Source organism: Talpa europaea (assembly GCF_964194135.1).
Source record: "Talpa europaea genome assembly, chromosome: 14".
Lineage (NCBI taxonomy): Eukaryota > Metazoa > Chordata > Mammalia > Eulipotyphla > Talpidae > Talpa > Talpa europaea.
In genome coordinates, this window is record NC_140082.1 from 11915134 (window position 1) to 11967956 (window position 52823).

The 52823-nt window shown below is 44.7% G+C and overlaps 2 protein-coding genes across 2 annotated transcripts; one reads left to right on the forward strand and one right to left on the reverse strand.

Moving 5' to 3' along the window:
- The first annotated feature begins 28886 nt into the window (after positions 1-28886).
- Positions 28887-31285, forward strand: DYNLL1 (dynein light chain LC8-type 1). The gene is made up of 2 exons (XM_084253385.1): positions 28887-29386; positions 30905-31285. Exons 1-2 carry the CDS (start codon positions 29255-29257, stop codon positions 31040-31042), a joined length of 270 nt encoding a protein of 89 aa, XP_084109511.1. The 5' UTR covers positions 28887-29254; the 3' UTR covers positions 31043-31285.
- A 2786-nt stretch (positions 31286-34071) lies between these two features.
- COQ5 (coenzyme Q5, methyltransferase) lies at positions 34072-49591 on the reverse strand (the record flags this gene model as incomplete). Its single annotated transcript, XM_084253610.1, has 7 exons — positions 34072-34173; positions 34256-34367; positions 34908-34996; positions 35805-35911; positions 40432-40653; positions 44413-44562; positions 49390-49591. 7 exons carry the CDS (start codon positions 49589-49591, stop codon positions 34072-34074), a joined length of 984 nt encoding a protein of 327 aa, XP_084109736.1.
- Between the last annotated feature and the right edge of the window lie 3232 nt (positions 49592-52823).

Here is a 52823-nt window from a genome sequence, read left to right on the forward strand (position 1 = left end):
TGCAAAGCAAATCTAGCAGATTAACTCTAGAATCAAGAGGATGGGTTCTACAGATGTTCACTACTTTCTGTATATTTGAAATTTTTCATAGTAAATGTTGAGGGACGTGTATATAAAACTTGTTAAAAACAAACTTAATGCTAGCACTAGCAAGGGAATACAGCCAAACATTTAATCAGATGATAGTTGATTTCTAGTTATTACCATCTCAGAGCCTTTAAAATGAAAACAAGCAAACAAAAACAATAGGCACCTATATATAACTACTGATGGTATAGTCTTTTTGGAAGGCAAATTGATGGTATACAGCAGGCTCTGATAATATACCTCTTGATCCAGTAATTCCACTTGCAGGATTTTATCATAAGTAAATAAGAAATTCTCACAATAAATTATGTATGTTCATTGCATTCTTTGTAATTAAAAAAATTAAGCTCTTGATAATAAGGGTGTGGCTTAACACAATAATATCGAATGTTACACAATTATTATGTTTTGAAGGATATTAAGGTCACACTAATTTAGTTGTAATTAAAATTTGTTAAAAGTAGTGTTTAGTATATGCATATTCACATGTAAGTATATATATATATTTTAAAGATTTATTTATTTTTGCATACAAGAGCTGGGGTACAGAGCGTGGTGGGGGGGGTTGAGAGGATTCACCGGAGACAGAATGGGAAGCAGAACAGGCAAACTGACCGAAGTACACTGTTGAGGGGAACAGCATGCGAGCCAGGAGAGGTCTGCTGTGCCATGTGGGTTGCTCCCTGGCGGTCCAGGGATCGAACTCATGCTGCAGTGGCTGTGGACAGCTTCATAGGTTGCATCTTAACCCCTTGCGCCACCAGGGAGACCCCACATATAAGTATATATTCTAAAGGAATCTACTAAACCTTAAAAACACCAGTTGTCTTCTTTCGTTTTTGGGGGTTTTTTTTGAGCAAATGTTTTTATTTTTAGATTTTTTTTTAAAGATTTATTTATTCATTCATACAAGCACTGGGTACAGTCAGAAGCACGGGAGGGTGAGAGAATTCACCAGAGCCAGAGCAGGGAGCAGAGCAGGCAGAAGGACTGAAGTACACTGCTGAGGGGAGCAGTAGGCGGCATGAGAGGTCTGCGCGCCATGCGGGACCCTCCTCCGGTGGCCTGGGAGCAGCCGGGGATCGAACCGGCGCCGCAGAGGCTTCGGGCAGCTTTGCAACCCAGCGCTCAACCGCTGTGCCACCAGGGAGGCCCCCTTTGGGTAGATTCTTAAGGAGTGGAATCGCTGGATCATATATAGATCCATTTTTAGTGTTCTGCGGAATCTCCACACAGCTTTCCATAGTGGCTGGACCAGTTTGCATTCCCATGAGTAGTGTAAGAGGGTTCCTTTATCTCCAACTCCAGCTGGAGTTGCCAACTCTAAAGAAGGCAATTGTGAACATATGTCCAACTAGACGGGATTATTCTAAGCAAAATAAACCAAAAGGAGAGACAAATAATGGATATTTTCACTCATATGTGGAATATAAAGAAACAAAGCAAAGGAACAGACATAAAACAAACCTTTGGACTCTGACCTCAGAACTGAGGAGGGGCAGGTGGGGTGAGAGAACTATTGACGCATTATTGGTGGGCAGTCATAATGTAGTAACATACATTCAACAGGGTGTGAAACTATACCCCTAAAACATTTGCAATGTTGTAAATCAATGTTTCTTCACTAGAATTTTTTTAATTTTAAAAATTAAAAATGTAATGCAAATGTGGATGTCATATAGTTCTGTAAAGTTGAAGATTGTTACCACAACTATAATTCCATTTCCATTTTTATATTCTGAAATAAAGTTTTATGCAACATTATCTCAGTTCTGAATGAGAGAATATATATACACACACATATATGTGTGTGGTATATATATATATATATATATATATATACACATACACATGCATATATATGTCAGTGTATATATATATATTCATTGCTTGTAACAAAAAAGTAGAAGAAAATAACCTTCCAAATTGTGGAGATATTTCTTGATGGCAGTTGTAGCTATATTTTTATTTTTATTTATGCTTTCTTGTCTTTCTCAAGTTGTAATAAGCATATCCTCCTTGTGTAATTGGAAAAGGGCACAATAAATTATTCCTAAAAAAAAAGAACCAACTGTTGTATGATGGATGATGTAAAGCTTCTAGTTGTTTTTTGCTGGCCTTCAGAAGACAAGCAGGAAAGAGCCCTGGCCAGAGAGGCTCTTGAGTCTAAGTACATAGCCATATAAGAGCTTATATATCCTAAAGGCATTTTTTTTAAAGATCTATGCATACAAAAGCTGGGGTACAGGCCAGAGGTGTGGGAGGTGAGAGGATTCACCAGAGACAGAGTAGGGAACAGAACAGACAATCTGACTGAAATACACTGCTGAGGGGAGCAGCGGGCGAGACAGGAAAGGTCTGCTCCGCCATGTGGGTTGCTCCCTGGCCGGCTGGGGAGGCTGTGGACAGCTTCATAGGTTGCATCTTAACCCCTTGCGCCACCAGGGAGACCCCCTAAAGGCATTTTTAAGTCCCAGTGCCACCTTATTTTGGAGGGTGTGTTAAGGTGTATTAACACATCTCTGAAACCTACCACTCCTACATGATTGTTGTTGGAGACAATTAGATAAGTCTCCTAGGGAGAAAGTGGAGCCAATGAAGTGTCCTAATAGGACTCTAGCTGGAAGACTGCTTGTAAATAGTAATGATTCACCTGATATCCGTGCAGTCTTGCAGTGTGCAGTCCTCAAAGGGGGTTCATACCCAGCCTAGAAAATGTGCTCAGATATGAGAATCTGGCATGTACTGCCTTTCTGGATTAGAACAAACAACTAAATCAATAGGAAGCATTTATGATCCTTTACAGAAGCGCAAAGGTGGATTTTATTCTTTTGAACCCATGTACAAACTTTTGCAGGTTAGAAGCCAAAAAAGGTGAAAATAAGGGTTTTGTGACCTGGCCTGAACCAAGAATAATGACCTGGAGTCCTGCCTTAGAAGCCTCTGTATTATGTTCCTTAGGACTGTAGTAATTGAGTTGCTTAATGCTTTTTTTTAAATTTTTTTTTAAAGATTTATTTATTTATTTATTTATACATACATACGTACATACATGTACTGGGTACATTCAGAAGCGCGGGAGGGTGAGAGAATTCACCAGAGTCAGAGCAGGGAGCAGAGCAGGCAGAAGGACGGAAGTACACTGCTGAGGGGAGCAGTGAGCGGCAGGAGAGGTCTGCACACCATGTGGGACCCTCCTCTGGTGGCCAGGGAGCAGCCGGGGATTGAACCGGTACTGCAGAGGCTACGGGCAGCTTTGCAACCCAGCGCTCAACCGCTGCGCCACCAGGGAGGCCAATGCTTTTTTTTTTAAAGGAGTCTTTCATGCTGGGTTCCACCAGACTTTATTTTATTTTATTTATTTTTTAAAGATTTATTTATTTATGCAATCTACCCGTTCTGTTCCCCACTCTGTTTCTGGTGAATCCTCTCACCCCCCACACCTCTGGCCTATAACCCAGTTCTTGTATGCATAAGTAAATAATCTTAAAAAAAAAAATAAATGGGAACAACCTCGTGGTTCAGAGTCAGGCTTTCTGAGCATGAGTCATATGACCCTTTTAGGTAATTAATAAATTGGGGGTCCCTCATCCAGGAACCCCTTTGTCTTGGTATTCAGACACTGCCCCTCTGGAGGGACCACCAGCCAGTCCCAGCAGCTGTTCTTTTTTGGGGGCACTGACACTGTGTCTTCTCTCAGCTTGGCTGACATCCTTAGCTGCAACCATGTATTTTGATTTCCACAAGGGAATTAAATAAATGCCTGCTAAGTCCTGCACAATTGTCTGGACTGGTAAGTATCTGGGGGTACCAAAGCTGGAGGTCATTGCCTTTTCTGGGGTGATCTTTCAACTGCACCATCTGACCAGAGCTAATTTTTTTGTTTCCAGAGGGGTGGATGCCGAGATAAGAGACCTCTGGAGATGCTCCAACTCCCGATCTGTTTGCCCTCTCAGGTTAGTGTGCTTTTGTGGGTCCTCTTGATTTATTTTTATTTATTTTATACATTTTTTTTAAGAATTTATTAATTTTTTTTATAGAGGCATGTTTTTTTTTTATTTGTTTGTTTGTTTTGTTTATACATGCACTGGGTACAGTCAGAAGCTCAGGAGGGTGAGCGAATTCACCAGAGCCAGATCGGGGAGCAGAGCAGGCAGAAGGACCGAAGTACACTGCTGAGGGGAGCAGCGGGAGGCAGGAGAGGTCTGCGCACCATGTGGGACCCTCCTCCGGTGGCTGGGGAGCAGCCAGGGACTGAACCGGCAGAGGCCGCGGGTAGCTTCGCAACCCAGCGCTCTACCGCTGCGCCACCGGGGAGGCCCTATTTTATACATTTTTTAAAGATTTATTTATGCATTTAAGAACTGGGGTACAGGCCAGATGTGCAGTGGTGAGAGGATTCACCAGAGAGAATGGGGAGTAGAACAGGCAGATCCAACAAAATACACTGCTGAGGGGAGCAGCAGGCGTCACAGGAGAGGTCTGCTGCACCTTGTGGATGCAGGCCAGATGTGTGGGGGGTGAGAGGATTCACTAGAGACAGAGAGGGGAACAGAACAGGCAGATCTACTGAAATACACTGCTGAGGGGAGCAGCGAGCAAGTCAGGAGAGGTCTGCTGCGCCATGTGGGTAGCTCCCTGGCCTGAGATTGAACTCATGCCGCAGTGGCTATGGATAGCTTCATAGGTTTCATCTCAAGCCCTTCTGCCACCAGGGAAGCCCTGGAGGACAAATATTTCTAATGACTTTTTGTTAGAAATATTTTGTTTTCCTTTCTTCAGAAATATTTTTTGAGTTGACTGTACCTGCACCAATGACAAATTGCATCTTTTTTGAGAACTTAAAGATTTGCTTTTTCTTTTTCCCTGATACCCCAAAATGTGAACTTTCAGTAAGTGTTCATATTTCTCATGGCAATGTGTTGATTAAATCCAATAAGACTTTTTTTTTTTCCTGTAGTAGACTATTGGGAACACGGTTGTATTACTGGGGCTTTGGCTGGAATGTGCTAGTCTGCTTGCAGGAGTCTAGTTTGGCCTCAGAACTTTTGAGAAAAGATATCCTGAATGTCTTGCTTTCAGGGTTCCAGGTCTGTCCGGAAAAGAGTAAGGGAGGTCACCGCTTGGCAAATCCATAGACCCCAGGACATTTTGGGATCTTGAGGAAAGGTACTGAACTTGCCCAAAGGTATATGTACAACAGGCAAAGTCTGATGGGGAGGCCCTGGCATGGCCCTGAGTCCCGAGAGGCTACCTGTCAAGAGCTCAACCTGAGATTCCTTTTGAAAACTTCCAGCACAGCAGACTTTTTAAAGTATACAGTTATATTTTATTCTCATTGTATGTATGCAAACAGAATCAAAACACTGACCAAGTATATTGGAACTGGACTTAATCTGCAAATGAGTTTTACTCTAATTATTTGGTAGTTATAACATGCACTAATACAGCTCTGTCCTCCAGGTGCGTATTCAGGTTGCCATTCAAACAGTGATTTGGGGTTCAGTTGTGGTAAGGTTAAGCTGCTGCAAGGCAACCTAATGCAGTTTTAGAGATTGTAAGGAAAGCCCCAGGAGATGTTTACTGAGCACAGAAAGACCAGTAGGAGTTAATCATAAGCCAGAAGGGGAAGGTGTTTGAGGCAAGAAGAACAGCAGGAGCCATCACACACACAGAGGAGAGTGTGGTAGACTAGAGCAGTCCCCACTGCACTCCAGCATGGCTGGAACAGGGAGTTCAAGGAGGTATAAGGTACGGGGGGCTGGGGATTGCAAGGCCTAGTATACAATAGTATGGCCTTTGGACTCTACTGAGGCAGTGAGTCGCCATTGAAAGGTTTTAAGGAGTCATTTTGGGATGAGACCTTCTCAGTAGAAAGTGGCAGCTGAGGGGATTGGCAATGTGGAGTAGGAGAGGAGACTGAGCTAAATTCTGGGAGACAGCTGCAGGGCAGTAGGAGAAGGAAAGGAAGTGAGGGAGAGATGTAGCAGTAGTTTCCAGTGAGGGCAGGGGTAGGGCTTCTGGGAGAGAGAGATGATTAAGGGTCAGTGTAGAAAGCATTGCTGTTTAATTGCTGTGTAAGCACACACTGCAATGACTTCATAAATTCCTTTATTAAAAATCTATATTGTAGGGGCCTCCCCGGTGGCGCAGCGGTTGAGCGCTGGGTTGCGAAGCTGCCCGCAGCCTCTGCAGCGCTGGTTCGATTCCCGGCTGCTCCCCGGCCACCAGAGGAGGGTCCCACATGGCGCGCAGACCTCTCCTGCCGCCCGCTGCTCCCCTCAGCAGTGTACTTCGGTCCTTCTGCCTGCTCTGCTCCCCGCTCTGGCTCTGGTGAATTCTCTCACCCTCCCGCACTTCTGACTGTACCTAGTGCATGTATAAACGAAAAACGAACAAACAAATAAATAAATAAAACATGCCTCTATAAAAGGAAAAAAAAAAAAAAAAAGAAAACAGTGTATTTAAAAAAAAAAAATCTATATTGTAGGGCCTCCCTGGTGGCACAAGGGGTTAAGTCTCAGCACTATGAAGCTATCCACTGCCACTGCAGTGCAGAGTTAGATCCCCGCCAGGGAGCTGACCCACATGGTGCAGCAGACCTCTACTGTTTCTCCCGCTGCTCCCCTCAGCAGTGTATTTCAGTAGATCCGCCTGTTCTGCTCCCCACTCTGGTGAATCCTCTCACCCCCCACACCTCTGGCCTGTACCCCAGTTCTAGTATGCATAAATAAATGAATCTTAAAAAAAATCTATATTGTCCATTCATGATTTGGGTGTTGGACTCTTATTATTCTGGGAAGATATGACTCATCTCTAGCCTAAAGGGAAGCAGAGGTAAGAACAGGGATATCCCCGATGACCCATTGACTAACAGGTTACAAAGGGACATAATATGGAAGTGGGTGCAAGACACCACTGCAGCCGCCCAAGCAAGAACTCTCAGTGACCTGACATAAGGCCACAGAGATAGATGCTAAGGAGTGAGGCATCCCAAGGAGATGAAATCATCGGACTTGAGGGTGGAGGGTGAAGACCAGGTTGATCCCCACATTCCTGGCTTAGGGAACTGGTCAAGCGGTGGTATCACTCTGTGATTGAGAATAAAGCAGAAGGAACAAACTTGCAGGGGAAGGGGCTGATCTTTGGCACTGGATGGTGATGAGTTCAGAATTGTGTGCAGGACATAAGGAGAACTGTGATGACTCTAGGCTCTCTGCGCCCTAGTAGAATTCCAGGTGATGGTGGATGGGGATTGAAGCCTGATACTTGAGATAAGACTGTCCTTCCTACAGGAGAAGCTTTCACTTGAAATACATGGCACTCAATAAAATTCGTCATCCTTGCCTTCAGATTGAATAGACTTTGACCTTGGCAGACTGCTAAGAGTTAATGCATTTCCCACAGCAAGTTTTACTTCTATGAGTAGAGCAGTGACTAATAAAAAAATAATAAAACAATTAACACTGGGGATAAAACAGTCTGTGAACCTGCCCGTCTGGTTTTTTGTCTTTCCCTATGACATCAATCCCCTTTGGCATCCCAGGAAAATGTTTTCTTCTTTGTCAAGCTCAGTTAGGAGCTGCTCCCAGACCCTGGCCCTTGGGAGTGGCAGGCAGAAGCGGAAGTGATGGGGCAGTAGACCGTGAGTGGCAAAATGAGTCATCTTGGGGAAACTGGTCCAGGTTGGCAGGGAGAGCTGTGGGCTGGGTGGCTGTGGAATGTGCTTCTGGTCACAGCACCCTGGACCTCCCCATAGTTCTCTGCCACTGTATTTGTGTGATGGGGTAAAGGAAAACATATTCGGGCAAGCTGTGCAATAAAGAACTGATCCATGCAGGGAAGAAGGGGAGAGACAGCAGCAGAGCTAGGTTTGGAGAGAGTTTAGAATGGAGGAGCAGAGCGCTTTAGGGAAACCAGTGCCACGTGTAGGAGGCTGTGAACAGAAAGATGGGAAAGATAATTCAAGAAGATTTGCCATGTGTTGTGAATATTAGTCCCTTTGGTGTTTTCTTAAGAGACTGCAGAAAATCTTTAATGTTGTTTTTCAAGTATTTTTGAGTAATGAACCGATCTGTTTCTTTGAAAGTGACCAAGCAGGTAGGAACAGAATGGGCCTGGTTTTATATCAGGTACATTAAAGGCAGTGAGCATATTGAATTTGTTATATTCTGAGATGAAGTCCACGAATAGTTTGTCATATCAGGGCTTATTGTATGCGTGGGCTTCAGTGATCAGGGATACATGGGGTTCAGGCATCTGCTCCCTACTCCAGCCTGCAAAGCTGTAAACTTTTACATGTCAACAGAAGGTTCTTTATTCTGAGGAGAATATCCATGCAGTGCTGTCCAGTAGGACCCTGCACGATGATAGAAATGTTCTGTAGCTGGGTTCTATGTGGTAGCCATTAGCCACTTCCCATGTCGTTATTGGATACTTAAAATAGGCTACTGCAACTGAGAAACTGAACTTTTATTTATTTTTGAAATTGAACTTTTAATTGTATTTAATTTAATTAATATTTTTTATTATGCATAAAAGAACTGGGGTGTAGGCTGGAGGTGCTGGGGGTGAGAGGATTCACCAGACACAGAGTGGGAAGCAGAACAGGAGGATCTACTGAAATACACTGCTGAGGGGAGCAGCAGGAGAGACAGGAGAGGTCTGCTGTGCCATATGGGTCACCTCCCTGGCTGGGGATGGAACTCAAGCCGCAGTGGTGATAGCACAGACTTTACCCCTACACCACCAGAGAGGCCCTAATAGACTATTTTTAAAGAGCCCTAACTTTTTGGACTCAGATCAAGTTTGTACTAAGCAGATTAAAAAATTTTTTTGTTGTTGTTGAAATAACATTGATTTATAACATTGTGTGTTTCAGCTAAGCAGACTTTTGATGAACTGTGTCAATATAATTTGGTAACAGCATCTGAAAGGTAAACACACTTCTTATAACAAATATGGTAAATATCTGGAGCTGTTTAAAAAGTAAAAATAAATAAAGTGAGCCAAGAGCAAAAGAAGCTTCTAGGCACCTCAGCCCCTGCACTGACATGTGCATGGCACCTGCACTACTTCCATGTGGCTGGGGCTGGTGGTCCCCAAAGCCAGCCCATGGGCAGGGCTTCTGTGACTGTCACACTAACCAACATTCCCTGGAGCTAGGTAGCTGAGGACTGGTTTCTTGTGTTAATCCAGTCTGTCTTCCCTGGCACACTCGTTGGAAGTGCCTGCAGCAGACCAGGGTTTTCCACCTTGTGAAATGCTTTCACCCCCAGCTCCAAGAGCTCAGGGTTGTGTAAGTGGCAACTGTGATTTTGGTGGCCTCCGCACTTCTTGCCCACTTGACAATTTTCATTTATTCAACTGATATTTATTGAGCCACAGAACTGCCTGGCTCTCTGTGGGTTCCGGTAACACCACTGTGAGCTCTGTTCACGTACCACTCACAGGGAATTGAAAAGAGAATTGCAACAAATTGAGATAGGTGCTATGAAAAATACAGGGTGCTCCAGTCCTCCTCAACCCAGACTAAAAGGGGTGTTCAGGGAAGAAGTCTTGGATAGGCAGCTCTCTAAGTTGAGACCTGAAGAACTTGCTGATGTTAGGTAAATGAAGTGAAGAACATTCTAGATAAAAGGAAAAGTATATGCAAAGGAAACTGGGAGGACAAAAAAGAGCTGGTGCTTGGGGGATACTAAATAGCCCAGCACAGCTGGGGCCTGGGATGGGGGTGAGGGGTGTTCTTTCTTGCTCAAGAGCCATGGTCACTTCTGGTGAGATTTACTGATGTAAATCAGAGCCTGACTGGGTTAGATTATATGTGTAAGTCCTAAGTATTCCAGCTGCTCAGTGGAAATCAGTGTGAGTTGCCTTTACCACACAAATGTTTTTTGTATATTCCTGAATAGGATGATTGTAAAGGGGATGAGATGTTCAGATGGGGAATGGGGAGGAGAATATAGTCTCACAGTCCCCTAGGAGAGCTGTGAATAGCCAAAGGGTGCTTTGCTTGTTTGGAAGCCAGAAAGAAAGAGAGCCGGACAGGATCAAACAATGATCCCTCAAAACACTAGCATGTTTATTAATATTAACTATGAATCCCCTTCAAAATGGAAATGACCTCAAGGTCTACCCCGAAGAGACTTGTTATAGACCATGCAGATACTCAAGAGACCAAGTCCATTGATGCAGGTAGGAAATGAAATGGTCTGAAAGATATTCATGGAATGAGTACTGTGTGTACTGTGTGGGTGCTGTGTGGGAGACCCCAAGGCAGAGACAACGGATTGCACCTAGAGGGAGCCTATCTCCACACCCTTAGCTTGGCCCTTCATGATTTACCTCCGCCAGCCTCTCCTCATCTACTTCCCTCCAATTTGCTGTGTCTGCACTAGGTCTTGGAACATTGATTCTCTCTCCATCTCTGCCTCCTCAAGCTCTGTGTTCAGGCCTCTGACTAAGTGAGTTGGTGTTCAGTCATGCCACGACTTGTGTGACCCAAGTCCAGAACTTTCCTCCAGGTTTGTACCTCTGAGAGGCCTACTTATCCCCATTATACCTTTCATTCCCTCAAGAGTATTTTTTAAAGATTTATTTATTTATGCATACAAGAGCTGGGGTGTAGGCAGAGGTACAGGAGGGTGAGAGGATTCACTAGAGTAGGGAACAGAATAGACGGATCCACTGAAATACACTGCTGAGGGGAGCAGCAGGAGAGACAGGAGAGGTCTGCTGTGCCATGTGGGTAAGCTCCCTGGCTGGGGATCGAACTTGTGCTGCAGAGGCTGTGGATTGCTTCATAGTGAGGTGCTTAACCCCTTGCGCCACCAGGGAAGTCCCCAGTTGATTTGTTTAAGCACACTCTAGAATATTTTTATCAAGTTCTGTATGGCATCCATTGATATTTTAATTTAAATGGTGCTAAAATCTATGTATTTACATATGGAAATTTTTCATTCTTACTATATTTAATCTTCCCTTCCAGAAAGTTGGCATTTTCATATGTTCATGTCTCTTTTTTTCGATTTTTCCTATGTGGCTTATAGTTTTTATATTTAATGAATTCTGTGTCTGTAACACTGTGTTAATACCAAGTGACTTCTTGTGTCTTTTTTTTTTTAATTTTTTTTTTTTAAGGATTTATTTATTTATTTATACAAGCACTGGGTACAGTCAGAAGTGCGGGAGGGTGAGAGAATTCCCCAGAGCCAGAAGGGGGAGCAGAGCAGGCAGAAGGACCGAAGCACACTGCTGAGGGGAGCAGCGGGTGGCAGGAGAGGTCTGCGCGCCATGTGGGACCCTCCTCCGGAGGCCGGGGAGCAGCCGGGGATCGAACCAACGCTGCAGAGACTACGGGCAGCTTCGCAACCCAGCGCTCAACCGCTGCGCCACGGGGGAGGCCCTTTTTTTTTTTTTAATATCATCGCTGGTACCAAATGTGTTATTTTTCTTCGCCAGTTCTCCCACACCAATAGTTCCATTCAGTTCGATTCAATTCTGACACTAACTACTCAGAGTTAGTGCAGACCCCCACAGATTAAGGACTCAATCCCCTGAGCTGATCCCCACCTCAGAAACTGGCTACAGCTTGGGAGGTTGCCAGTCTTCCCACACTTGTTCCCCACTAATGAAAATCAGTGAGGGGATAATTCCCACAGCCCCTCCTCAGATTTGACACTCTGCTAGAATGATCCACAGAACTCACAAAACCACTTCATTTTCATTTAATGGTTAACTACAAAGACTACAACCCAGAAACAGTGAAATGGATGAGATACACAGGACAAGGCATGGGAGGGGGCAGGAGCCTCCACACTCTTGGGGCAGGCCACCCTCCCAGCTCACCATGTCCCTGTGTGTCCCAGCCCAGAAGCTCTTCAAATCTTGTTCAGGAGTTTATAACCCAAACTACGGCTCCCTCCTTCTCCTCAGAAGTTGGGGGTTGAGGTGGAAATCTCATGTATGTCTTTTGGGTAAAATATGTAATTGAATTTACTTCTCTTTTGCTAATCTGTTTTTGGTCAGTTTAATTCATAGACCTCCCCCACCACCCTGCCACTGAACCAAAGAGGGAACCATTTCCCCCTCATCCCGCACTATCAGCAAACTGCTTCTAAAACTGACATGGAAAAGCAAAGGTACTAGACATAGCCAAAACAATTCTGAAAAAGAATGAAGTCAGAGGACTCATATTACCACCAATTTTGACTTACTATAAAGTCATAGTAAACAAGACGGGGGTATTGGTATAAGGATAAACATACAGATCAAAGTAACAGATAGAGATCCCCAAAATACTCAAAAATACAGTGAACTGGTTTTTGACAAAGGTTCAAAGGCAAGTCAATGGGAAAAGGACAAACTTCTTTAGGACTTGAATTGGAACCACTGGAGGGTTTTGAGTAGAGAAGAATCACTATTACTTGGGATTTTGGTCTGTTTATTTGAGTTGGTTTCTAAAAGCTCACTACTTGGTAACGAATAGTCTACAGGACAGCATTGGTGGGTGGTCCACTAAATGCTGTTGAAATTACTGCATGGAAAATGTGGGGTTTGGACTAGGTCATAACAATAGAAGTAAGAAGTGGTCAGTTGGAGACATGTTGCAAGACAGCTGACAGAATTTGCTGATGGGTTTGATGTGAAGTGTGAAGGACACATTTAGGAATCAAAGGAAACTTGCTTGCTGATTTTTTCCCTGAGCACCTAGAAGAATGGAGGTGCTTTTTTCAGAGTTGAGGAATGCGGCTCCAGGATAAGCAGTTTGGGATCCAAGCAGGGCTATTTTGGACATGTTGGGTTTGAAATACCTATTAGACATGCCAGAGGCATTTCAAATAGGACTTAGAATGTGGGCTAAGCATTCAGGAGAGACTTCTGAAGTTGAAGGAGAGCTTGGGAGTTGCAATAGGCTAAATGTTTGTATATCCCAACATTTGTATGTTGAAACCTGCCTCCCCAATGGGATGGTAGTAAGAGGTGAGGCCTTTGGGAGGGGATACGGTCCCCTTTGTGAATGGAATGAGCACCCTCCTAAAAGAGACCACAGAGAGCTGCCTCGCTCCTTCCACTCTCTGCGGACAACGCAAGAAGAGGCCTGCCTGTGAAACAAGCAGCAGGCTCCAACTAGACCTCCCTGCACTTCCTGGCACCCTGATCTTGGACTTCTGACTTCCAGGACTGTGAGACATAAAATTCTGTTGTTTATAAGCCATCCAGGCCATGGCATTCTGTTCTAGCAGCATGAACAGCAAGCAGTCATGATCAGAGAGATGGTATTTATTTAAAGCCACAAAAATAGAGACTATGAGAAACTGAGGAGCAGTCGCCAGTGAGATAGAAGAAGACCTTGGAGAGGCCTGGGGATCCTGGGAGCCAAGCAGAGAATGTTCTTCAGAGAGGAAAATAGCAACAGGGAAAAATACATCAGTGAAGGGGGTTGAGAACTGGTCACTGATGACCTTGATATGTTGTAATGGTGGAGTGGATTGAAGAGAGAACGGAGGTGTCTTGTTTTGGGCTGCGATAACAAAACACCATAGACTGGATGACTTCCTGATAACAGAAGGCTGTTTCTCACAGTTCTGAATCAGAGACAATGAGTACAGAAAACTCTGGAGGAGGCTGAGATGGGATAGTAGCTGGAAGAGAATGTATAGTCAAGGGAGTCGTATTTTAGGGATGGAGCATGTTCCGGCTTGTTTACACCCTAATGGGAATAATCCGGTAGAATAATCAAGGGAAACTGATGATACAGGAGAGGAAGCAAGGACTGAGGATCGCAGCAGTGAGAGGAGATGGTCTGAGGTAGGAGCTCTGTTTTCTGCATGGTGACTGGAGGGGAGACAGAGCGCTTGCACACAGACGTGGGTGCGTGGGTAGGGGTGGTGCTGGAATTGTAGGGAAGTCGGTTAAAAGAATGAAGTGGATCTATGTGGCATCACACAGAAAACCCAGATTCATCCCATTTTGGTAAAAATGAGATAAAAAAATTATTTTATATATATATATATACACATTTGAAAGATCTCATTTTAGCCATTTTTATCTTTGAGTTGTAAAATTGCCAAGAATTTTCTTTGCCTGATTCTAAATTTCTGCAGTCTTTGACTTTGATATTGAATAACTGTGACTTGTGAAAGTAGAATAAAACAAATTATTTTTAACTTTGAAAGATTCCATCAGAACAAAGCTGTGAGATAAAAGCAAATATATATCAGTCTTTGCTGTGCCCCCCGCTCCTTTCCTGGCACAGAGCTCCCCAAACCCTTGTAATTTCCTAAGCAATGAAAGCACTAGGAGTATCTCTTATTTAAACATTTATCTTTGGCCCCATCCCTGACACTCATAAATTTATAAGTGTTAGGAGCGCCGGCAGCATCTTTTGTTCTAATGATGTGTTTCTGGATGGAGAGTGGTTGGGGGCTGGATGGAGAATTGTCATGAAAAACATCAAACCATGATTAGAAGTTTGGAATTTTCAGCCCCACCCCCATCCTCTAGAAAAGGGAGAGGGGCTAGAAATGGAGTTTATAATTATATATATGTATTTTTTTGGGGGGGGTAGTTTTTCTTTCTTTTGAGTTTATAATTGATGGTGTTTGTGTGAGGAAGACTCCCCAGGGAGTCTGCAGGAAGTTGCTTCCAGGTGGGTAAAGATATCCACACCAGGAGAGTGATACACCCCAACCCCACAGGGACAGGAACTCCTATCTCCAGACCTCGCCCATGTATCTCTTCAGCTGTATTCTTTTTTTTTTTTTAAGATTTATTTATTTATTTATTTATATAAGCACTGGGTACAGTCAGAGACATGGGAGGGTGAGAGAATTCACCCAAGCCAGAGCCGGGAGCAGAGCAGGCAGAAGGACCGAAGTACACTGCTGAGGGGAGCAACGGGCGGCAGGAGAGGTCTGCGCACCATGTGGGACCCTCCTCTGGTGGCCGGGGAGCAGTCCGGGATCGAACCGGTGCTGCAGAGGCTGTGGGCAGCTTCGCAACCCAGCGCTCAACGGCTGCGCCACCAGGGAGGCCCTCTTCATCTGTATTCTTTATTGTGTCCTTTAATAAACTGGTGAATGTGTTTCCCTGAGTTTCTCAGAGCTGCTCTAGCAAAAATGAATGGAACCCAAGGAGGGGGTCTTTGGAACCTCCAATTTGTAATAGTTGGTCAGATCAGATCAGCTTGGTGGTAACCTGGGCTGTGATTGGTGTCTGAAGTATGTGGGTGGGAGGTTAGGGGGCAAAATTGTGCACCTGAGCCCTTCACCCAGGGGATCTGATACTGTTTCCAAGTAGATGGCATCAGGATTGAGCTCCATTGTAGAATGCTCCTGGTGTTGTAGAGAATGACTTGGTGTGGGTGGGGGGTTGAAAACCGAAACACATTTGGTGGCCAAAGTGTTCTGTGTCAAGGTAAGGGAGACACGGGAGAAACCCATAGGAGAGAAGAAGTAGATTTCCCCTTATTGACTTCCAGGACTATGAGACATAAAATGCTGTTGTTTATATCCAGGCTATGGCATTCTGTTCTAGCAGCATGAACAGCAAGCATCATGAATAGAGAGATGGTATTTAAAGCCATGAAAACAGAGACTCTGAGGGCCTCCCTGGTGGTGCAGGCAGTTGAGCCCTGCGCTATGAAACTGTCCACAGCCTCTGCAGCGCAGGCTCGATCCCAGCCAGCTGGCGAGGATCCCTCATAGTGACAGACCTCTCCTGTCTCTTCCACTGCTCCCCTCAGCAGTGTGTTTCATCACTCTGCCTGTTCTGTTCCCCACTCTGTCTCTGGTGAATCCTCTCACCCTCCCATGCATCTGGCCTGTACCCTGGTTCTTGTGTAAATAAATAAATCTTTAAAAAAAAAAATAGAGACTATGAGACGCTGAGAAGCAGTTGCCAGTGAGATAGGAGAAGAACTGGGAAAACTGAGTTTTTCTTTACAAAAGCACTGTTACAATCCTGAAGAACTGGAAACAACCTAAGTGTCCAATGACAAGGGATTGCTTAAAAAGTGTTATGGTTGGGAAAAAGTTTTGGATGGACTTTTAAAAAGTTACTGAAAAATTATGTTTTAGAAGGTTATTTAGTGACATAGAAAGGTAACAAAATGATACATCCGGTGTGATAGGTATGTGAATATGGATATACATAGAAAAAAAGGCCATATATTTAGGGCAAAATATTAATAAGGGTGGCGCAAGGTGTTGGGCACAGCACTGTGAGGCTGTCCACAGCCTCTGCAGCATGAGTTTGAGCCCCGGCCGGCCAGGGAACTCCCCACGTGACACAGCAGACCTCTCCTGTCTCTCCCACTGATCCCCTCAGCAGTGTATTTCAGTAAATCTGCCTGTTCTGCTCCTCACTCTGTCTCTGGTGAATCTCCTCACCCCCCGCCCCTTACACCTCTGGCCTGAACCCCAGTTCTTGTATGCATAAATAAATCTTTTAAAGAAACAAAACAAATATTAATAATAGTTATCTCTATACAGTTAATATATAGAATTTAGTCTTTGTGTTCCTACTATCTTCTACTATGTACAGCTATTATTTTTGTCATTTTCAATAAAAAATTGGGTCCCAGGAAAGAAAGCCGAATTAGTTAAAAACGCCATAAATATTTTATGCAGGTAGTGGCCGTGACATCAAGACTGAGAACAGCTGTAGCCGGTTGCACTAATTATATCATTTTACCTTATAGCCTGGCATTAAAGTTCCCATAAATCCAAGAGGCTATTTTATATGAACTCAAATGGAAAATGCTCACAGAAGCTCTGGCTAGAAACACCTGGCACCCCTGCTAATGAAATAATTCCTTGGGAGCTTCTGGGGGAAGTGGCTGCTGGAAGGAACTAATTTTTTTTTTAAAGATTTATTTATGCATACAAGAGCTGGTGTGCAGGCCAAAGGTGCAGTGGGGTGAAAGGATTCAACAGAGAAAAAGTGGGGAGCAGAACAGGCAGATCTACCGAAATATACTGCTGAGGGGAGCAGCGGGCAAGACAGGAGAGGTCTGCTGCGCCATGTGGGTTGCTCCCTGGCCTACCAGGGATTGAACTAATGCTGCAGTGGCTGGTGATAGCTTGATAGCACTGACTTTAACCCCTACGCCACCAGGGAGGCCCCTGGACAGAACTGATTTTTACGTTCAGCCTTAAGCTCTGGCTTTGAGACCCAGATGACAAGTGTGGGACAACCAAGGAATCTGCTCTGAGAGAGAACGACAACTTCTTTGCATGTCCACTGCCCCAGACAGAACTGTGTCTTGACATGCAAGTGTTTAAATAGAAAAGGTGGAAACTGAGGCAGCGCCCCCCCCCCACCCCCCCCCACACACACACACTCCTCTGGTCACATGAGCTCCCACCTATAACCATTCAGTGTCCTAGTGGTCTCAGGACAGACTCCAGGTGTCCCAACTAGGCTCAAAGGGTAAAGGTCCAGTTGCTGCAGACCACCGCTCCAGCCTCCTTTCTCCCATACTTCCCCAGATTAGTCTCTGTAGCCAAGTTGGCCTCCCTTCAGCTGTCAACCTCCCTCTAGCCTCCGGGCATTTGAAGTTGCTGTTCCTTCCATGCAGAAAGCTCCTTGCCCCTCCCTTTAGCCTAGTTTCTGGCTCCTTTAGATTGCTGCTCCAATGTGACTTCTCAGAAAATCCTTCCCTACCTTCCAGGTTAGGGCAGAGTCCTCATTAATAGCTCTCAAACCAACTTGTCCTCCATTGTTGCATTTCTTAGAACTGTAAACAAATCCCCTCATGCATCTTATTTAATGTCTGCTTCTACCACACGCAAAATGTAAACTCCGCGAGGACAGGATTCATGTCTGACTTGCTCCCTTCTGTGTCTCTAGTGCTTGGATGGGGGCCTTGTACCAAGCAGGTGCTCAGTAGGTGTCTGTTGAAAAACTGATGGGTGACTTAAGAAGCAGGAGAGGAACTCTCAATGTTTATTTTTTAAGTGGCCAAAGCACTTAGGCAGGAAAAATTAAATAAGTATTAAAACTTTACTGGGCAGGAGTTGAGGGGTATACATCTCTGTAAGATCACATACCTCAGGACCTGGCCCACAGAGAAAGTCAGAATGTTGCTGGCTGAATAAACATTACCTCTTCCATCTCCACCTACTCCTCCCTCAGCGGTGATCTCATCCAGTCCCCTGGCTTTAAATGTCATCTTAAGTTGATGACTCCCCAAATTATAGCTCTAGTCTGGACTTCTTCCCAGGACTCATATATCTAACTGCATATTTGACACTGCCAAATGTTTCATGTGTAACTGCCTCTCAAACTTAACATGGCCAAAGCAACTTTTTTGCTTGCTTCTGTTATAGCCAGCCTTCCCCACCTCAACCCATTCTTCTCATTGTTCAGGCTACAAGTCTTGGAGTTTTGGTTGACTCCTCTTTCTCACATCCTGCATTTAATTAATAATCAAATCTGTCACCTCCATCTTCAGAATCCAGAAACTGACCTCTTCTGATTATACCTCTGCCACTTTTGTCCAGGTCCATGCCATCATCACCTCTTGCCTGGACTGCTGCAGCAGCCTCTGCATGGCCCCCTATACACTATCCTCTACCCAGTAGCTGGGTCATCAATTCTTATTTATTTATTTATTTTAAAATCACATCACATTGTGTTTTGATCAAACCATTTTATTTTATTTTATTTTTTAAAAGATTCATTTATTTATTATTTATACAAGCACTGGGTGCAGTCAGAAGCACGGGAAGGTGAGAGAATTCACCAGAGCCAGAGCGGGGAGCAGAGCAGGCAGAAGGACCGAAGTACACTGCTGAGGGGAACAGCGGGCGGCAAGAGAGGTCTGCGCGCCATGTGGGACCCTCGCTGGCAGCCGAGGATTAAACCAGTGCTGCAGAGGCTGAGGGCAGCTTCGCAACCCAGCGCTTAACTGCTACCGCCGGGGAGGCCAGGTCATCAATTCTTGACTCAAATGGTGTCTTCTCAGGGAGACCTGCCTGGAAACCTCTATTTAAGACAAGTCCCCTTATCCTGTCAGTCTTAGTACTCTTATTCTACTTTATCCAGACACTTACCAGGGTCTGACATATTTTTGCTTGTTTGTTATTATTCTCCTGCTGGAATATAAGTTCCCTGAAGAGATGACTTAGTCTCTTTCTCTTGTGCATCTCTAGCTGGGTTCTGATCACCAATTATAATGTGTGTTTATGTCTGGACACAAGCTGGGAGTCCTATAATTCAACTCAGGTCTGACACTATGTACCTGAAGATAACATCAAATTCCACAGGTGAGGAGTTCAGTCCTACAAGACTGCCCCCCTACCCTGCATCACAGCACAGACTTCAGACAAATGCCTGTTGCAAGCCCAGGTTGTTAACTGTACTTGTGACCAACCAGATATAAACCAGATATTCCCATGATCCCTCCTCCTTGGGTTTGATTAATTGGCTAGAGTGACTTAGAGAACTCAGAAGAACATTTCACTTACTAGATCACCAAGTATATATTGCTTATTAAGTCACATTACAATCCCCAGCACCCAGAGAAATGACACCCAGTTCTCACTCAGAAATCTCTCAGCTATCATGAGTGAAGATCTGAATGAACTCAACTTCTGGAGAGTCCCAGTGAGTGATTAAGAATGGAGATATCAGAGATCAGATAGCAAGGATCTGTTGTTTTGTCTGGGGCCCTACAATAATTGAGATTTAACTCAGGGGGCCTTTTTGCACATAGTTAGAGTGACACTAAGGTCACCTGAAGAGTCAGAAGGAGCTCCTTAGTGCCTGGATTAGACTCAGGTCCTCACCTTTAGTCCATGCCGGAGAGAGTCTGATCTGTGATTACTAGACATCCCATCCCTTTGTCTATGAGCAGGCCTCCCTGCCTTGTGGTCTTTACATGGGGCTGTCCATCGGGGGTCAGAGACATTTAGAATCAGTCCAAATTGTTTAGGGCAATGATTCTAAACCTAGGGACAGTTTCACACTCCAGAGGATACTTGGCACTATCTGCAGATATCTTTAGTTGGCAACTAGACATGAGATGTGATTGGCATCTAGTGGGTAGAAGCTAGGGATGCTGTTAAACATCTTCCAAAGCACAGCATGCCCTGCCCCCACTCCCCTGCCCCTACCCCCGCAACAAAAGACTTTCTGGGCTAAAATGTCAACAGTTCCAAAGCTGTAGCATCCTGGTTTAGAGTAACATTAGAGAAAACATTAGTAGCTAGCATTTTATTAAATATACTTTTTAAAAAAAGGCTTTCCATACACTTTTTTTTTAAAAGATTTATTTATGTATACAAGAGCTGGGGTACAGGCCAGAGATGCAGGGGGTGAGAGGATTCACCAGAGACAGAGCAGGGAAAAGAACAGGCAGACTGACTGAAATACACTGCTGAGGGGAGCAACGGGCGAGACAGGAGAGGTCTGCTGCGCCATGTGGGTTGCTCCTGGCTGGCCAGGGATCAAACTCGTGCTGCAGAGGCTGCGGATTGCTTTGTAGTGCGGTGCTTAACCCTTTTGCACCACCAGGGAAGCCCCTCCATACAGTCTTAATCCCCAAATTGTCACTGAGAAATAAGGACTGCTGTAACCCCTATTTTACAAGAGAGGAAACTGATGCTCAAGGGGATGGACTCACTCACTTAAGGCCACACACCTTAATAGGGCCAGAGTCGGGATGTACACGTAGGTCTGCCTGGTTCCAGAGTCTACTTGTAGCTTCTGCTCTGGGTTACTACGCCCACTGATTGGGAGCTAAGGGGGTCTGAATAGGTCTCCCTGGATGTGCCTGAATTTATCTGCTGCCCCCATGGACAGGAGGCTGAGCATTAAGCCCTCAGAGTTATCTGTCCACTGAGGTGAGTCTTGGCTATTCTCCAGAGGGGAGATTTTCCTTCCCTGAGTTGCCCCAGCCTGTGTGGCCTCACTCACCCAACACTGCAGTACAGTATTTGGCTCCAAAGCTTCGTTCCCACGCCAGCCCCCAGCTAGTGCCAGTCCTTCTCCATGGGGAGGAAGTTTCTGGATTGAGACATAGACCTTGCACTCTCTCTCAACGGGCTCCTCCTTTCTGTGCAGGGATCTTTGATTCAACTCTGAAGCCTGCATCTCTGAAGCCACATCTCCTCACACTTCCTTTCAAGTAAGGGAGGGCTGGAGTTGCTATACTGCTGACAAACTTCATGATCCAAGAAAAACTGAAGACCCCAGAAAATCTTAAAAAGTGATTGCTGGACAGGACTGGGCATAGCACATCCTGGGCCAGTGGCAGGATGGAGGTGGAGCAGGCTGTGGTCCTGTCTAGCCTGTTTGCAGAAGGGTAGGGTTCTGAATCTGGCAAGGAATACCTGTCTGCTTCTGAACACCCCAAAGGGCTTCCAGAAGACCCCGAGAAAGTCTGGTTTCAGAGTCTAGGGTCTCAGAAATTTTGCTTCCTGCTGTTTATAAATTCCAGTAAGAATAATAGAAAGAAGAACAGAAAATGCATGTTTTCAGGCTCAGCAAGTTTTTCAAGCAAACTTAGCAACTGAGAGTGGAATATCGTCAGATGGGCCAATAAGGTGGGCCCTGGTGAGGAACCTTGCATTCATTCCAGGGGCTTGGGTTATTCTAGAGCAGTTCTTTTTTTTTTTTTAAGATTTTATTTATTTATGCATACAAGAGCTGGGGTACGAGCCAGAGATGCGGGGGTTGGGTGAGAGGACTCACCAGAGACAGAGTGGGGAGCAGAACAGGCAGACTGACTGAAATACACTGCTGAGGGGAGCAGCGGGCGAGACAGGAGAGGTCTGCTGCACCATGTGGGTTGCTCCCTGGCTGGCCAGGGATCAAACTTGTGCTGCAGAGGTTGCGGATTGCTTCATAGTGAGGTGCTTAACCCCTTGCGCCACCAGAGAGGCTCTGTTCTTTTTTTTTTTTTTTTAAAGATTTATTTATTTATGCATACAAGAACTGGGATGTAAGCCAAAGTGTGGGGGGTGGTGAGAGGATTCACCAGAGACAGAGTGAGGAGCAGAACAGGCAGATTGACTGAAATACACTGCTGAGGGGAGCAGTGGGAGAGACAGGAGAGGTCTGCTGCACCTTGTGAGTCAGTTCCCTGGCAGGGGATCAAACTCATGTTGCAGTGGCTGCAGATAGCTTCATGGTGCTGTGTATTAACCCCTTGCGCCAGGAGGGAGGCCCCTGGTGTTTTGTTTTTTGTTGTTTGCATAGAAGAACTAGGGTGTAGACCAGAGGTGCAGGGGGTGAGAGGATTCACCAGAGACAGAGTGGGAAGCAGAACAGGCTGATTTACTGAAATACAGTGCTAAGGGGAGCAGCGGGAGAGACAGGAGGGGTCTCCTGGGCCATAGGTGGGTTGGCTCCCTGACTGGGGATCGAACTGTGGCCTTAGCAGTGATAGTGCTAAAACTTAACCCCTAGCCCACCAGGGAGACCTTCCTCCCTGCTGTTAATCAGAACATCAGCATTATTTTCAGGCAGTGCAGGCATCTTGGTCCTGTCCCCATTCATGCAGCATTTATTCAGCAAATGTCACACGCCAAGTAGCATAGGCCACGCTCCATTTACTTCCAGAAAGTATGAAATCTCTAGCACCTAAGATAAGCCAACCTGTCTAATGGAAAGAACACTAGATTTGGAACCAGACCAGATCGTAGAAATCTGGCTCCCTAACTAACTTGCTGTGTAATCAGGCAGAACCCTTCCCTTCTGTGGTATCTGTTTTCTGGCACCACTTTTGGTATCTGTGTGTGTGTGTGTGTGTTTCTGACATCAAATACTTATTTCAACTGGGTGTCCAACAATTTAATTCTGACATTGACTCCCAGGCGAAGGATTCATTCCTACAAATCTGCCTCCACTTCAGATACCTGCTGCAAATAGGGTTCTCAACCTATGCTCACTTACAAATACAGGGGTTTCCATGCCTGCCTTCTCAGTCTTGATGAGTCGCTAGAATGATTCAAACAACTTAAGAAAATACTCTACTTATTATTATTGCAGATTTACTATAAAGGACACAACTCAGAAAGAGCCAAATGGAAGAGATGCTTAAGGCAAGGTGTTGGGGGTGAGGGGTGACAGAGATTCCATGTCCTCTTGGGGTGCTCCACCCTCACAACACCTATTGTTCTAGAGTTTTTTTTAAAAAAGATTTATTCATTTATGCATGTAAGAACTGGGGTAGATGCCAGAGGTTTGGGGGGGAGGCTTGAGAGGAGTCACCAGAGACAGAGCAGGGAACAGGACGGGCAGATTGACTGAAACACACTGCTGAGGGGAGCACCAGGTGAGGCAGGAGAGGTCTGCCTAGCCATGTGGGTCAGCTCCCTGGCTGGGGATCGAACTCATGCTGCAGCTGGCTTCATAGCTTCATAGCTGCAACTTAACCCCTTGCGCCACCAGGGAGCCCCCTGTTCTACAGTTTTTATGGAGATCTTACTTCATAGGTATGACCACATGTGATTGGACTCAATCTCCAGCTCCTCTGCCCTCCCAGCAGGTTGGGAGGTAGGGAAAGTGAGAAAAGGGGACATGATGGAGGTAGGGGACTGAAAACTTCAATCCTCTAATCACGTGGTTGGTTTCTCATTAGCCTTCTCATTAGATCATTAGCCTTCTCCCCCACAGAGTCACCTCTGGTGTAGTTCATTGGGGTTTATTATGAATAACAAAAGTCATGCTGGAAATTCCAAGGATTTTAAGAGCTTTGCCAGAAACCCTAGACAAAAACCGTATATACATTTCTCATTATATTGTATCTTCTCCAAGTCTATTTTCTAGTTTCAAAAAGAGGGTATTCAACAGGATAAGAGGTTGCAAACTGGAGGCCCATAGCCATTATCTTGACTGCACTGTGTTTTTAAAAATGAATTTGTGACTGGGCCTCCCTGGTGGCGCAGGGGTTAAGATGCAACCTATGAAGCAATCCAGGGAGAAACCCACATGGCGGGACAGACCTCTCCTGTCTCGCCCACTGCTCCCCTCAGCAATGTATTTTGTAAGTCTGCCTGTTCTGTTCCCCACTCTGTCTCTGGTGAATCCTCTCACCCTCCCGTGCATCTCTGGCCTGTACCCCAAATCTTGTATAAAAATAAATAAATCTTTAAAAAAATGAATTTGTGACTGATATTTTAAGATGGCATTTCCTACAAAAATAATCCAGATTTCTGATCTCTCTTGAAAATCAGAAGATTTTTTTTAAAGATTTATTTACTTATGCATACAAGAACTAGGATACAGGCCAGAGGTGTGGGGGGGTGAGAGGATTCACCAGAGACAGAGTGGGGAACAGAGCAGGCAGACTGGCTGAAATACACTGCTGAGGGGAGCAGCGGGTGAGTCAGGAGAGGTCTGCTGTGCCATGCGGGTTGCTCCCTGGCTGGCTGGGGATTGAACTCGAGCTGCAGTGGCTGTGGATAGCTTCATAGTTTGCGTTTAAACGCAGAAAGATTTTTACAACCAACCCTTAAATGCCTATACTGTGTTTGAACTTCCATTAAGTTATCAGGCTAATCATGTAGCCAGAAATTTTGTTTACATTTCTGCATTTTTCTTATTGACTACCCACTGTCATTAACCTAGAGCCCCTTACAACAATTTGACCAGGCACAGGCATAAAATGCCAAAAAATAGGTGGAAATAAGTGCTGCCAGGGAGGCCTGAAAATTAGAAGATTTAGCAACTCCAGGTCAGCATTCCCAAATTCTGAGATCTGCTTGGAATCTTTAAAAGGGCTTTTCTATTTGCCACAGTCCCTGTCACTCCCTATCACCAGCTACTTCACCTTATTCATAACACATGTGTGCCTGGCTCTTATATTTCTGACATGCTTTCAAACCCACAAATCTATGATATGATACTGGAAGGATTATGTTACTGTTCCTTGAGGATGGTCTGTAACTGATTCTAGGTGCCGTTTTCAAGCATCCAAATGCTGCACATTACAAGTCTCTGATAATTAGGGGATATGCATTGCCTGTTTCACTGTGGGATGGATAGATAGGAAATGAGAAATGAATCTGTACAAATAAGTGCTAAAAGAATGAAAAAGGCCAAAAGGTTTTTGGTTCCTAGAAATAGTTCTCCCAGAGTCTTTGGGGTTAAACATAGGCCAGAAAAGCATGGGTTTCTGATAGCACCCTTTCACATTTATTTTATATATTTCCATTGTTTTCTTTTTTCTTTTTTTTTTTTGGTTTTTCTTTCACATTTAAAGAAAATAATCGGGTCAAGAGCTGGTTGAGATGAGCAGTACAAATACAGGCGCTGCCAGGGAAGACAGGTGCTACCCAGCAGAAAAACCTTAAATAGGCATTTATGCAACAAAATTCTGTGATCTGTTAGAAAACCACGTCATCCCATTTCAAGCTCTTTTTCTTCAAAGCTATACATTAAAAAAAAAAAGGGGGCCTCCCCCATGGCACAGCGGTTGAGCACTGGGTTGTGAAGCTGCCTGCAGCCCTGCGGCGCCGGTTTGATCCCCGGCTGCTCCCTGGCCACCAGAGGAGGGTCCCACATGGTGCGCAGACCTCTCCTGCCGCCCGCTGCTCCCCTCAGCAGTGTACTTCGGTCCTTCTGCCTGCTCTGCTCCCCGCTCTGGCTCTGGTGAATTCTCTCACCCTCCTACGCTTCTGACTGTACCCAGTGCTTCTATAAATAAATAAATCTTTAAAAAAAAAAAAAAAAGGACTCTGTCTACTCAGCTACTCAACTTTTACGGTGATACTGAAGTTAAGAGAATGGATTTTAGAGTCATCTAGACCTAAAACTTATTCATTAACAGTGTGACCTCATGAAAGTTAATTTGCTAGCCTGAGAAATGGGGATATAATATGATACTTATAATTCAATGCCTACTTAATTCAATGCATACTACAGGGCACACATTGAATTAGATACTGAGGATGTATTAGTGAGTAACACAGGCAGGGACAACATGCAGTGTGTTTATCTGTTAAAACAGACAGGGATAGACAATAGCCAAACAAGTAAATGCATGAGCTAATTACTGAAGGAAAAAATAGGCCAGCACATTGGAGGAATAAGGTATTGCAGAGTAAATGATGGGTGGGGGCAGAGGGCAAGCAGAGATGGGAATTTTGGGAGGGTAGCATTTGAGCTGAAATCTAATCTAGGAGACAGTTTTGTCAAGAAGAAGGTAGGAGGAGAGGGATCCCAGGCACAGCTGTTGTGAGGAATAACTGAGGGGATGCAAAGTACTCAGTAGCAAGCAACCACTCAAGCAGCTACTCTCAGCTCTTTCTTGGCCAAACAAGAAGTTGGCCAAGTCATAGATCAGAGGGACACACACACACACACACACACACTCATGTAAAAAAGAAAAGGCTCTTGAGCCTCCCTAGTAGAGTAAGGGTTAAGTCTCAGCACTATCAAGCTATTGCCAGGACGCTGACTCATGAGGCACAGCAGACCTCTCCTCATCTCCCCTCAGAAGAGTATTTCAGTAGATCTGCCTGTTCTGCTCTCCACTCTGTCTCTGGTAAATCCTCTTACCCCCCACACATCTGACCTAGACTCCAGTTCTTGTATGTGTAAGTAAATAAAAAAAATTTTTTTCAAAAAGAAAAAGCCCTTGAGATTCTAGTATCATCAGTTGATTCCACAGCTCTGAATCTTACACCCAAGCCAGGTATAAGCGATAACCCAGGCTCACACCTGTTGCCAATCCAACTTCTTCCTCAGAACCAATACCACGTGTAGCCATTTTAACACTTCAAACTCATAATCCCACCATTGGAAACCTAAAGCTGGGAAAATTTCTTAATTTAATTGATATGCATACTCTGTTGTACCAGAGGTTCTCATTATTTCCACTTATTTTTTGGCATTTTATGCCTGTGCCTGGTCAAATTGTTGTCAGGGGCTCTAGGTTAATGACAGTGGGTGGTAAATAAGAAAAATGCAGAAATGTAAACAAAATTTCTGGCTACATGATTAGCCTGATAACTTAATGGAAGTTCAAACACAGTATAGGCATTTAAGGGTTGGTTGTAAAAATCTTTCTGTGACTCTTGGGGCAGTTCCATAAGCTAATAGTTATTGATAAGATTCTCTGGGCACTTACTACAATCTGAACCACATCTTGTTCTGAGAACTCCAAATACATCTGTTCCTTTAATACTCCCAACATGCCAAAGAAGTGGTTTCTTTTCGTCCTGCTTTACAGATAAGAAAATGGAGGTTCAAAAAGCTAGTAAATGATAGTGCTGGGATATAAATCCAGATTTAATCCTGTTCCCCACTCCCCACCCCCAAGACCTTGCTTTTTTAACCACTTAAGTGATGCTTAGGCTCTCTAAACCAGAGGAAACACCTCTGAGGGATGCCTTTCTGTCCATTAGGGCACCTCCACCCTGCAGATAAATCCCCAACCAAGAAACTCCCACACTGGAAAGACTGCCTCACCTGAGTAGAAAACCCCACCCAGGCCACACACCCAAAGCTGCCCAGAGTGCCCTCACCCCCTTCAAAGAGGTATGGATTGCCTGGCAGAGACCTCAGGAATTAACCTCTTAATTCATGAGGAAACCCTCTCTCATTTCTGATGAGCTCCTTCTCCCCCAATATTCACATGACTGGCTGTATAAACTGTGGGGCTGTAGGGTCAGGAATGACACTGAACAGGTTTTCTATAATCCAGCAGACCAGGTAAAGGAGGAGTCAGAGTCCTCAGTGGTTTTTTGCAGGTTTTTTATTTAGATTACCAGGTACACAGCAGGCAGGGGGGCTGGGAGCAGGTCTTCACTCTGGGCTCTCCGGCCTTCTCTCGGCTGCTGTTCGTTCTTGGCTTCTACTGGCGTCCTCTTGACGCCGCCCTTAAAAGCCCAGTCTTAGCCCAGGTGAATCCCATCTACCTATGCCCACACCCTATTCCAGATGCCCGCCATCAGGCATGTATTCAGGACTGCAAGGATCCATCATCTATCCTGATGGCGGGAGGGCAGAAAAGCCTGACATTTTTTCCTTACCCTTCAGGGGCCCAACGCAAAATAAAAATGTGGGGTTCTTTGTTTAAAGAAAGAATTTGGGGCCTCCCTCTTGATGCGGGCGTTAATGACACAGTGCTATCAAGCTATTGCCAGCTGCTGCAGCATGAGTTCGAGTTCCATCTCAGCCGGCCAGGGAGCAACCCACAAGGCGCAGCACACCTCAGCAGTTCCTTCTGTAGCTCTGTCTGTTCTTTCTGCTCTCTCTGGTGAATCCTCTCACGCACACACACACCCTGCCACCTCTGGTCTACACCCCAGTTCGTGTGTGCATAAATAAATCTTTATTAAAAAATAAAAAATAATTTGAAGAATGAGATTGCAGAGACTGCATTGCTCCATTGTTCATGAAGCCGGCCCTGCTTCAGAGATACCCTTTGAGTGAAGGAATTGGCCACTTCGGTCAGAATCCCTAAATCCAGACCTGGGGTGTTGAGGGGGGGATATATATGTGGGGATGGTCGCCCAACTTCCTAAGACTATCAATACTGGAAAACACACCCTGGGAAAAACTGCGTAAATTTGGAAACACTTGGCTTGGGCAGAAGTTCCCCCATACCCGCACTGGCTTTTGGGTGGTCCTAGCCACCCCGCCCAGGCTCCACCTTCCGAGTAAGGTGGCCGCCGGGCGTGCGGCCCGTTGCCGTGGCAACCGACGCCGCGAGCGGTGCATTGTGGTCTGCAACAAAATGCAGGAGAAAGATCCTGAGGGAACCATTGAGTTCCCGGACCAATGAAAGCGTCCCGGGGCCTGCCTCAAGCCAATAGGAACGTCCGGGGGGGCGGGGTCGGCGGACTGGGCGGGGCCTAGGCACTAGGCGGCGGCGGCTGGCGTGGGGCTGCTTAGATGCGCCACGGCTTCGGTAGCGACGCGGCCTCTCGCCTGGTCTGAGCCTCGCCAGCCCCTCCCCCAGGAGACCGTTGCAGCCCCGGCCCCCCGGTGAGACGCTGCGGCTGCGCCGCCCGGCCCCGGCCCCCGCCGGACTCCTCGGGCGGCTCGGGGCGCACGGCGTGCGCTCCCTGGGAAGCGGGGCGGGGGGTGGCGTGCGAGCGGCGTGGCGCGGGGCGGGCGGGGCGGGCGGGGGGCCGGGGGGCCGGCGCTCGGCGGGCGCAGCGCACCCCCCGACTCCCCGCCTGCGCCCGGGCGCGTCCCGCAGGTGACCATGTGCGACCGCAAGGCCGTGATCAAGAACGCGGACATGTCGGAGGAGATGCAGCAGGACTCGGTGGAGTGCGCGACGCAGGCGCTGGAGAAGTACAACATCGAGAAGGACATCGCGGCCCACATCAAGAAGGTAGCGCGGGCGGGCGCGGCGCCGGGTTCCGACCCGAATCCCGCGGCCCGGGCGCCTGGCGGGGGTCCTGGGGCGCGGGGCCGCCGGGCGTGGAGCTTTCCAGAAAGGACGCGCGCGGATTTTGCGCTCCTGTGGGGAGGACCAGACCCTCGGCGCTCCAAGTTGTTTTTTTTTTTGCGTTTTTCTTTCTTTCTTTTTTTTTTTTACCTAGCCTGGCGGGGGGAAAGCGCCACCTAGCAACAGTTTCTAAGATCTGGGAGCCGCGGTTCCCCCTTCTCCAGGATTCCTGCGCCGAGGATCCATCTGGGTGTTCCGGAGGGGGGAGCTGCGTGGGTGTTTCCAGCCGGGCCGGAGGGAGATCTTGCCAGCCTTCCCGTGGGGAGTTTCTCGGCAGTCGAGGGAAAGTGGGTGGTGGTGGTGGTTGGGGGCTTGGAAAGTGACAGTCGGTAGAGAGCTGGCTGGGCTGCCAACTTCTCGAGCTGTTTGCTGGAAGGGAAGGAAGCTGGCAGCCGGAGCTGGGGGAGTATTCCAGAGCAGGGGAAGATGAAAGACTGAAGAGGGAACAGAAATGTCTTTTTTGAGAACTGTAGCAGAGCGTTTGTCTAGCTTCTGAGAACGTTACTTTACTTGATGGACCTAAAATTTCAAGCCACAGCAACATAAGGGCAGCCAAATTTTTGCGGAACGCACCAGAGACTTGTACAAATTTTATGGATTCGTTTTGGCGCGTGCCTACAGTCACCCGATGAAGAAGTGAAAGGGTGTTCTAGGCCCCTCGGAAAACGGGGGCAAGTTCTGCAATTTGTAGTTTCCAGGTGGTAGGTTGTCACCATCAGGGTAGAGTGGGAAAGAAGGGCTTTAAATTCCATCTAAGGATAAACGCTGATCAGGTGTGATGTTCTGCTTCCAACAGTTTTTATAGCAACAGTGGAGTGCCAGGTGCTTTGTCTCCTTAGTGTTTAAGTTTTGATCCACAGTGGTTTGATGTAGGTGCGATTGAGGCCTGGTCCTTTTGGAAGTATTCGGTAAGGAGTGCAATTAGAGGAGGAGGAGTTAAAATTTGGGGTTAAGTAATTTTCTTGGATTTGGGGGTGCAGCTACAGTAGGGCTTAGTTCTGTTTACATGTAAGACCTTGGTAAGTTCGAACTGTTGCTGAAACCTGCTATTAATGAATAATAAAGAACTGGGGAAGGTGGAATTACCATTGTAACAAAGCCACTGCCTGTTTTTGAGGTTGCCCTTTCTGCCTTTGCTTCCCAGCCCCCATTCCCGGCTTAGCTCAGACTGCAAGTATGTTTGCATTATTGCACTATGTAGGCGACTTGGAGCTGGGGGACATTCTTTAATTCTAAGAATTTGCAGAGCCTAGTGTTCCTCCTTTCTGCCCCAACAGGCTGTGTTTATCCAGGTGGCAAAGTCTGATCTCAGGTTTAGCACTAAAATTCTAGTTGTTTTTTTTTTTCTCTCTCTCTCTCTCTGTCTCTGTCTCTCTCTCCCCGCCCCCCTCCCTTGCCCAGGAGTTTGACAAGAAGTACAATCCTACCTGGCACTGCATCGTGGGGAGGAACTTCGGTAGTTATGTGACACATGAAACCAAACACTTCATCTATTTCTACCTGGGCCAGGTGGCCATTCTTCTGTTCAAGTCTGGTTAAAAGCATGGACTGTGCCACACACCCAGTGATCCATCCAAAAACAGGGACTGCAGCCTAATTTCCAAATACCAGAGACTGAGATCTTCAGCCTTGCCTAAGGGAACACCTCGATCTTTCGACCTTTGTTGTGTTGTTTTGTACAGGGCATTCTCTGTACTAACTTGTTGTGGTTATAAACAATTAGCAAAACAGCTTACATTTGTATTTATTTTCTATTCCATACCTCTCTGCCCCATGTTTTTTCTCCTCAAATCCATTCCTTAAAAAAAAATAAATCTGTTGGAGAAGTGTGTGGTAGTTACAATTTGTTCAAATCTAGGGTTGAAGATGAATTATCACTTGATCATGATTAGGTTAATGGGGTGAGTCAAAGTTTTCTGTGTTATAATTGGCTAGGATATTCAGTCCTCTCCAGTCTTTAATTCTCACCTGTCATGCAATTGCGCATGAATAATACTCAAGTACCTGTCCAGAAATGACGGCAAGAACTTTCTGGATTCTTTTTTTTTTTTTTTTAAGATTATTTATTTATACAAGCACTGGGTACAGTCAGAAGCCCGCGAGCGTGAGAGAATTCACCAGAGCCAGAGCGGGGAGCAGAGCAGGCAGAAGGACCTAAGCACACTGCTGAGGGGAGCAGCGGGCGGCAGGAGAGGTCTGAGCACCATGTGGGGCCCTCCTCCAGTGGCCGGGGAGCAGTCCGGGATCGAACCGGTGCTGCAGAGGCTGCAGGCAGCTTCACAACCCAGCGCTCAACCGCTGCGCCACCGCGGTGGCCCAACTTTCTGGATTCTTAACACCTGATCTGATGAATACTATCAATAAATGCTGCTTTTGTTAAATGTGTTGCTATAGAATATTCTGGGCCTTAGCCCTCAGGTGGCGGTGGTAATGAATGGGTAACTACTTTAAACTTTCCATGGCTCTAAAATGGGAATAAGCTGAAATTTGAGCTAATGAGAAGTGCTTTTCTGGGTTCTAGGCTATTGCCCACCCTCTGCCCTGCCCCAAATAGGTTGAAGATGGTCATAAAAGGGAAAATAAGTTTTTGAGTAGCAGCCTTCCATGTGGTTCTAATAAAGTCTTTGCAGGAATTTAAACTCTTAAGCCTGCTGTGCTTTGACTGTAGTCACAAATCCAATTAACAAATGTGAATTGAAGCTTTCATTAACATGTCACTAAACCTGTGGCTAAAGAACCATTAAACTTGCTGCTATTAATTTTAGGAAGACTCAAGTCTTTCCTATGAAGAAAAGCAAGTATGACAGACTTGACCTCTGCGTAGGAAAAATCTTCCAAAGGTTGAAGCAGCAGCCATCTTGGGGAGTTACAAGGAAGGCCCTGACTTCAGTTCCCCTACAGTATTTTCAGTGTTCAAATGAGGTAATGCTTTTTGTTTCAGACCCTGGATCTGTGAGATAAATGGATTTCTAGGAAGCCAGGTTTGAATTGATGTGTGATGATTTTAAGAGCAGCATTAGATCAGTAAACATCTTTCAAAAAGTTTCTTTACCAGGACTGGTTTTAGAATTGGAGTAAGGTGGTGCTACATCAGGACTGGGATAGATGGACGAGGAGGTACTGTGGAACGTAAGACTGCTGTGATTCCGCTTTCACAAACAGCTGAAGTGTTCCATAATTTTCTTCTGTTACCCTCTTTAGTGACCTGGCTGTATTCCTATTTGAAGCCCAAAGGAATTTGGTCATCAAAGCTATATTAATCTTGTTCAGTTAGCCCTCGTTCCAAATAGTCCCCAGCAACAGACCCTAGAGTCTACAAACAGCTGGACACAAGCCTCTAAATGGAGCAGGCCCATAGCTGTTGCCAGGAAGTAGCAGCTTTCAGTTATGGGCATACCTCGTTTTATTGTGCTGCATTTTTTTGCACATAGCTTTTTACAAGTTGAATGTTTGTGGCAACCCTGCATGGAGCAACACCATTTTCTCGACAATGCTCTTACCTGCTGTTCTTAGAGATAATTGTGATAGCTGCATCTGGAAGCTTTCAGTGACAGGAAGGTCTTGTGTGTGAAGTTATAGAAATGACTCCTATGCAAGGTCAAAAAGCAGCATGTCTGAGATCTTTTCAAATTGAACGAAGTTATTCACAACCAACTACCAGCCAAGTTACAGGTTGATATCAGTAATTTCTCAGTAAGACCCCTTAACAACCTTAAACTTTATCCACCCTCAAAATATTTATGGCATTTTAACATCAAACAATGGACTGTATTAAGGAGACCTATGCCCACTTCTGTCCCTGAATACTGGACGGGGGTTAGGCTAGATAAATATTCAAATGATTTTTTTGTTAACAGAACTCTTCAGATGTATGCTGACAAACTGTAAGACATGATAGCAGAAGTTTGCTGGTACATTTTCCTTTCAACAAGGATTTGTTGAGTTATCTTCATGACAGGCCCTGAGGACACAATGGTGGCTTTTGGTAGAAAAGAACTGAGTGAAAGATGAGAAAATGTATTTCCCTCACCTCAAGAAAAAAATGACAAATACCAGGCAAACTGTAGACTCCTAACTTTAGTAGTTCAGTGCATAATTGTAATTATGACCAGTAGCCATCTGACCTGAGCCTTGGCTTTTGGCCTCAGACTTGAAGTCCTACGCTGTAAGGTCAGCTGTAAAGCGCTCAGATACAGCTAGGAAATTTTCTGGTTCAAATCATTGGGTTCAAATGATTCATTATCCCTCTGGAAGGCAGCACTGGTGGAGAAGCAGCAGAAATATTTCAAAACAGAGCTCTAATGCTGGTTTTCCACACACTGCACAGCCCAGAAAACTTAGGAGTTGAACAAAGAGAACCTCTGGGAGAAGGCTTGAAGCGGTACCTCATGAAAGCTGCAATAAAGTGACAGGCTTTTGTTTCTTTCATTTTGAGACTGGTTGCATAAGAACATGAGTCCACATATCCATAAGAGATACTTTGCTGCTGGTCTCACTGGCCAGATTATCCTTCAGTTCCAGGCTTCCCACAGGATGTGACTGTCTCACCCCTCAGAATTGTAAAGGAGTTACAGTTTGAAACCAGAATGAATGGCCACAATGCCTGATGTTAGACTTTCATAAGTCACCTTCTGAAAACCTGCATCTTCTATCATTTCTTTGAACTCCTCCTAAAACACAAAGATAGATGCTGCAGGGGTCACCTGGATTTCAACTTTAAGGCCTTTGTTGCAAGTTAGAGAAGTTTTGTACCTGAGATGGGAACTGCCGGATACTCTCTACAAGGTACTGGTAGGACTTCCAGTCTCCTGCGATCACCTCTCCCAGGACAGGAATTACCTGGAAGCTGTATAGATCATAAAGCCTAAACAAGGAAAGGAAAAGAGTAAGGTGATAATGTGCCCCAATCCCTCCCCTTGATAAGAAGCAAGAAGGTCTATACCATTTGTGTAAAACACAAATGCCTCTGGGGTTAAGCAAGTACCTGAAATAAGTAAAGTGGTCTAGCTGTAAGACCGATAGGGTGTGGTAGTGAGGATGTGACAGGTACAGCTACAAAGCACAACAGAAGTAAAGAAGAGGCAGTTACTACTCAGCTCTGTTGCCAAGTAGGCAGATGAGCTAGCCAGGGTTGCCACAGACCTGATTTCAGTGAAGCTGGAAATCCATATTTTTATGTAAAATTTCTTGATTTTTAAAAATATAGATATCTAAGTCAATTTTTTAAAGTATCCCTTGTCAAACAAAATGCATACGAAGGCCCACTTGAGCCTGTGGTTACTGGTTTGAGACTGGTGTAACCTCTGGGGTAGCACTGTCCCTCAGAGACTCTGGAGTTCTAAACCATGAAGTTCATGCTTACAGGTTATAGCTATTTGCTATCCAATTTATTAACAGTGCCAACCTGGAGATGAGGGGATTGTTCACTCGGCTAAACTCCAGACAGAGAAACCGTCCTCCTGGTTTCAGTACCCGGTGAGCTTCCTGGAGAGCCTGAGAAAGACAAAGAACAACAGAACACACTCGTCAGCAGATGTCACTCAATTCCACGAGGCTTAGAGCTTTAGCTTCTGCCAGTATTTTTTTTTTTTTAAACGTTTTTTGTAAAGATTTATTTAATTTATTTATTTATACATGCACTGGGTATAGTCAGAAGCGTGGGAGGGTGAGAGAATTCACCAGAGCCAGAGTGGGGAGCAGAGCAGGCAGAAGGACCGAAGACACTGCTGAGCGGAGCAGCGGGCGGCAGGAGAGGTCTGCGCGCCATGTGGGACCCTCCTCCAGTGGCCGGGGAGCAGCCGGGGATCGAACCGGCGCTGCAGAGGCTGCGGGCAGCTTCGCAACCCAGCGCTCAACCGCTGCGCCACCGGGGAGGCCCAGCTTCTGCCAGTATTACAAAAGTTTCCATTTCCCGCAGGTCCCTTGTCCATTCTCAGTTGGGAAGCTGTAACAACAGAGATAATTCCACAATATCTTAAATCTTATAAGTATTCTGCCCATGAAGACAGATGGTTGCTTGTAATAATCTAAATTGACTCAGATTTTACAACCCCCACAGAAAGCAATTTTAGAATTATCAAAATCACAATGGCTATCCTCTTTGATAGAGCGATTTTACTTCAAGGTATCCATCTTATAGAAATGTTTCTACTGTGGAAATGATATATAGGGGGTTATTCACTGCAGCACTATTTGAACAGCATGCATTCAGAAGCATCTTAACCACTAATGAGTGACTCTCTTGGTCACGATAGGAGGATGAACATTGCGAGAGGCACACGGCTTTGGCAGCTACTCCTACCTGATCGATATGTGTGACGTTCCGGATCCCAAAGGCAATGGTGTAAATATCAAACTTGTCATCATCAAAGGGCAGCTCTTCAGCATCTCCCAATACCCAAGTGAGTCCTGAAAGAGAGATCAGTTCTGGCCTCAGTCTGGGTAGCTGTCTCTTCTGCACCCAGAGAATCGTCAGGCCTGAGAAGAGGCTTCTGGGAACCCTTGAGTCTACAGTCAGCCCGGCAAAAGGGTGGGCAACTTGGACACCCAATTTGTGGCCAGCTTCTGAAGTGGGAGCAGCCCGTGGGACTGAGCTCTTAATGCTGTGGAGTTTGATACCAATGCTAAGTAATCAGTGTCAGAACTAAACTGAATTGTAGGACTCCTAGTTGGGATCTGAAAAATGGAGAATTGTGCTGGGCAAATACCACACATGTCGTCCTAGAAGTGGCATCTGAAAACATCACCCACATGGATGTGCCCTCTCCACTGGATTCTTGGCCACTGTCCTCATAGGGTCCTATAGTCCTGAGAATTTCGGAGCTGGTGTCCTTGAAGATTAGCAGTGACCCCTCCCCCACGGCTCTTGAAGGAGAACCTGATGCTCTCTTAGCTATTTCTACCTTAGATAATTTTTATCTGTAGAGCACTGTGGTTAACGGCCCAAGCCCAGTATGATCCTGAATAAGCTACTTTGCTTCAGTTTTGTCAGGTGTAAAACTGTGTTAACAGTACCTACTTCATAGGATTATTGAAAGAATTCTAAGTACAGAATTTAGCCTTCTTATATTAGTTCTATTGGAATCATAGAGAATCAAAGTGTCTAGACCCCAATCTGGCCATGAATTCAGAAAGCAACCAAGTAAGCCCCCTAGCAGGATGGCTCTAAGGATCATGATTCAGCTTTAATATTATTTTACTTGCAGTGAATTAGACAAACAATATGATATTGGAAGAAGATAGATGAAAATAGCCTTTCTGGAAGCAACTACCAATATTTACCAAAAACCTTAAAAATAAACATTCGGGCCTCCCTGGTGGCGCAAGGAGTTAAGCACTACACTATGAATCAATCCGCAGCCTCTGCAGCACCAGTTCGATCCTCGGCCAGGGAGGTGACCTACATGGTGCAGCAGACCTCTCCTGTCTTGCCCGCTGCTCCCCTCAGCAGTGTATTTTGGTGGATCTGCCAGTTCTGCTTCCCACTCTGTCTCTGGTGAATCTTCTCACCCCCACACCTCTGGCCTATACAGTTCTTGTATGCATAAATAAATAAAAATAAATCTTTAAAAACGTGGATAAAACACATTAAAATGTCACATGTGGGCCTCCCCGGTGGTGCAACAGGTTGAGTGCCACGCAGTGAAGCTATCCACAGCCTCTGCAGCATGGGTTTGATTACCGGCCAGCCAGGGAGAAACCCACATGGCGAAGCAGACCTCTCCTGCTTCCCCCACTGCTCCCCTCAGCAGTGCTTTCAGTCCAACTGCCTGTTCTGCTCCCTGCTGTCTCTGGTGAATTCTCTCACCCTGATGCGCCTCTGACCTGTACCGCAGTTATTGTATAAATCAATCTTTCAAAAAAAAGTCACATGTAATAATGTGTTTACACATAAACTTTTAAATGATTTCTAGGATCCTCTTGCTTAGTTTAAACTTTTTTTTTGCAAAGGCTTTATTAATGGAGATTGAGAAAGCAAGGTGGGAAGATAAAGAAAATTCTCCATTGCAGCACTTAATTTGGGCAGTTAGGAGAAAAGTTGGAGGGCAAACTGCTACCAAAGAGATGATTGCAGAAATGGGACATTACCTATCATTACTTTCTTTGTTCTCTAATCTTCATGACTGAACAGAGAGAAGGGAAACACGGTTTTCAGTAGGAGGAAGGAAACATAGTGCCTTTGTCTAAAAGCATGAGTGATTGGCTGCCTTCTGATCAGTGTTGACAGTTAACAAAGAACTCTTCATCTTGGGGACCAAGTGGGCTGCTGGTCCTTTAGGCTGTTCCTTCTGGGAGTGGGAGGAGGAGAAAGAGGAAGAATTGAGCTAAAATAACCACAGACACTCCTGGTGGGGGAGGAGGAGAGCATGGCTGTTGTGGAGGGGGGCACTTTGCTGCACATCACAGCCTCACAGTAGCTACTTGCAGTGCTGGGCCAGCTTTGAAGGGGGCAGTGCTCTGAGAAAGTGAGTAAACATGTTGCGGTTGCCAGGATCATTATTTTTACTTGAGAAAATTGGGGAGAAGAGTATTTTAATATCTTTAAACAGAAAGCCAAATGTCAAGTCTACATCATTAAGCTGGGTCTTCAGAAAAATAGATGCCGAAATGGAGGTAGGAGTGCAAAAGGTTTTTTGGGGGGAGTATAAAGGGGTGCTCGGGAAAGATGAATAAGGAAGCCAGACTGAATGGGCGAGCCTTTAGACTTTAATGCAGACCTTATAAAAAGTCTCAGCCTACTTGACAGGGAGCTCTGGAGCAAATACTACCTGTTGATTCCCTTGTGGGAAATGTATAGGCCCTACATGGCTCAGTCATTGGCTAAGGGCTGCTAGCTAGGAAAGAGCCTGGCTCCAAAGTGAGAGCTGGTGGCTGTCAGCTAAACACACTACTTGTGGCTGAAGAGCAAGTTCCTACTGTATCTCTGTATTAGCTTGGCTTTTACAGTCATCAAGCCATCCTAGTATTGACAGGACAAAGGCATGGCTCAAAAATAGGTCACAGATCATCTGGGAGCTGCTGGGAATTGAAAGCAAAACTCCTACTCAGGGTTTTGCTGAGATCTGAAGATTCAGTTCCAACTTGAGATCCACCATTAAAAAGTGGTGTTACTCCTTGACATACACCTCAGAAATGTCTTTGAGGACTCATCCCCAGAAGTACAACAAAAGAGACAGTGACCAAAATGAAGAGACATCCTACTGAATGGGGAAAAAATACTGGCATACCAAAAAACTGCCAAGGGACTGATAGCAAAAATCTACAAAGAGCATACACAACTCAACAAAAACAAAGCTAACAACCCAATCAAAAAATGGACAGAAAGCTAAAAAGACTCTTTTCCAAGGCCTCCCTGCTGGTGCAAGGGGTTAAGATGCAACCTATGAAGCTATCGCAGCCACTGCAGCAAGAGTTTGATCCCAGGCCAGGGAGATACCCACATGGCGCGGCAGACCTCTCCTGACTCGCCCACTGCTCCCCTCAGCAGTGTGTTTCGGTCAATCTGCCTGTTCTGTTCCCTACTCTGTCTCTGGTGAATCCTCTCACACCCTCCCCATAACTCTGGCCTGTACCTCTGTTCTTCTATGTATAAATAAATAAATCTTTAAAAAAAATACTTTTCCAAAGAAGAAATGCAAATGGCCAACAGGCATATGAAAAAATGTCCAACAGCACTTATAATCAGGGATGTACAAATCAAAACCACTAATTTGACAGGAGACCTTCACTCCTTTGTTTATTGCAGCACTATTTACAATAGCCAAGATATGGAAACAACCTAAATGCTCCAAAACAGATCAGTGAATCAAGAAAACATAGTATTTAAAGTGAAAATCAAAATCAACAAAAAACTATGAACCAGAGACACTTTTTGGGGGGTGGGGGCCGGGAGGGGAGGGATTGGGGTCAGAATGGGGCATTTGCAATTGTATGGGGGAATATAAAAATAAAATTTATTATTTAAAAAAAAAAATCTCAGAATAAAAAAAAAAAAAAGAAAACACAGTATTTGGGCCTCCTTGGTGGCACAAGGGGTTAAGATGCAGCACTACGAAGCTACCCATAGCCACTGCAGCATGAGTTTGAGTGCGATCCCCAGCCAGGGAGCCTACCCACATGGCACAGCAGACCTCTCTTGCCTCACCCGCTGCTCTCCTCAGCACTGTATTTCAGTCAGTCTGCCTGTTCTGTTCCCTACTCTGTCTCTAGTGAATCCTCTCACTCCTGCACCTGTGGCCTGTACCCCAGTTCTTGTATGCATAAATAAATCTTAAAAAAAAAAAAAGACATAGTATATATACACAATGGAATACTACTCAGCAATCAAAAAGATAAACACACTAATTGCAGCAACATGGATGTAGCTGGAAGGGTTTATACTAAGTAAAGTAAGTCAGATGGAAAAGGAGAACTATCAGATGGTACCACCTCTATGTGGAACAAAGGGAAATCCAACAAACGGTCAGGAAAAAGACAAAACTTGCAAACTGACCATAGACCTGAGGCATCCAGCAGGGGAGAAGGAGAGACAAAGGGCAAAATGGGGGAGGGAAGAGCACAAGGGACTATGGTGATGGTTCATGTGTGACATGGTGGTGGGAGAACAGTAAGGGGAGAAATCAAATATTGTACAGAAATAAACAATGATGTAAGAATATAAATAATAAAAGGAATAAATAAAAGTGTTACTTGAGTAAGATATTTAACCTCTTTGGGCTTTGGTTTGCTTCCCTATTACATAGGACTGATAATCTGAGTCGTTGGTAACATACATAATAGCACACAATTTGTGGACACGGTCACAAACATTACTCTCAACTGCTGCCAACCTGTGAGGTTTTGAAAGTTGGTAAATAAAGCATTTTATATAGTCCACCTTATTTCATAAACATAATAAATATTTCCTGTCTACTTTCTGCAGAACTTACCAGTTTTGTATCCTTGAGCATAGGCTTTCTGTTTTCCAGTCTTTAGCATCTCCTTGTTGATGTCACAGATCATGACACGGGAACCTCCCAAGGAATCCTCCTCATTCTGGTACTTTTTGGCAATTTCTTCCCATGATAAATTTTGTTGGGCCTTTAACTGCCTCTTCTGCTTTTCCTGATGCTGTGCCTGAACATAATTAAGGAACCGGAATGCAATATCACCTGTGGGAAGCCAACAGGAGGAAAGATGCAAACACGAACACAAACAAAACCTCAGCATTTCCTAAACCCAAAGGGCACAACAAAACTACAGAAGTTGAGTGTGTACAAAAACAAGTTCCTGCTCATTTCAACAGTAACCTTTTCTCTAAAAGCAATTTTTTAGCTTCTGAGATACTTTATTTTTTAGAAAATATTTATGCATATAAGAACTGGGGTACAGGCCAGAGGTGCGGGGGTGAGAGGACTCACCAAAGATAGTGGGGAGTAGAACAGGTGGATCTACTGAAATACACTGCTGAGGGGAATCAGCAGGCCAGACAGGAGAGGTCTGCTACGCCATGTGGGTGGCTCGCTGGCCGGAAATCAAACTAGTGCTAGAGAGGCTGTGGATAGCTTCATGGTGCTGTGCTTAACCCCTTGCACCAGCAGGGAGACCCCTTCTGAGATACTTTTTAAAAAAAAAAAAAAAAAATTTTTTAAAGATTTATTTATTTATTTATACAAGCACTGGGTACAGTCAGAAGCGCAAGAGGATGAAAGAATTCACCGAGCCAGAGCAGGGAGCAGAGCAGGCAGAAGGACAGAAGTACACTGCTGAGGGGAGCAGCGGGCGGCAGGAGAGGTCTGCTTGCCATGTGGGACCCTCGCTGGTGGCCGGGGAGCAGCTGGGGATCGAACCAGTGCTGCAGAGGCTGCAGGTAACTTCTCAACCCAGCGCTCAACCACTGCACCACCAGGGAGGCCCTTTTGAGATACTTTTAAAAATTTTTTTCTTTTAAAATTACATAGGCAGGGCCTCCCCTGGTGGCTCAGGTGGTTGAGCGCAGCTCTGTGAAGCTACAGCCTCTGCAGCACCAGTTCAGTCCCGGCTTGCGAGGGTCCCACATGGCGCAGCAGACCTCTCCTGTCTCGCCAGCTGCTCTCCTCAGCAGTGTATTTCGTCAATCTGCCTGTTCTGTTCCCTGCTCCATCTGGTGAATCCTCTCACCCTCTCGCGCCTGGCCTGAACCCCTGCTCTTGTATAAATAAATAAATAAATCTTTAAAAAAAGTACATAAGCAGGGGCCTCCCTGGTCGCACAGGGGTTAAAGACACAGCACTGTTACTGCCAGCCATTATAGCATGAGTTCCATCCCCAGCTAGCCAGGGAGCTGACCCACACAGCGCAGCAGACCTCTCCTGCCTCACCTCAGCCACTGATCCCCTCAGCAGTGTATTTTAGTAGATCTGTCTGTTCTACTCCCCACTCTGTCTCTGGTGAATCCTCTCATTCCCTGCAACTCTGGTCTACACCCCAGTTCTTGTATGCATAAATAAATAAATCTTTTTTTAAAAAAGTACATAAGCACTACATGAATACATTCTTACTATAAAAGACTCAAAACTTAAGTAGATAAAACATGAAGGTCAACTTTTCCCTCCACACCTCTCCAGTTATAACAAGTGTTAAGACCTTCATATGCAATTGTCTGGGCTTTTCTAATAATGTTTGTGATAGTAGTTTAAGGGTAGAGTTATAAGCAACAATTCCCCCTCTTTCCACTCTGAGTTTAGTTCTCCCATGTTATCTTTCCCAGCTCTTATTTGTTTCTTCTGCTGGTTGCAGTTAGTTCGTTAGTTACCAAATTTATAATGATATCCTGCCCCCAACTCTGTTGGCCTCTATCTTCTCAATATACTCATCATTTTTCATAGTTCCTCATGGACCCTCTGTAACCTAGAGTAATAAACTCATCGATGTTCTATTTCAGCTACAGACAGTATCTATTCACTCCTTTTATCCTTCCATCATATATACTTTACTGTCAAGACTGATGACATTTTGTTTGTTCTATAGCTATAGTAAATCTCCCTGATGGTTTGAGCTAAAAGCTGAAAATGACTGAAAAATGTTTATATTATTGTGACCAGGTAAATACTGTTCAGGCAAAGCCAGTGCTTTCGAGGATAGCATTTCTTTCCTTATAATGCTATTTCCTTGTCTTAGTTTTTCTTAAACTATTTGCATGAAATATATCCTTACATTTTCCTAGTCTCTCCATTCAACTGGGTGTCCATCAGTCATATTTCTATAAATACATTTATATGTACTGTATGAAATGACAACACATATAGGAGGATCATATCACAATTGTCATACAACTTGTTTTCTTTTTCTTTCCACTTAATTGGTTCTTGAGGTCTTTCTACTAATATTTAAAGAATTTCCTCATTTTTCTTTTTTTTTTTTTTAAAGATTGATTTATTTATTTTTGCATAGAAGAGCTGGGATCAGAGCTAGATCAGAAGTGGGGGATGGAGGAGTTGTGTGTTTGAGAGGATTCACCAGAGACAGAGTCGGGGGCAGAACAGGTGGATCTAATGAAATACACTGCTAGAGGAGCAATGGGTGAGACAGGAGAGATCTGCTGCGCCATATGTGGGTTAGATCCCTGGCCAGGATCAAACTCGACCACTGTGGTGATAGTGCTGAGACCTAACTCCTATACCACCAGAGAGGCCCATCATTCTTCTCATAGAAAGGAATGTGACCATATTTGTAGCTATATCTTTGGTTAAGGATTTTTTTTTTTTTACTAAATATTTCAAATTGGAATTGTAGGATCCTAAATTATACAGTCTTGATTTTGACAGATTCTACTAAATTTTCCTCCACTCAGCAAGGTGTCTTAATTTTCTAGAGGGCACATAAAGGGCCTCCCTGGTGGTGCAGGGAATAAAGTCACAGCACTATCAAGCTATCGCCAGCCACTGCAGCATGAGTTCTATCCCTGGTCAGGGCACTAACCCATATGGCGCAGCAGACCTCTCCTGTATATCTGCCTGTTCTGCTCCCCACTCTGTCTCTGGTGAATCCTCTCACCCTCTGCACTTCTGGCCTACACCCCAGTTCTTGTATGCATAAATAAATAATAATAAATCTTTTTAAAAGGTCACACATAAACATGCTTCAAATGTGATTATTCTATAGTAATTTATTCCTGTACATTATTCTATTGGTATAGATGATCACACTATTACATTATATTAAACATTATTCTAATGTAATTTAACACACACACTAACCATGTAATATCACCAAGATGTTTTTAGAATCCTATGACATTTGTCTCCAAAATGCTTATTGAGCACAAAGTAACGGAGGATCATGGATAAATAATTCAGTTTTTGATATCTGAGATGTTACTGTATCAGATGAGGCAGAAAAGTCTGGCTAGAAAGAGGGGAGAAGGGATAAAGGTTAACAGAAGCTAAAACATTTATTTAGGTGGAGAAATGTCAATGGAATAACCCAGTACATGGACACAAAGCTGATATCCTGTGTTTCTGATTCATATTCAGTTAAAACAGAAAGACTAAAAGTGTCTCAGAAGTGGATTGAGGGGCCTCCCTAGTGGCGCAAGGGGTTAAGAAGCAACCTATGAAGCTATTGGCAGCCTCTGCAGCACGAGTTCGATCCCCAGCCAGGGAGCTACCCACATGGCGCAGTGGACCTCTACTGTCTCGGCCGCTGCTCCCCTCAGCAGTGTATTTCAGTCAATCTGCCTGTTCTGCTCCCCACTCTGTCTCTGGTGAATGTTCTCACCTCCTACACCTCTGGCCTGTACCCCAGTTCTTGTATGCATAAATAAATAAATCTTTAAAAAAAAAAAAGTGGATTGATTTTCCATTACCATCTTCAGCCAAATGGTAGATGAGCTAGCCCATTTCAATGAAACATTCACTTCTGGGAAAGGTAGACACCAAACTGCACATTACCTGTGCCTCCAGCAACATCCAGCAGCTGAGTCCCAGGAAGCGGCCGCATCTTCCATAGCAGCAAGTCTTTCCAGACACGATGGATACCAAGACTCATCATATCATTCATCACATCATACTTCTTGGCCACACTTTCAAACACCTGATAGACTGACATGGGAGAAATATAACACAAGTATTAGCAAAATTAACTTGGAAATGTGTTCAGTGAAACAAAGCTCGTCCACCCCTGAAATTGCATCTTTGCAAGGCAAAACTAAGATAGAATGTTTGATACCCAAATCTTCACCTTAGCATTACCTCTTTATAAAAGTTTAAATTACTTCATGTAAGAAATCATCTTCTTTTCTACTGTCTTAGTAATCTTTATCTAGGATCACTACCTTGTTAAAATGCTATAGACATACTTAATACTAAATATGATTGTTTCTTAATGTCATTACAAAAGACAACAAAATTCACTAGAAAGACACGTGACTAATGGATGGGAAGCCACAGCTCAGTTTTGCCTTCATCACTGAGAAAAATCACAGGTACAATTTGGTGGGCAGATGATTGACAAATGTGAATCAGGGCCTCCCTGGTGGCGAGAGGGGTTAAGTCACAGCACTATGAAGCTGTCGGCAGCCACTGTAGCCACTGTAGCACGAACTTGATCCCCCATCCCCGCCAGGGAGCTATGCACATGATGCAGCAGACCTCTCCTGTCTCGCCCGCTGCTGCCCTCAGCAGTGTATTTTAGTAGACCTGCCTGTTCTGCTTCTCACTCTGTCTCTGGTGAATCTTCTTACCCCCAGCCCGTACCTCTGGCCTGTACCCCAGTTCTTGTATGCATAAAAAAAATCTTAAAAAAAAAAAAAAAGATGTGAATCAGGGCCAAATTACGCCATAGATGGTCCCCATGAATCACTTCCACAGGATCAAGGCAGAATGGAGATATCTGGGCTAGCTAGAGAGAGAAGGATTCAATATCTAACACATTTAACTTCTCTGTACTTCAGTTTCTCTGCCCATAAGATGGGAATATCAACACCAGCCTCCTACTGCCTTGCCATATGGCTGAATTAGGTAATGAACAGGAGATGCTTTGAATTCTTCTGGTGAATTGTGCTGCACTGATCCAAAATATTACCATCTTTTGTCAACTAGCAGACTATAGAGCCCCTCCTTTAACTCAGTCTTGAGTGGCTATTCTCAACCCTGGGATCTCCAACCTTGCTCTTTTCTTTTGCTGTTTCTTGGGTATCTAGGGGCATGAAAGCTCTACTTATGGAAGGGAAGTACTCCTAGCTTTCCATGGTTCTGATATGCATGAATTTCAGTTACTGTGGTTTAGTTAAATAACACTAGTCCCCTAGCAACATCATTCAAATACAATGGCATATTTACTGTGAGTAATTGCATAAACTATGCTAGCAGCTCTTCAGTCCACAAATCACTACACAAATAATAGATATGCATCCGGAACAGTAACCAATCATTTCTTCACAGCATAGTTGGCTGGTCATTATACATCAGTTATTCAGTTTATAGAGAGAGCAAAACATGTAGTTGTGTTATTTCCTTATCTCTCAATTGTAAACCTATGTGTCATTTCACAAAACTGTTTAATTAAAAGAGGAAATTGGTGAACAAAAATGAAAATGCAGTAAAGAAAGGGAAAGTGAGAATACTGGAAGTGAAATTTGAATAGAATGTCAATGGCGTTATGGGAGAAACAGCTGACTGTGGGAATGTTTATACTGCTGCCTCTTGAGAGACACTAGCTGCGCAGCCAAAAGAACTTTGTAAAGATAAACTGTGGACATGAATGAGAATGTGTTTGTGATGAGAAGGTTGAAGATGTTCCAGAGAAAATGAAGTCAGCAAAAACTTTTTCACTAAAGGAATTCCTGGAGATATTTCATGACATTACAAGGATAAAAGAAGCTAACTGAAACTTAGAAAGGAGTATGGCAATTTGTCAAGACATAAAGATGCACATTCCCTAATGTAAATTATATGACTAGGAGGGAGCCAACACTGTTCACACTACTCTAGGTAAATTTTTAACCAGGGAATAAAACAACTTCACTCTCCATGTTTCTAATTTTCTATTTGAATTTTAATTTAAAATTAAAGAAAATAAAAATTTTAATTGTATAAATTTAGTTAAAGGCCTCCCCGGTGGCGCAGCGGTTGAGCGCTGGGTTGCGAACCTGCCCACAGCCTCTGCAGCACCGGTTTGATCCCTGGCCACCAGGAGAGGGTCCCACATGGCGCGCAGACCTCTCCTGCCGCCCACTGCTCCCCTCAGCAGTGTACTTTGTCACTCTGCCGGTTGTGCTCTCCGCTCTGGCTCTGGTGAATTCTCTCACCTTCCCGTGCCTCTGACTGTACCCAGTGCTTGTATAAATAAATAAATAAACAAATAAATAAAAAAAATCTTTAAAAATAAATAAATTTATTTAAATTACATCTAATTTATTGATTTCCTATTTTTAAAAGATTTATTTATGCATACAAGAGCTGGGGTGTAGGCCAGAGATGCGGGGTGTGGGGGGCAAGAGGATTCATCAGAGACAGAGTGGGGAGCAAAACAGGCAGACTGACTGAAATACCTGCTGAGGGGAACAGCGGGCAAGATAGGAGAGGTCTGCTGCACCATGTAGGTTAACTCCCTGGACGGGAATTGAACTCATGCAGCAGTGGCTGCTGATAACTTCATAGGGCTGAGACTTAACCCCCTGCACCACTAGGGAGGCCCTACATCTAATTTTTTAAGATAATGTGTAAATAAATAATAGCCTTGAGCCTCCCCTGGTGGCGCAGCGGTTGAGCACTGGTTTGCGAGGCTGCCTGTAGCCTCTGCAGCACCAGTTTGATCCCCGGCCACCGGTGAGGGTCCCACAAATAAATAAATAAATAAATAAATAAATAAATAAATAAATATTAGCCTTACTACCCTTTTTATTTCCTTATACATAATGGACAGGGAAGACTGCCTATCTTTTTTTAAAAAAAAAAAGATTTATTTTCATATAGAAGAACTGGGGTGCAGACAAGAGATGCAGGGGGTGAGAAGATTCACCAGAGACAGAGTGGGGAACAAAACAGGCAGGTTGACTGAAATACACCACTAAGGGGAGCAGTGGGTGAGACAGGAGAGGTTGCTGCACCATATATGGGTTAGCTCTCTGGCTGGGGATTGAACACAGGCTGTAGTGGTGATAACCACTGGGACTTGACTCCCAGGCCACCAGGGAGGCCCTTTCTGTCTTTCAATCTTCCTCCCAACCTGGAAGTCATATTTAGCTCTGTGAGTGACTCCTCCCCTGCTTGCTACGTGAAAATGTTGTTTATACATTGTAAAGCACAATATAGTCTAGGCATTATTATTATTGTTTTGGAAGCAACTCACTGGATTCAAATTTCAGCTCTGCCACTTGTTAGCATGATCCAGAGAAAGCATCTTAAATATCTGTTTCAGTAGTTTCTTCATGTATAAAACTGGGCTAATAGTTTCTACCTCATTGCATTGTATTTATAAGAATTAATGGCTTTAAAAAACTTCAGACTCTATAAATGTTTACTATCATTCTACGTGGCTCCATTTATTTTAATCTATAAACAGTTATCAAGTGCCTAATGTGCACCAGGCACTAAGGATATAGAAATAAATGAACCATTGTTGTTCTAGCTTTCTGGGGATTCAGAGTCCAGTGAAATAAACGTTAAATTAAATTCAATGTTCAAAGAATTACAGAACTACCTACTTAGTAAGATTGAGGTGAGAGATAATACAATACAAAGTAATAGTCTTTAAGGAAGGTTAATTCCATTGTTGGTTCTTTCTCTTATTTCCTGGGTGACCAGAAGCCACCTCAAAGCTCTCAAAGCCTCACCTTATTGAACTCTGTGAATTGGGCATAACACCTTCCCCATTAGAAATGGTACAACTGGAGTTTAAAAAACAGCTCTTTTCCTTTCCTATGCTGTAGCATAGTGCTGGGCACAAAAGAAACTGCTAAACAATATCCAACATTTATTTATTAAATTAGAAAATGCCAGGTACTGTTCAAATGCTTTAAAGTATAAAGTAATGAATCCTCAAAAAAAAGTCTAAGAGAAAGGTTACTGGGGCCTCCCTGGTGGCCTAGGGGCCTGAGTTTCATCATCCAACCCTGGTCAGGGAGCTGACCCACATATGCTGCAGCAGACCTGTCCTGTCTTGTCCACTGCTCCCCTTAGCAGTGTATTTCAGTAGATCTGCCTGTCCTGCTCCTCAATCTGTCCTAGTGAATCCCTTCACCCCCCATCTCTGACCTTCACTCCAGTTCTTCTATGCATAAATAAATACAAATAAATCTTAAAAAAAGAGAAATGTTACTGTTATCCCTACTTTGGAAACAGAGGCACATTTTCCTTTCTATGAAAATGGCACATCGTTTTAGCAAGAGGTCAAGACGGTGAGCTCTGAAGTGAGATTAAAGTGGGCTGGAATAGTGGTTCTGCCACTTACTAGCTGTGTTAAACGGATCAAGTTCTTACTTAACCACTAAATCTCAATGTCTTCATGTGTAACATGGACATACTAATACCATCAGGAAGCTGAAATGCGAATTGTAAATAAACGTCTGCATGGTGCCTGGCACACTAGAAATGCCCAACATTATACAGCTATTCTTTCATTTCAACATGATGTGGGGGAGGGCAAGGCGGGGAACAGGAAAAGGTGAAGCAAGACGTGAGATTAGAATACAATTTCCGTTCTCCAGTTTATATTAATTTCACGATGGGACTTGGTGGTAATTATCCTGCTTAAAGAGACGAGGCATCTAAGCTTTGCGGGGTCAGGATGGGGGGACTCTTTAGAGGTCCGCATAGCACAGGCTACAGCTTCGTGGCTAACAGGACCTTAAGCCAACACTTAGTTGGGCGGAAGAAACTAGATCGCGGACGATCAGATCCTTCCATTCATCCCTTGGCCCCTTTCACCTTTGCTTCCCTTCTCCTCCTCCGATACAGTCTCAAACCCGAAGTGCGTTTCCGTTGCCTGCTTCTCTTGGGACATGAACCGCGCTCCCAGTGGGCCCCCGGGCCAGGAGCTACGAAGCCCAGGGAGCGGGCAGCCCCTCACCGCCCGCGACCACCGACGGCCGCAGTTCCGCCATAGAGCACAGCTCCCGGAGGCCGCCATCTTGGCAGCAGGATGACAGCGGCCTGGCGAGACGTCGCGTTGCGTCACAAGGCGGCCGACGGCGGCCGGTCGGAGACATTATTAGCCGAAATCGTCCTGAAACCTGATTTTAAAGAGTTAGCACGACCCATAGAAGACGTAGGCTACGTAGTGTATGAGTGCCCGAAATGCCTTTTCTCTCTTACCAAATTGAAGCTAGACTTCACTAGGAATGAGGAGACCTTAGAAGGACACCCCAATCACCTCTCAGAGGCCATGCCTATGATTTCTGCAAGATACTGAGTTTTTGCAAGCTGTTGTTTTTGGTGTTAAAGGGGGAAACCGAGGCCCGGTGTGGTTAAGAAGCCAAGATTACGGAATTTATTCTCTCAAACTTGAGTGTGCGAAAGAATCACCCGTTTGATCTCTAAAGTGCAGATTCTTGGACTCTGGTATGGGTATTGGGAAACGAACAGACTTCTCTGGAAGGATGCAAGGAATTTACAGACCATTCTTGAGAAATATGTAGGACTGCTTTGAAAAATAAACATAGCCTGTTGTGCTGGTGGTTCAATTTCATCATCCTAGGGCGTTCATAAACGGAAAGGAAATCTCTGGTATCCATTTAGCAAGTCAGAACCAGTCACTACTCATCGTCCCTTTCCTGCTTTCTAGATTCAACAGGCATTCTCAGGATGTTTTATTTCACCCGCCAACTTTTCCTGTTCTTTTTTTTTTTTTTTAATAGATTCATTATTTATTTATTTATTTATTTATTTATTTATTTATTTATTTATTTGTACAAGCACTGGGTACAGTCAGAAGCGCGGGAGGGTGAGAGAATTCACCAGAGCCAGAGCGGGGAGCAGAGCAGGCAGAAGGACCGAAGTACACTGCTGAGGGGAGCAGCGGGCGGCAGGAGAGGTCTGCGCCATGTGGGACCCTCCTCCGGTGGCCGGGGAGCAGCCGGGGATCGAACCGGAGCTGCAGAGGCTGTGGTCAGCTTTGCAACCCAGCGCTCAACCGCTGCGCCACCGGGGAGGCCCCTTTTCCTGTTCTTTTTTAATGAAAAGGGTTATTTAGATATTCTTGTGCAAAAGAGGATGAAGGTAGTGAGTTTTAAGTTTCTTTATTATTCTGCTTTGATTCTCTTTTTAAATGTGTATTTCCTGTAAATATTTCACAAGGAGAAAGTGCCAAGGGACCTAAGAAACTATTTTGAAAATGAAAAAAATCTCTTCCTGGCTTAATGCAGCTTGTCAGATGGACACCTACCACTCTCCTTTGAAAAACTTGCACTGAGTTTTTCATTTATCTTTTTTTTTAATAGTAATACAAGGATGGAATGATTTATCCATGTAATCAGTGTTCTCATAACTTTATTAAAGAAAATAGAAATTCTTCCCTGGTGGCGCAGCGGTTGAGCGCTGGGCTGCAGTGCCGGTTCTTTCCCTGGCCGCCGGCGAGGGTCCCACAAAAAAAAAAAAAAAAAGAAAGAAAGAAATTCATGAAGGAATTTTAGTACACCTTCTACATTTCATAATACATAGAATGAACCTTAGGATTTGGGACTATTCCTTTTAGACATCAAATTGAGTTTCCAGGGCCTCCCTGGTGGTGCATGGGGTTAAATCGCAGCACTCCCTGGTGGTGCATGGGGTTAAATTGAAGCTATCCGAAACCACTTCAGCATGAGTTCGATCCCCGGCCAGGGAAGTGACCCACATGGTGCAGCAGACCTTTCCTGTGTTGCCTGCTGCTCCCCTCTTCAGTGTCTTTCAGTAGATCACCTGTTATGTTCCCCGCTCATCTCTGGTGAATCCTCTCACACACACCCCTCCCGCCCCCTCACCTCTGTCCTGTACCCCAGCTCTTATATGCATAAATAAATCAATCTTTAAAAAATTAAATTTCCAGACCAATCTTATGTTGATATTCTTTCGTTTAAATATGATTGGGGTAGGAAACTGGTTAAAAGGTGAAGCAAGACAGGACTAGTGGAGGACATTTTAAGGATATTTAAAAATGTGAGATTAGTATATAGTTTTCTTTATCCCAGTTTAAACTGTTAATTTAAGGAAATTGCTATATACTTATGAATGTTCTGTATAACATGCAATGATTAATAAGGAGCAAAAAGCCCAATTAGAGGAATTCTAGAATTTTGTGTCTATTTATTTGTTCTTTTATGACTGCTGGAATTGCACTCACCCTTTCTATGCTCAGCTCAAGTGACACCACCTCTGAGAAACCCTCCTTGATCCCTCCCAAGTGCTCTCTCGGAGCCTCTGCTCTGGTCAGTGCTTTGTGTTACCTTTATTATAGTCGTTATATTTTTCCGTTGTGGTTTCTTAATTGCCTAACTAACTTAGTAAACTATGAATATATTAAAGGCCTCAATCTTAAAGTACTTTGGCATTCCTTGTGCTCAGCACAGTCCCTGTCCTACAATAGGTTTCTAAGTTTAGTCTGCCAAGAAGTATTTATTCCTTTCTTTAACAGAACAAGAATCATAAATTAGGGCCTCCCTGGTGGCGTAAGGGATTAAGCACGGCGATATGAAGCAATCTGAAGCCTCTGCAGCGAGAGTTCATTCCAGGCCGGCCAGGGAGCTACCCACATGGGGAAGCAGATCTTTGCTGTCTCGCCCGCTGCTCCCCTCAGCAGTGTATTTCAGTTAGTCTGTCTGTTCCGTTCCCCACTCTGTCTCTGGTGGAATCCTCTCACCCCTCCATCCCCACATCTCTGGCCTATACCCCAGCTCTTGTATGCATAAATAAATAAATCGTTTTTAAAAAATCATAAATTAAACAATGAGTTAATAAAGAAATTCCACAGGCATTGTAATGTTTGGATGCATTAGTATTAGCACATCTTATAATGCACATGTACTAAGACTAAAACCTGGACTACACGTCTCCCCACATCGAACTTCCTCTCACAGGTTAAGGAAAAAAAAAAAAACCAACAAACCCACTGGGCCCGGATGTACACAGAAACTACATTTCCCAGAGTGCCTCACTCAAACCTCTCCACTATATATACTTCATCCGGGTTCTTCGAGATGCTGTTTGGCGACTCGTCGCCATTCCCGGAGCAGCTCGGCCTCGGCCCAGAGGCGAGTGTCGGTCGCTGTGTCGGAGGCCCCGGTCCCCGGCACCGAGACAGCCAGCCCTCTCCCCGGGCCCGCGGCGGGAGAGCGCGTCCGGCCGGCCGGCGGGGCTCGCGCACCTCCCTTGCTGCCCCTTCCCCG

Coding starts and splice junctions, on each gene's coding strand:
- DYNLL1 (XM_084253385.1), top strand. CDS start 29,255: ATGTGCGACCGCAAGGCCGTGATCAAGAACGCGGACATGTCGGAGGAG. Junction 29,387..30,904: donor TCGCGGCCCACATCAAGAAG/GTAGCGCGGGCG, acceptor TCCCTTGCCCAG/GAGTTTGACAAGAAGTACAA.